General features: G+C 38.1%; 2 long non-coding RNA genes across 2 annotated transcripts; one reads left to right on the top strand and one right to left on the bottom strand.

The window, feature by feature from the left end:
- The first annotated feature begins 35,355 nt into the window (after positions 1-35,355).
- On the top strand, positions 35,356-63,948 carry LOC143663470 (uncharacterized). Its single transcript, XR_013165925.1, has 3 exons — positions 35,356-35,483; positions 42,120-42,227; positions 63,793-63,948. It is a non-coding gene; the product is annotated as an uncharacterized LOC143663470 (long non-coding RNA).
- LOC143663471 (uncharacterized) lies at positions 57,014-66,615 on the bottom strand. Its single transcript, XR_013165926.1, has 3 exons — positions 66,473-66,615; positions 65,083-65,118; positions 57,014-58,319 (listed from the first exon to the last, which is right to left on the bottom strand). It is a non-coding gene; the product is annotated as an uncharacterized LOC143663471 (long non-coding RNA).
- Between the last annotated feature and the right edge of the window lie 5,474 nt (positions 66,616-72,089).

Here is a 72,089-nt window from a genome sequence, read left to right as displayed (position 1 = left end):
AGCTTACTAATAGCCTATACATCCCTTGTATGCAGAGGTTGTGCTGTGTTAACCACGACCTACTCAGTAGCTGGAATATAAAAGATACTCAATACATGCTTGTGTAATTACTATGAGTATATGCAAAATGTCTAGAGCATAGTGGATGCTTGCAAAATGGCAGTTATTTTTAATATTATTATCATTAATAATGAAAGAAAAGTGTATGTTTTCACCACCCACAACATACAAAGTGCTATGTTCAGGCTTTGGAGAGATGAACCTGGAGAGAATAAGTCACATTCTGGTTCTAAGGTAGAAATCATGTACTACTAACTATAATGCAAAGCGCAATTAGGACACAGAGTTTCATACAAAGAGTATGCATACAATAGGTAAAAAAAAAGACTCAATGAAAAATTGAAATAAACATATGACAACTCAGAGTACTACACTAAAATGAGTACATTCAGAAGGCTCAGCAGTCTAGGGTTCCAGTTCCATGGGGTCTTGTACTAGCTGAGTGTCCTCTGACTTGTTTTTTTTTTTTTTAACTTCACTCACTCTGACCTCAATTTCCTTACTTTTAAAACTGGGGCACTTATTTTTACTTCATTTTTTTACTATCATTTATAATCAACCACATTTTTCAGACATCAAGTTTGCCAGAAACAAAAGTTTTTCCCTTGTCAGTGTTAACACTGCTTAATTTAACTAACCGTATGCTCATTAGAAATGTATTACATGCAAGTTAGAATCCATGGCTTCAAGAGTTTACCAAGCAAAACAAAATAAAACCTCAGACTACAAATAGGCAAGGTATGCAGTCTTTTTTATACTTACTGTGAACAACAACAACAACAAAAATCACTTTCCTGGTTATTGAACAAACTTCCTGTTGCTAAGGGCATTTCCACTTCACCAAGAGGTCACAGAAAGGAATATAGAATTATCACAGCCAGGAGTTCCCCGGAATTTACTCTAACATACTGACTGTGTTCAGATAAGTATGCTATAGAAATAATTAGCAAAGGCCAAGATCAGATTGAACAATCAAGTTATCTGATTACAAAACATGAGTCGTTAATGAGTGCAATTTCTGGGAAAGCCTGCTGCTCCCAAAAATTTCAGAACAGGGACAATATTCCTGGTTTCTGCTCTTGTTAGTTAAAGCTTCCCAGAGATTTAAAAAAAATCAAAGCCAGAAATCTATTGCCATGAAAATTGGTGAAAAAGAAGTGTGTAAATTAGATCATATTCCTGAGGTCTCCAGAGAGCAGCCATACTTTGTTGTTCTATTTGCCATTCTGTCAGGCATCGACCACTCATTCCACAGGTGCTGAAGATGCAGTGAGGAGTAACACCAGATGTGTGTTGCTGGGCTTATAGAGTGAAATAAATTCTCATCCACTAACCTTCTAGGCAAATGTGAAACAGCAAATAGGACAAATACCACAAAAGAAAGGGATGTGGTTCCAGAACAGTTTTTGCAAATGGTTTCTGATCTAGTCCAGAAAAAATTTCCCAGACAAAAAGGAAACATAAATATAAACATGAACAGAAGTATGGTCAGTGAAGAAGGGATGGAAGAGCTTTCCAAGTCAAGGGGACAGCATTTGCAAAGGACTTTGGATTAAGAAAGAGTATGGAGAGTGTACAAAGCTGAATGAAGACCAAGGTGGCTAGAGTAAGGAAGAAATGCTGCTGGCGAAGTGGGTAGCAGTCAGAGTAAGTAGAAATTATGGATCATTTCAAGGGGCTTTGGTTTCAAGCAGAGAGTGTTATGCATTCAAAATTTAGAAGTTTTCTCAGGCTGCATTGAAAACTTTGATAAAGAAGCTGAGTAAACATTAGGCCAGTTAAGAGTCCATTGGTCATAGTTGCTTGGACTAGTGAAGTGATGACAGAAATAGAGAAAAGAGGCTGGATTTGAGAAGTAGCTAGAAAGAGATTTTATTAGAGTGAACATTGATCACAAAGGAGAATGAGATGCTAAGAAATATTTATTCACTTTAGCTCCCACAATTTGATGCACAGTTGTGCCAAACTTTGAGAATGTGGACTTTGAAAGAGGGTGAAGTTCATGGAGGAAGATCATAAGACTGGTTTTGAATGCAATGAATTTGAAATGCCTTTGCAATGTCTGAGAAGGGATAGAAAATACACCATTGGACATATGATTCTATAGCTGAGAGAAAGAATATTTTAGCTTTGACATTTAAATTTAGGAACTGTTTATGTATACATGATGATTGAAAACCTGTATATGAATGGAATTGAATAGGTAGAGAGATTTATTAAAGTGAAAAGCAGAAAGGATTGGGCAACTTCAAATGTGGTTGTAGGACAAGGACCTAGGAGCTTATTAGAAATGCAGATTCATGAGCTTACTAAACCTACTGAATTAGAAAATCTGGTAATGTGGTTCAGAAACACGTGTTTTAATGAGTTCTCCAGGTGATTCTGCTGCACACTAAAATTTGAAAAACACTGTTCTAAGACAAAGACTTGAGAAAGTCCACTATTTAATGTCAGGTAAAAGAAGGAAAATTTGCAAACATGACAATGAAAGAATGACTAGAGAGGTAAGAGGAAAGAACTATGTCACATAAACCAAGGAAAGGGAACGTTTCAAAGAGATGGGATGATCAAATATGGCCAATGGTCATGAGAGAAAAGACAAAAATGAAAAATGGATTAGTATAACAAAATGGATGATTCTCAAAATAATTGTTGCCAAGTGAAAGAAGACAGACCAAAAATGAGCACATACTGTATGATTCTATTTATATAAAACTCCAGAAGATGCAAAATAATCTATAATGACAGAAAGCAGACCAATCTTTGCCCAAGGTGAGAGGAGAGGGGAGTTTGAAGGAAAAGGGGTAAAGATAATAAAAAACCTTCGGGACATGGTAAATATGTTCAGTATTTCGATTGTACATGTATATGTATATTTTAAATATGTGCATTTTATTGCATTTTAATTATATCTCAATTAATCATTTAAAAGGAAAAAGGGTCCCTTTGATTAAGTGACATGGGGTCTTTAGTGACTGAGCCAGAGCTGATTGTGGAGTATTTTGGTGCTAAAATCCTGAACAATGGATTGAAAAGCAAGAGGAAAGTAAGAAATTTCTGCACTTAGAAAATTCTGCATTTATTAAATCAGTCATCAAAAAGGGATTGAACATCTGTTCTCACCTTTTTCCTTTATTTGTCATAAACACATTATTATTTTATGAATTCTTGTATATCCCATTATATTCTTCTTAAATTATACTGAAAAATGAATAAAGGGATTAATGAATAAATACATCACTAAATATTTAAGCAAAATAGTACCTAGAGCACGTGAAAAATTTTAAAAATACAAATAAGACACGGTCTTTAACTCATCCAATTTTCTCTTCAATTTCTTGGATAGCTGGATTCAAAGGATAAACCTTCAAATCCTGGCTCTGCCACCAACAATTGGCTAACCTCAGACTAGTCCCTTACTTTATCTGAATCTGCTTACCTTTGCTCCAACTGTAAAATAGCACAATAAATTTGTATCTTGCAGGACTACACAAAGGCTGAGGCTATGAGTACAACTTAGGTTCAAGCAATACTATAGGTTGATCCTGTATCATGACCATAGTTGTAGCTCAAAGTAATGATTGAATATTGGCAATTACATAGGGTTCCCTTATTTCCACAAACTTTCTTAGTTTATCTCCAGGTGAAACTTGTCCAAGTGACACTTAAGATATGGAAGGGCTTTTCCTCTTTTAACACTCATAATAGGATTTGTATTAATTTGTATTAAATTTGGAATGTAAGTAATGTTAGAGAATATCCATACCTCCTTTCACATAGAAGCAACTGAACCTCAAAGCAAGTAACACGTTCAGTCTCACCCCACTGAAATGTTAGTGTGGATTCCAACTCAGGATCTGTCCAGCCTGGCAACTCATCTACTTTCATTCTACCATGAAGAATCTAGCTAGAAAAATTCCCTGGAGATCATTTACTTCTTTTTAGGCATTCACTCTCATTTTCCTTAGCACATATGCATTACATTTGTGGATACTCCGGTGAGGTTTCTTTGAGGACACTGAAAGAAGGAGAGAGGCATCATTCACCTAAATAATTAACCAAAGCTGAAGCTTTGGTCTAAACCAAGCATCCCATTTTGGTGACAGACCAACACTATTCCAAGTGGGCTTATAAACATGACAAAAAACAGAACCAACATGCTAAATTATCCTGTGTATATAGGAATATCCAGGCCACGAAATATTCAAGAGATACAAGGTTGCATCAAAGTGTGCTCCTTAATTTGTACCACACCAACTGAACAGTGAAATGTGATTTAATTTACTATATAATTTGCTTGTTCAACAAAGCTGAAAGATAACTCACTTAGTGCCACTTTGCTTATGAGCAAGCCGGTAACTGGTGAGGCTCTTTCAGTGAATAGCTTTGCTGTTAAGCCAGAGAAAGCTGTTTGAGTGGAAAACACACAAAATTAAGGGTCTGCTGCTGTAGTATTTGCAATGCACTTCTTTTGTCCCCATCAAGTTTATTTCTGCACAGAGGCAGTAACGGCTCTTTGTTTTTCTGACTTGATAAAGTCACTAAGTCTTGCTCAGTGGCACATGTCTAGGGAGAAACACATCCAGCCAAATTTAGAACCATTTGGAACTCACGAGTTGTGAATTTTGAACCAAACTTGAATCTTTTAAAAGCTCATCTGTTCTGCAGAGCATGCCAGCTCGGCTCACAGCCTTGCAGCCTGGGCTGTCCTCTGAAGCCCTAGCCAGGGGACCCCAGAGTCTCTTGTGCTTCCCTCAATTGTGAGAGTGCTGTTCAACATGGTGCAAAGGCTTGGATTCTATGTGATGGATGTATTTAAAAGCCAGAAACCAGCACTACAGCTGGAAAGATTTTACAAAGGTGAAGTAAAAGGTCTCTTTTGTGTTTTTCTGACTTTTAAATACTTTCTTCCATCCATCTTTCCTTTTTGATTATGAACTAGAACTATATTATCCCATCTCTACCAAAACCTCCAAATCAGACTTTGCATCATCACCACCAACCACCATGGAGCTCTCTTACCTGCAGTATATCCAGAAATCTCCATCTTCACCACTTCCTTCCCCTGCTCAAAACCTTTCATTTATTTATGCACTCCCTCATTCTTTCATTCATGCGCTTCTCCTGAGAAGCCCCCCATATGGTGGAAACACTAAAGCTGCCCTCTGTGGCAGGCATCCCTGAGATAAGTGAGGACCTAGGCCAGCTTTGGTTTTATACAGGTCAGTTGTGAATGTATAAACTCAATAATTACTTCTGTGCAATATGTACCCTGGGGTTACATATTGCTCTGTGCTCCAGTGTTACAAGTGCAGAGAGATCTCATGGAGGATAACCAGAGTCTGAATCTTGGAGGAGCGATTATTCTCAAGGGGATATTGGAGTCCAAAGGAGGCAGAGAGAGGGATGGGGGAGGTGGTCTCAGCAGAATAAACAGCCTGTGCAAAGGCATTGATGAGTGAGAAAGCAAAAAAGTAGTTCAGGAAGTACATTTGGGTCATGAAGCAGATTTGTGGAGTATGTGGGTGTGAGTGTGCCAGTGATAATGTGCAGGAAAGTGCTGTTGCTCAAGTGCTGAGAGTGGAAGAAAGTAAGGCTGGAGAGGAAGGCAAATGTCTCATAAAGGACTCATCCCCTCCTGATAATAAATTTGAACCATGTCCTGAAGACAAGATGCCATTTTACCTGACGTCCACAGTCATCTATAGAATACAGTCCAAATGCCTTTGTGCAGTATTTAAGGTTTTCAATAATTTGTCTCCAGTCTACCCTGAAAGTCTAATCTCCCATGTTTTCCCTAAAGAAACCTCTTTACACCTCAAGCAAATGTTTATGAACAAATATTTATTTCACCTCTTTCTCATTTTAATGATGACTTCCTCTGGCTCTTGTTATTATTTCAAATATTTATTTGTTCATAAACATTTATGAACAAATCCAGGCCTATGGCTTCTGATCTGCACATCACTGTTCATATCATTGACCTCCACCTGGAGCTCCTGCTGCCTTCCTCTTTCCTCATGGGAGTGTAACTTCTCTGTAGTACCTGGGTTTACGCATTAAGTAAATGCTGTGCATGTAACCAGGCCCAAGGCTAAGGATTGAGATTCATTTATTCTTTCAGTAAATATTTACAGAGCTTCTGTAGGACAGAAACAGCCCTAGGTGCTAATGCTATCTATGGTGATGTTAAGACAGATGAGCCCTCTGCCCCCATCACCAAGCATGATCCATTTGGGAGAAACAAACAAGATCACGAACAATTCAAAGAGAGCCCAATATATTGCAATATGATGGGAGAGAGAGACTTATGATAACACCTAGAGGAATAAGCTATTTTGTACATAAGCAGTTAGCAAAGCTCTGGAGAAAACTGGAAAGGGATCAATATGAGTTAGTAGAAGGGCAGAAGAGATGAGCATCTTTGGTGGAAGGAAAAGTGCACATAAGTCAGGGGCTAGAAAGAAGATGGTACCTTTAGGCAATTAAAACCAATTCAACATGGTACAGCATGAATGTCAGGGGGGAGAGGACAGTTCCTGTAAAGGGAGAAGGAAGAGCAGTGGCTAAAGATGATGCTGCATGGCAGTGATGCAAGTCACATTAGATCTAAAATGGCTCACATCTCATTCTATTTTCAGCAGAAGAAGCGGACTAAGCAAAGGCTAGGGAGGGAGGTTGGAAATTAAGCATAGAGGGAGGACTTTGATCTGTTTTTGCCTTTGAGGTGATGGGTGAGAGCTCAAAAAGACTGGGAGGCAAATGCTGCAGGGACACCTGTAATGAACACAGTAGATGCTCTATCCCATGTTTCTTAGCCCATTTGAGCTTAGAACAAATTTTTCTTCATGTGGACAGCTTTCCACTTCAAGGACCTGTGGCTTTTTGGCCTGAGAACCTTTTCTGAAGGCAAGGTAACTTTCTACTCTACAGCACACAAGAGTATCCAGGAAATTAGAAAATAGGCAAAATCCTAGAAAACCCCTAAAGCAATGAAAGTGGGAGTCAGCACTATAATTTCCTCAAGCTTCAGGTGCCATGCTTTTTAAAGTGCTTTCAACAAGACTGTAGTTAATTGAATTGTGCACCCCAGTTTGGGCATATTATATGTCTTGGTTAGCATCCTGGTGTGCATGGACCCAACGTAAATGAGATCTCTTCAAGATGTTACTTCAGTTAGGATATGGCTCAACTGAACTGAGTTGAGCATTAATCTGGATTGTTGGAGTCTTATAAGCAGAATGAAAGTCAGATGTAGAGAGAAGTCATAGGGAGCATTCAGATGCTGGAAGACAACAGAACATGGAAAAGAAAGGAAAAGACACCTGCATGTGTATTCCATCCATGTCATGTGATGGAAAAGTCAAGGAGCCCCAAAGATCACAGATCAGCCAGAATATACTGACCCTGGGAAGAAGCAAGCTTTTTGGCCTCTGAAAACATGAACCAAGAAATTCCTGTTGTTAAGCCAACGCATTTATGGTATTTGTTTTGGCAGCTAAACTAAAGCAGGAAAATTATAACAAAGGTGGAGTTCCATTAGCTCATGTTCTTAACTTGCTTATCAATTCACCTTATATGTCTTTCCTGTCTTCTCTCTCTGTTTCCATACTCCCCCGGTTTGTGCTTCCTGGAACTACTTCCTGAATAAATTACTGGTACCCAAGTCTTTGTCTAAGGGTCTGGATTTGAGGAAATCGAAAACAAGACCTACAGTCTTGAGTATCCTAAGTAGGGTCTTCCATTGATGTCCCAGGCCACTGTGGAATTGAGTTCTAGTCATACTTACCAAATTCTATGACAATTTTTATACTCTTCAATGGAAATAAGAGTAGCCATGAGTATTGGGTTGAAAAATTTTCTCTTTGATATGTGTATGTGTGTGTGTGTGTGTGTGTGTGTGTGTAGGGTTAGGATGTAAAGTGAATTTGCTATCGCAGGTTATAGTCAACAGACCCTATTATAAAACTGCTATAGAGGATCAACACATGGGATGAGGCTACAGACACGGAAACAAAGTGAAGATTATAACTATTGTCCAGAAAGGAGATATTCAAGGCTTTAACAATGGCAGTGAACAGGATGAGAGAGAGGAGGCAACAGATTGGAGAGACATTTGGGAGAACATTGTTAGTCCTTATCATGATGGCTTCATGCCTTACCTCCCCCTCCAGAAGAATGTAACTGACTTGATGAGAATAATAATAGCATAGTGAGATTCATGCCAATGGCCTAATGAACTTGCTCATGATGTGCCCAGGAATCAATTTCCTTGGAATAACTCATGCAAAGCGGAACATACAAAGAGTGCTAGGCACTAAACATGCAATTATAGTTTTCTGAGTTTAAAATTGTGTTTGGGTATGTGGCACACAATCTCTAAAATATAATTACCAAGGAACATAGTTTAATTTGTATCAGTCACAATTTATGGCTTGTCTATGTTTATAGAAATGATTATGGTTTGAACCTTCTTGTGTCTTCCTTGATGCATAAAAAATGATTACCAAGCCTTCAGCAGCAGCCGCCTTCCCTGAGAATTGGCAGCAACGGGCCCTTTAATCAGGAACAAGATCTTACAGAGCCAATGTATGCAAATATGCAATCTCAGAACAACAGTTAACTTTTCATAATGAGAGAGTTGGAAAGAACTGTAGCAAGTCATGGCAAAAAGTCACCACCTAACAGAATGTCAATGATCAGTGGCCACCGAGAATGAAAGGCTGTATTCAATCCTGCATCATTTTGCCATATCACAATACAAGCCAATTTCTGCCACCAACTTATTATTTAAACCTTGTCATTGTTTCAAATAGACTATCATAGGAGCACCTACCAGTCTCTTTCAAAGGACTTGGAGAGAAGAGACCAAACAAGACTGAATTGCCTATCAATACTCTACTGTTAACTCATATCGTGACCTTAGGCAAGTCACTTTACTGCCCTCGTCTTAAGATTTTCTCTTCTCACCTCTATATTGAGAGGCTTGAAAAAGGTGGACTCAGAAGATGCTGCTAGTTCCCAAAGCTGATGTCTCTATATGAAGAAAAGTATGGTGAATCTTTGAAAAGCTATCCCATGTGGGTACACACACACACACACACACTCTTCATGTTGGGGCTATGGATATGTAATTTCCTTAATGCATAAGGAAAGAAAGGAGCATAGTTAATGAGCTTGCATTGCCTTGCATTTACTACATCATTGAGGACTTTCATTGTGGAAAATTGTCAGAAACTTTAGGAGGATGGATTCAAGTAGAAAAAAATATGCAGTTCAGAAGGCTGCATATCAGAGAATGGGTAGGCTCTTCTACTCTCTAAAAGCAAATTTATCTGGTCAACCAGCAGGCTGAACACCCTGTTGTTAGGTGGGTAGTTAATATTTTATTTTTTACAAGAAGAAACATGATTGGAAAGACACAGAACAGGAGTGTAACTGCTCTTAAAAATGTACCCAACTCTGTGATCATTATTATGAGGCATTTAGATAGCACTTCACAGGTACAAAATGCCCCCATCATTGAAGTGCCATTGAATAGGTTAAAAGCTGTGGAATTTGTCATCCCATGCCCCAGTGAATGTTTGAAAACTGTAAATATGTTCTTGCAAGATCATTGTGCAGGAAGTTGCTTCTCTGTAAACCCCTGAATTATAGCTTCTCTCTCTTCCATCTCAATCTAGCCACATCAAACTAGTCCATGCACCAAGCATTCCTTTCCTATATTCATTAATTTACTCAACTAATATTTTGTGAGTGCTTACCATGTGCTGGATACTGTTCCAGGTCCATTGGATGTGAAGAAAGCAGATGGAAATATTCACCCTTTTTGGGCTTAAATTTTAGTGGGGAAAGGAAAACCAATATTTCACATAAATACATAAATAATATAGGATGCTAATCTTTCTGGAAAAACAGAACAGGGTAAGGCAAATTAGGAGTTACATTAGTTGCCTGTTGGTGATATAATAAAAATCACTACAAACTTCGTGGCTTAAAACAATAAAAATGTATTCATTTAGGTTCTGGAAGTCAACAGGCCAAAATCAAGGTTTTGTCAGGGTTGGTTACTTTTGGAGACTCTAAACAGAGAATCTGTTTCCTTGTCTTTTTTCATTTCCAGTGGCTTGTTAAGGATTAATATATGTCCTACACAAAGACAAGTTCAATTCCTAACTCCTGGTCCTGTGGAAGTGAACACATTTGTGAATAGGATTTTTAAAGGTAATGTTAGTTAAAGTGGAGCCAAACTGAATCAGGGTGAATCTTAATCCAATGTGACTGGAGTTTTTATATAAAAAGAGAAACTTTGTACACAGCATCAGTAGGAGTTAGAAGAAGAGAGATGCTCTAGGATAGAGATAGAAATTAAGTTATAGATTGCAGCATGCCACCATCAGAGTGTTAAAAGACTTCAGAGAAGGCATGATCCTGCCAATACCTTTACTCAGACACTTAACCTCCAGACCTTAGACAATACATCCCTGTTGTTTAAGCCAACTCTCTGTGGTACCTTGTTACAGCAGTCCAGCAAGTTAAGACACAACTGCCTGCATACTGTGGTCCATGGCCTCAATTTTAAATAAAGAGATCAGGGAGGTATCATGGATAAGGCGATATTTGAGCAAAGACTTGTAGGGGAAGGGAATTAGTTATGGGGATACCTGCAATCCAAGCTGTGGGAAGGTGGCCTAATGAGTTTGAATAGGATTGAGGCTGGACTGGAACAAGTGCAAGAAGAATAGGAAGATGAGATCAGAAAGATAACAGGAAGATCTGATCATGTAGATTCTTGGACATTGTAAAGGTTTTGGCTTTTCCTATGTATAAGTAAAGAAGCCACTGGGGGGGAGGTTAATCAATGAGTGATATGATATGACATAATTTAAAAAGCATCGTTCTAGCAGTGCAGTATGGAGAATAACTTGTAGGGAGACAAGAAAGAAAGCAGAGAGACCAGTTTAGGGACAATTTTTGTAGTCCAGGCAAGAGGTTAGAGTGGCTCAGAATTGGTGCAGCAGTAGAAGAGGTAAGGGTCAGATTCCAGATATATATACTGAAGACAGACAAAAAAGGCTTTCCTCACAATTTGATTGTGGGATGTGAGAAAAAGAATACAGAATGATTCCAAGATTAGAATACAAGATTTAATATAAAAGTATAATTCACCACATTAACAAATTAAAGGGGAAAAAAGCACAAAATTATTGAATTATAACATTATATGAAAAAAAATTCTAAGTAAAATTCAACATGTGCTCAAAATAAAAATTCTTGGCAAACAAATAAGAGAAGGAAATTTCCTTAATCTAATAAGTTGTATCTAAAATATATGCCCATAGCAAATATCACACACTGAACGGTAAAACGTTGAAGGCATTGTCTCTGAAATTGGGAGCAAGACAAGGCTGCCTGCTATCTCCACTATTTTGCAACACTGCACTGGGAATCCTAGACATCGCAGTAAGATGAGAATAAGAACTAAAAGCTTTTTTTAAAAAATGAATGATGGAATGTCCATCAATTGAGATGGGAAAAACTGTAGGTTGGCAAGGAGAGATCATGGGTCAGAATTATAAAGGGGAATTTGGATTTGACTACTAAACAGCAAAACTGAAATGTCAAGTAGACAGTTGGATGTACAAGCATAGAATTCAGAAGATGGGTCAGGACTTGGCTTAAATATTGTCAGCATAAGCATATTGGTGGCATTTAAATCCAGGAGACTGGCTGACAACAACATAGAAGTAAGTATGAGAAGAGAAGGACAAAAACACAAGGCCAGATCCTCAAGACCTTGCAGAATTAGTGTCATAGAAAAGGGGCCAGGAAAGTACATAGTGAATGAGTGACCAATTGAAGCAGAAATAACACCAGGAGCAGGTGATGTCTGGGAAGCCAATTAAGGAAAGAGTTTCAAGGAAGAGGAAGAGCTCAACTATATCAAATGCTGTTGAGTGGTCAAGTAGATGCATAACTGAGAACTGGTCATTGGAATTGGCAATATGTATTTCAGGAGTGGAGCGGCGGGTCAAAGGTGGTCAAGAGGGAAAGAGAGGAATCAGACCCAAGGAGGAAAGATGATTTTTCTCAAGTGTTTTTTTTTTTTCAAGGAGGAGAGGGGCATTACCTGGGAAAGGTGAAGGGGTGGGCAAGAACGTGTTCAAATGGTTACTTTTTCAGGTGAAATAATGGCAGCAAGTTTTTACTCTGATGGGAATGATTGGGATAGAAGGAACTATAAAGATGAGAGAAGGGAGACTCACTGTAGTGATATCCTTAATCAGTGAAAGGTGATGAGACATTGTGCCCATGTAGAAGGACTGGCTTTGGAGAAGTTCATCTGTGGTAAATCTGTCAGTAGAACTCACAGGAGGGCAAAGTGTCTGCATGCAAAGGCTGCTGGGTGCTATGATCTAAGAATGAGCATGGGCTGAGCGTTCTTTATCCATTCAGCCATTCATATTATGTTCTGCTTTTTCCATTGTCCCTACTCTGATTCTTCTATGCCTAAACTGATGTTCCTGCAGCAAGTGTCCAGTGGTTTTCTGGAGCGATTAGGAAAAACTCTAAATCTTGCTGGGTTTTTTTTCAAATAAGCACTTGCTTAAGGCATAAGCAAAGTAGACATTTGAGGAAAAGAGAAAGAAATTCAGGGTCAGTAAACTTCCCCAGAATTTTGCAACTGGGAACATTATGAAAAGCAATTTTAAATTCAGAAACCAAAAATAATAAAGATATATTTAGAATTGCATGTAGGAAGAAAGTCACCCTTGAATTTTCAGTGCTCGGGATCTCTGGAAGCTTTAATTTTCCCCTCCCCAAAGCTGTACAGCCCTCTTCCAGGGTAGCAGCCTAAAGACAGCACAGGAAAAGCCAAGGTTTTGTGGTAAAGGAGAGAAGCTGGAACTTAGGTCAAGGTGAGTTGTATAGTATAGGAGCTCTGAGCATCAGAAGCAAGTGGAAAAAAGTCAGGAAAACTCTGACCTACTCAATCCTTGAGTGAAATCCTTCAATAGCAACCTGAACTTGTCATCTGCTTACTCCTCTGGCTTCTCCTATCTGACCTTCCTTGAATTCCATGTCCCCCTGTGAATTGTCTTCTCTCACCTCATGCTTTAAGTAGGCACTTTCTCTCTCTACATGCCATGTCCATCACTCTCTGCTTTGCCAGGCTAACTCCTTTTGCCCATCCTTCGGAACTCAGATGGATGGTCACTGCCCACCAAAAGTCTTCTATGGAACAGCAAAACCTTAATGAATCCTCACAAACAACAATGTTTATTATTATCATAGTCAGTTGACACATGAGAAAAATTTCCCAGCTTATGAAGATCCAAGCTAGTGTTATCAGAGCCACAACCAAGCTGTCTGGTCCCAGAACTCAGTGCTCAAGCTCTATCCTAGGCTCTTTTTCAGTAAAGGGTCGTTAGAGTTATATTTTCATTTTTTAATTTTTATTTTGGCATTTTTCACATTAAAACAATTTTCTCACTTGGCCTGAGTTTGGTTGTAAATAAATAAACTATTCCTTAAAACTAACGATTGATTCCACAGCTTGAGTCAACTTCAAATGGATTCCCAGGTAAGAAAATAAAATGTTTAGTTGAAAAATTTTGAGTAATGATAGAAATGTACAGTGATTGCTTTATCCTCCAATTATCCAAAATGACTGTAAAATCAATAAAAACAGATTTTGTGTCGGCTAAATGGAAAATAATTTCAAGCATATACTTGTTCATATAAGTTTAGTTGAATTTATTTTTCTTTAAAATACATAATTCTACTTATCCATTTAATCATTAAACAAATGTTGCTGAAATCCCGCTAATACTCATTGTGAATGAAGAGATATAGTCAATAAACTCTCTGCCCTAACAAAACTTACAGCCTAGGACTGTGACTCTCAAGCTCAGCACTATTGATGTTTTGGACAGAAGAATTATTGATTAAGGGACAGGGAAGTGGAAGTTATCTTGTGGATTGTAGGATGTTTAGTTTAGCATCATGACTGGTCCCTATCCACTAGATGCTTATAGTATCCCTTCAATTACGATAACCAAAAATGTCTGTTTCCAGGCATTGTCAAATGCTTGGGGGCAAAATGCTCCCAGTTGAGAACCATATGTCTAGAAGAGCATGCCAAAAATGACTCTAAGTACTTTATATATATAACTACTTCTAACTTCACAAAAATATCTCTAAAGAAAGTACCATTATTGTACAATTTTCATACGACTACAAAGGAACACAGGTTTGTTAATAAATGCCAAAAGTCGTATCTAGAAAGAAGAACCTAGATTTTGCCTGACCCAGGCAATATACTTCAGCTTCAGACTCCTTGCACCTAACCACACTGCTGCATGAGCTGAGAGAATATTCTAGAAGCATAGATCAAAAGACTAACTAGGTTAGGGAATCAGTCAAGTCTTCACATAAAAGCCATGATTTGAACTGGAGTTTGGTAGAATTATAATTATACAAGCTAATATGTTTGTACACGCATTCAATACCCAGAACCAACAAAACATTTCTATAGCTGCTCCTTTGCCAAGACAATTGCACCCAGATCACATCCACTCTCTGCTTGTATACATCTTGCTGATCTTTCTTTGCATGTCCTGATCAAATCCCAATTTGTCTACAAAGATGATACTGAGACTCCCCAGTAGGAAACTTGCAACACGTCTTGCCTGAATTATACCTTTGGCAAATGACCAAATCCAGTCTTCTGACATCTCTCCCATTGTTCTGTATTTTTTGTGTAACTGAATGTTTTTGGTTTGTCATAGGTCATCATATCCCTTTGGGTCAGAGACTGAATATGGCTTAATGGAAAAAAGAAAAGCATTTGTTATGAAGATAAATGCCATAGATTTGAATCCTAGCTCAGCCACTTGGCTGTCTAAACATCTCTGGTCAAAATATCCAGGCTCTCAGAATCCTACAGTTTCTGCAACTACCAAATGGGAATAATAATACACAGCTGACAAGTTATCAGTTTGATTGTTAGTAAGGTAAAGATGCAAGGTGCACAATCCAATGAACAGCACATAGTAGGTGTTGAATCAATGACATTTCCTTTTTCTCAACATTTGTTGTCCTTATAATATCTTGTACAGATCCAGGGGGAGTTGTAAATACCTCACAAAGTGATGAAAAGTTTGCTTTAGACTTTATTGGGGTGATGCAGATGAGGTCGGCATTTAGAGAAAATAATAACAAAACAAATTTCCTGATAAGAGAGAAGACAACAAGATTTATCAAAAGTTACATTTTGTAACACTGGCACAGAATACAATAAACAGGAGAAATGAAAATGGGCAGCAATCTTCCCAGATCTTCCCAGGTCTTCATATGAAGCAGACATGGTTACCTCCATCTTCAGTCTTTTCCCACCTCTGCTAAGATGCTCAAGGCATACCCTGAGGGATTTACCAAGATGGATGATGGGAATGGGCGCCTCGACATTATAAGACCCAGAAGTAATTCATTGGGGAAATATCTATTGTCAGCACTTTTAAATAGTAGAGTGACTCAACAGAGGGATTGAAAAAGGTCAATCTAACACTCTGATGGCATGAGTTTTACTGCCAGTATTGGTTTCTTAACTTATTATTATTTGTATGTTCTGCAGCAAAAAGATTTAAAATGGTTTTGTAGACAGTCAGATCTGGTTTGATTCCTGGCTCTGAATCTTACTAGCTATTTGACCTTGGGCGAATTAATTCACTGCCTAGCCTCAGAGTCTTCATCTGTAATAATGAGGAGAAAGCATCAGATGTCTTTAACGCCCCCTTGCCTGGGGTCTTTTTTTCTGGGCAAGGGAGGTCCTGGGCTCAATTGCAAAGGAAACTCTAAGTGCAGGAGAGCTAAGTCTTCTGGAAGCCCTTCACCAAGGACAGCTGAACAGTTAGAAGATAAATATGCTCACATGATTGCCCTTTCATTGAAGTAGCTCTGAAGCAATCTACCCAGAGTTCCCAACTGGACTCACTGGTTGCCCACAAGGACAAATTGTTTGATAACATATCTTGGATTTGCTTCTCTTCTTTTCTTATCTTCTTCCCCACTTCCCTACCTGTGCGTCCTACAGTTACATACCTAATAAACTACTTGCCTTCTGTTCTGCTTCTGGGAAAATCCAAGAAACAGCTGATAATAATAATGTATAACCCTTGATAAATTTCATATGAAATGCTTGACACACTTCCTGGCCCATTATATCACTCAAATATCAACCAGAGAAAAAGAAGCAGTAGGAGATTAATATATTTTTAAGAGATCTCTTACAAAGAATTGACATGCAATTTTAGAGTCTGGCTAGACAAGCCCAAAATCCATAGGGCAGCCCTTCAGGAAGGACAGGCTGGGATTCTGGGACATAAAGATGAAGCTGCAGTGCATGGGCAGAATTTCTTCTTCAAGGAACCCTCAGGTATGCACATAAGACTTTTCAAATAATTGAGTCAGGCCCAGCCAGATTAGCTAAGAAAACCTCCCTTAAATAAAACAAACTAATTATGCACTTTAATCGCATCTCCAAAATACCTTCCCAGCAGGGCATCCAGATTACTGTTTGATTGAGTTAGTCGGGACTGTAACTAAGCAACACTGACAAAGGTAAAAACCATCAGACCCAAGATAACATCTCAAATATGTCTGACAGTTAGTATTTTATATATGATAATAAAAGTAGCAATGTTTCATTATATAACTCTTGAAAAGAAGAGACAATATAAAGAATACCTCAGCTCCACCATGAAAAGCTCACCATTGGTCCCCATTTTGCATGCATACACAATGCTTCTCTGTTATTGCCCATTAAACTGTGTTCAACCTTCACTTGACACTATATCATAAGCACTTTATCTCAAGTAATATTTTAAGACTTTAATAGCTGCAAAGTATTTTATCATAGATAAGTATCCTATTTTATTAATGGCAGTCTTTGCTGGATAAGTTGGTTTCCTCAGTTTTTACTTCTTTGATGGACTTCCTTATACATAAATCTTGGGCTGAATCTTAGATTTAGTTTTAGGATAAGTTCCTAACTATTTAATAATGATTCTGGAAGGCTCTCACAATTGATTCTGCAAGAAAAGGAAGCTGGGAATGCCCTAAAACTTCCATTATACATAGTAAGCTAACTTCTCTCCTGCACATCTAGATTGGCACTAGTTATGGACCATTCTTGGGAGAGGTTGAGAATAAGTCACTCAAGTCATTTTCTGGGTTCCATGGTTCAGATGAGGATCTCAGTTGCAAAAACTGTTTAGGGTTTACAAAATTAACCTAATGCTTTTTTAAAAATCTGTTGATACTAGAGTTACTAACCTTTTCTTTCAGAATTTTAACAGAACTTTTAGAAATAGTGGGTCTTCTTTTTAAATCTAAAAATTAAGAGAAAAGGACATATCTGGGTGGCCTGACAGTAGGGTGGGGGAGGGTGTGACTATGAAGGGGTAGCTTGAGAGAGCTTTGGGCAAGGGTATGAAACTGTTTTGAATCCTGATTTTGGTGACAAATAGCTATATATGTGTTAAAATCCATAGGACTGCACACCAAGAAAAGAGTCAATTTTACCACATAATATTTTTTGAGAAGAGAGAAAAAAGGGAGAAGTAGAATGATGGACAAAAAGGAGGTGAATTATGGAGGGAATTTTTTCAGAAAAGTCAAGGCACAGATTATTATGAAAGCTCAGTGCTATGATTTGGAACGCTAAACATTTTGGTTTTTCCATCTGTTTGACTCCTTAGATTTAAGGTTTGCAGTGGTTTGTATCATCATTTATAGCCAAACAGGAATTATGATTACACTTTTTAAAAGATTTCTCTAAATGGAAAATATTAAAAAAACTGTCTAAGTAAAAAAAAATAAATCTTTTCTTCCTTGATTATTTTCAAGTGAGAATTTATTTACATTTTCTATAGTCGTCTGCCAAAGTTTTCCAGAATTTATACTTAGATTAAATATTTTAGCTAAATATCAAATAAAAAAATGTAACATTTTCAAGACTTACATAAGGAATTACAGCATCATGTTGTCAAATATGGAAACTCAGTAAAAGTTGTAAACTTGACTGGTATAAAATGATCTGTACATTTTATTTTACTTTATAAGTACTGTAGGCAGGGACTGAAAGTCAAAGGCTTGGTTTTGGGCCCAGGAGATCTAATTGCTTTACAGGCCATGATCATCCTTTCTTTTTTTCTCATGGGCAGGCACCAGGAATCGAACCCAGGTCTCTAGGCATAGCAGACGAGAACACTGCCTGCTGAGCCACCATGGCCCTCCCTAATCATCCTTTCTGGGAAACCCTAGAGGAAGCTGCTACATGGTGGACTCTACCTCCTCAAAGTTGCTGCCCTGTAGAGGGAAATGGTCCTCACTCTATCAAATGGCAGCTGCTAGCCAATATTTTGGTGTTCTTCTTTACAGAGATATATCCCCTTCCATCATAGACAAAGGAGCCTTGAAAGTTTTCACAGCGTTTGAGGATTTTGAAATCTCTAAATTAATGAAACAGTCCTTATTATGGTTCTTAGGATTTATGACTAGTAGATGATATTATCTCCTTCAGAACTGTCTGTCTTAAGGTGCCCTTTGCTCTCTCTTATAGATAGATTATGGGGATTCCTTCAAAACCACTCCATTTTACATCAGGCTTCTCTGCCTTCTGCAGCTCTTCCCACCCAACCTTAACTTCAGAAAATTTTACTTCAAAGCCTTTGGAAACACTGTCTGTTCAGAGAGATTTATTTTGGTGGGAGGAAAAGAAAGATGAACAAGATTTCAAGTTAGTTCCTCAGTGATCTCTTAAGAGTTAGAAAGACCTGATATGTCACTTGCTCTGTCTGTCTCCATATCCATCCTGGTCCAATCCCCCACCATTCTGCAGGCAGCCATTGCCTTACATGTCTTTCCAATCCCTCCTGCCACCCTTTCATTGATCACCAGACAGCCAGAATGAACTCTTCAAACACAGATCATATTGTACCATCTCCAGCCTATTTCCCTGGCTGTGTGAATCTGATGTTCTACATTTTGCTTGAGTCTTACCATTCTCTACTCATAGTCTTGGGTGGGTCATATTTCCTCAGGACTTTATACTGTGAGAATCAACAAAGGAAACCCTGACAGAAACAAGAAAAAGCTATTTATTCAGAGCTTCCTAAAGCAAGGGAGTCAGACACTATAATTTGCATATGTCAGAGACTCAAAGTCCAACAGAGAAGGGGAAAGTTTTAGAATAGAAAGAAGGATGACTTCATACATGCCCCAATTTGAGGATGTTGGTTTATGTAGGCTGCTGGTGGGCTAACTAGAAGTGGGGCATCTGGGTAATTGGACGGGGGAACATATTTGAATTTCTCTGGTTGGTTCTAGGTTGGATGTGGGCTCTAGGAGAACAATTGGGGAAGCTGGCAATTATTGATCAGATCCTGGATATTACAAATTGATTATTATGATTATTATTATTTTTACTTCCTGGAATGGTTGCTGTGTCCAATGGCCAGCTTCCTGGACTGCTTGTTACAGGACATGGGCCAGAGTTCCCTGGTCTGGTTACTGCTGATAGTGGGTCAGAGTTTCCTGGTCATTGTTCATTTGTATATTTCTTCAACATCTTCTTCCTCTACATCACCTACTCCTTCTCCCGAAGCTCCACTCCTCTGATTAACAGGATCAGGTAAGGCTTTAAATATCAAATAAGTCTTTTCTTATTCAGAAACATGTCATTGTCCCTCCAAGAAAATAATTCAGCCTTCATAAAGCCCCGGTCAATGTGTGTTTTCACTCACCTCTGAATCTCACACTTGCCTGTCATGGAGTGGGCTTGGATAAATCTTACTGAATGAATGACTGTTCACTCATTCCATCCAAAATCAATGTTTAGAGTGTGTACACATCCACTATACATTGGTTCTCAAAATATGGTCCTGAGAATTCCTCACCCAATCACGAGAGCAGAGTGAGATGCTTCAGGGCTCTGTTCCCCCACAGAAACTTTATCCAACCAAGAAGAACTGGCAGAAACATTTTTCTAAGTGCCCGAGGAAACAGTTAAAAGAGTACAGTAATAGGGTGAGTACTGGATTTTATTAGTGGCAGGATCTCCTGGTGCTCTGACTGGCCCATTATTTGCATTTTCCAGAAACCCAAAGACCCACAGAATGTTAGAAGAGTGTCATAGACACAGAAAGATAGAATCCACCACATTCCAGGGAAGAAACCTTTTGATGATTGCTGTTTTTGTTTTGATAAATCCCTTACAGTGTAGGGTGGTTTAACAGGAGCCCAGAACCCCCACAGATGCTACAATTGGAGGGTTCTATTTTATTAAGAATCATGGTAGTTCTCTTTGAGCAGTCCCACACAAACTTTTCCAACAAAGTAGAGACAGGGATCAGATAGTGGGTGATAAGCAAAGGTGTAATGGGCTGATAACTTAGAACAAACAACAAGCATCACATTTCTTTGAAGTCTTTTATTTGTTCTATCTTAAAAATTCATGAGATTCTAACATTCCCGCAATACTTTCATTTTTGCTGTGATATAAAATTAAAATGGGCTTAAATTACCTACCATTAAGTAAAATGGATACTTTCTGGGAAGATGTGGCATGTTTTGCTTTTGGCCTTGCATATTTGGGTTGGTTGCTAAGTAATCCATTACCATCCCCACCCCGCCCCCACCACAATCCATGGTACACACTCTCAAGTTTGAGAAACACTGTCTATATGCACTCACTATTCACTCATCAATCCATTCAACCAGGATTTACTAAGTGATAAGTATTTGCAAGCCCTTCTATGTCATAAGGTATAGGATAAGCCTCAAGGAGCTATGGCTCTTAGTACAAGAGCTAACAACGTTCCAATAGAATAATAGTAAATGCCTATTCCAGTGATAGGTGCTTGGATGGCATTAAAAAGACATTTTATACAATTAAATTGTGTTTATTATTATCATAAAAATGCATTGAAAAGGAAAGCAAATAGTATTACTTTTTTTCTTGAAAAGGAAACGAAATCTTGAAAGTCTTGGCTAAAAATAATATATCTCTTTGTGTAATGTTATCCTTAATTTCAAGTATCTATCTTCTGACCTAAAATAATACTGCATATATAAATAGCATACCTAGATATGTGATTATACAGTGTCATATTAACTGATTTTTTGATATATTAAATATTGTTACCCTAGCAAAATTATAATATCTTTGTAGACAGTAATTGGTATAAACCAGCAACACCCAACAGAAATATAATCAATCTACACATGTATTTTCAAATTTTCTAGCATCTTCATCAAAAAAAGTGAAAAGAAACAGGTCAAACTAAACTAATGATGCATTATATTTAATCAATATACCTAAAATATTGCCATTTCAACATGTACTTAATATGAAAAATAACATGAAATATGTTTTCATGTTAAGTCTTTAAAATCCAATATGTATTTTATGATTATTACACATCTGAAATCCAAATAAGCCAAATTTCAGGTGCTTAATAGCCACATGCAGCTAGTGGCAATCATATTGTACCACACAAGTGTAGACACTAGATCTTTTGCTGAAAGTTCAAGAATACATCCCACATGACCAAGTACAAATACACTCATGGAAGAGAGTTAGGAGGTAAAGAATGACAGAGATGTCTGACAACTGGGGTCATGGGTTCTAGCTCCCTAGGACTTTATTTTCTTCCTTGTCTCTGAAATGATAGCACTATAAATAATCTCTCTTTATAGCTCGTTGATTCTACAGGCTAAGCTATTGCCAATTGTTATGATAAAAAGAAGTTTAATTACTTTTAAGAAGGTGACCTTTTCATTTAGAAATTTTGATACTGATGGATCATTAGTATCATTAGTCATATCAAAATATATGGCTAAATTTTGGTGAATCATTTCTTAGATAAAATCATACCCTCAAAGAGCCCTCAAAGAATGTTTCCTCTTATTCTCTTTCTGTTTTTGAAGGAGAGTGAAGTCATCTAGCAATTAGATGCTCATCTGAAAGTCAATCAAATAGAATGTCCTCATTCTGAGTGCTGTTCTGCAATAGTTGCTCACTGAGGTCTCAGTTTAAGATGTCCGGTTGTTCCAAATTAGATAGCAACACTAATCCTCATTTATCTGACATATTTAATAAGGAGCTCATCACCATAAATGTGGTTGTTTTTACAGGTATGCCTTGGAATTATTGCAAGTTTGGTTCCAGACAGTGTAATAAAGCAATTATCACAACAAAGTGAGTCTTCAAATGCATTTAAAAATTGTGTTTACACTATACTGTAGTCTATTAGGTGTGCAATGATATTATGCCTAGAAACAATGTATATACTTTAATTTAAAAAAATATTTTATTGCTAACCATCATCTGAGCCATCAGCAACTTATAATCTTTCTGTCGGTGGAGGATTTGGCTTCCATGCTATTGATGGCTGCCATTTGATCAGAGTGGTGGTTGCTGAAGGTTGGGATGACGGTGGCAATTTCTTAAAATAAGACAACAATGAAGTTTGTCACATTGATCAACTCTTCTTTTCAAGAAAGATTTCTCTGTAGCATGCAGTGCTGTTTGATAACTTTACTCACAGTAGAACTTTCAAAATTGTAGACAATCCTCACAAAATCTGCCACTGCTTTATCAACTAAATCTATGTAATATTCTACACCTTTTGCTGTCACTTCAACAATGTTCACAGCATCTTCAATGCGAATAAATTTCATCTGAAGAAACCACTTTCTTTGCTCATTCACAAGAAACAGCTCTTCATCTATTTAAGTTTTTTCATGAGATTACAGCAGTTCAATCACATTTTCAGGTTCCACTTCTAATTCTGATTCTCTTGCTACTTCTATGACATCTACAATGACTTCCTACACTGAAGTCTTGAGCCAAAGTCATCCAAGAATGTTGGAATCAACTTCTCCCAAACTCCTGCTAAGGTTGATATCTTGACTTTCTCCAATGAATCGTGAATGTTCTTAATGGCATCTAGAATAGTGAATCCTTTCCAGAAAGTTTTCAATTGTCTTTGCCCAGATACATGAAAGGATTCATATCAATGCCAGCAATAGCCTTACAGAATGTATTTATTAGATAATAAGCCAAGGTGGCATCTTGATCCATGGGCTGCAGAATGGATGTTGTGTTAGCAGGCATAAAAACAACTTTAATCTTGTTGTACAATGCCACCAGAGGTTTTGGGTGACCTGGTGCATTACCAGTGAGGAGAGATAGTTTGAAAAGAACTTTCTGAGCAGTAGCCTTCAAAAGTGGGCTTAATATAGTCAGCAAACCATGTTGCAAACAGATAAGCTTTCATCCAGGCTTTGCTGTTCCTTTTATATTTTAACATAATTCTGAAGGCCCTAGGATTTTTGGAATGATAAATGAGCGTTGGTTTCAACTTAAAGTCCCCAGTGGCACTGGAACCTAACAAGAGTCAGCCTGTCCTTTGAAGCGTTCAAGCCAGGTATTGACTTCTCGTCTCTAGCAATGAAAGTTTTAGATGGCATCTTTTCCCACCAGAAGGCTGTGTTTTTTACATTGTAAATCTGTTGTTTAATGTAGCCACTTTCATCAATTATCTTAGCTAGATCTTTTGGATAACTTGCTGCAGTTTCTACATCAGTATTTCTGCACTTTTACGTTATGGAGATGACTTGTTTCTTTGAACCTCATGAACCAACCTCTGTTAGCTTCAATTTTTTCTTCTGCAGCTTCCTCATCTTTCTCAATCTTCTGAGAATCAAAGAGAGTTAGACCCTTGCTCTGGCATAGGCTCTGGCATGAAGGAATAATATTGCCAGTTTGACCTTCTATCCAGACCATCAACATTTTCTCCATGTCAATAAGAGTTGCTTTGCTTTCTTATTATTGATGAGTTCACTAGAGTAGAACTTTTAATTTCCTTCAAGAACTTTCCCTTTACATCCATGACTTTGATATCTCTTTGGCACAAGAGACCTAGCTTCTAGCCTATCTTGGTTTTCAGCATGCCTTCCTCTCTAAGCTTAATCATTTCTAGCTTTAGTTTAAAGTGAGAGATATGTGACTCTTCCTTTCACTTGAACACTTAGAAACCATTGTAAGATTATTCAATATTAAGCTAATTAATAACCCTGGGGGAGTCAGGAGTCCAGAAGATAGGGAAAGAGAAAGACAAAGAGACAGCTGGTTGGCAGAGCAGTCAGAACATGCACAACATTTATTGCTGAAGTTCAATACTAACATCAGAGATCAGATATAATAAAATGAAAAGGTTTGAAATATTGTGAGAATTACCAAAATGTGACCCAGAGACATGAAGTCAGCACATCATACTTGAAAAATGGTTCTAGTAGACTCTCTCTATATAGGATTGCCACAAATGTTTGATTTATTAAAAATGCAATATCTGCAAAACACAATAAAGCAAAGCACAATACAATGAGATCTGCCTGTACTTTAATCAAGAACATTGATAATAATATCCATGTTCAATAGATTTTTGTTAAAATGTATTTATCCCTTTTTAGACCGCATAAATTAAACACAGTAACTTGGGAATAAAAATAGTGGTCATGGAAATTTAAAAGGGTAGGTTTGAAGTTAGTAAATTATTGGTCTGAATAGTTCTGTATTGCTAAGATTTGTGCTTCTTATTTCTGTTGCTTAGAGGTTTTTGTTATTGTTATTGTTTGTTTGTTTCTGTCTTCTCTGTGAATATTAGTTCTTTCCCACCCCCAGCCTGCTAAGTACAACACACCTCACTCTAATACAAACCCTCACACAGCTACATGTGTGTACTAAACAGATGCTGACACAACCCTTGCACCTCTACAGAAACTGTTATTACATGGATCAAATGTGCATAAAAGTGGTGTGCGCTTGGAATGAGAGTCTGAAATGCTCTCCCATATAATGTATTGATTTTACTGGCTATTCTGATCTCAGAATAGCTGCAACTAGAGGATATGAGGTTCTTTCAGGTGAGACTTTATTGTATTAAGCTATTCCATTGTTTACTTATTTTGGTGCATCATCTTTAAAAACACCAACACAGTAGTCAAAAAAAACAGGAAAAACATCAATTCCATGAAAAAGTAGTCAAGTCTCAGAATATTAATTACTTTGGGATGTAAAAAAAAAAAAAGCAGGGATATTTTAAACTTGGTTTTTAGAAACAATTTATCCAGGGTGAAATTTAGCTCAACTCTGAGAGTTTTAGTGTATCATTTATGTAATCACATTGCTAACATTGTCATTGTGAAGAAAATTCCAAGGAATACAGCAGTTATTGGTTGCACACCACTCAATATGCAACTTACATAAATTCATAAAATATTAAGAATTGGAATACACCTGAGGTAACAGTAATATGATAATAGTAGATGGTAATATAATGTTTTTATTCCTAATTCTATTAACATAATATTAATCATTAGTATATTTCAGGTTTGATGCTTAATATTGTATGTATGTCTAATCATCCTCATACCAACCTTGTGAGTATTCTATTGATGAGGAAGATGAGGCACAGCAGCCAACTGTCCAGGTGCCAAGCAGGAGATGAAGTTAGGATGAAGGAACACATTTTTCCTCCAGCTCCAGAACTGTAGTGTTTTTCTAGAGGAGCAAATTGAGACCAAAGAAGGCAGAGTTTATGATTTCTGTGCATGGAGCCCTGACAGAGTGTTCAGAAGCCTCCATCCTGGCTATATACCAACCTCACTTCCACGAGTGTCACTCCAATGCACATCCTTCAAAATGCTACTTTCGTTTTCTCCATTCCCTTGCCTGCACCATCTCTACTTTGTCTAGTAGAGGTGGACTAAGAAGTCCTGAATTTCAATTCCATTTCTTTCATGTAATAGTTCTGAATTCTTGAGTTTGCACCCTAAGAACCATGTCATGTTCTTCACCTGAATATGGAGATAAGAACACCCACCTCCTAGTGCTTGCCAAAGCGTGTTATTGCCTGAGTGCTCAACCTAGGCTTGTTATATGAATGAATGAATGAATGAATGAATGAATGAATGTTGATTAATTTGTAAACTAAACATCACTTCATGTTAGTCACCATTGCATGTCTATGTTTATTCCAGTTTTGTGCCTTAATCTTGAGTAACTTTCTGTATTCTCATTCACCAGCGAAATTCCATCCATCTCAAAATGAAGGTAACTTTGTTCACTTATTCCAGCTGATACTGAAATCAGTCTTCTTACACCTGTTGTACCAGAGCCAAGAATTTTCTGAAGTGTTCACCTGGGTGAGATCTATCTTCTTCTGATTAACATAAGCCAAGTAGTACCGACTGCGGGGCCAACTCATCTGCTGAGCCTTACCTGATTATTCCAGTCTTGTGAAGGTTGACTACATGGAGACAGGGAGACTGCTAACTAGGTGTGTGACCTTGGCAAGTCTCCTATGCTAGGAAGCCAAAATCTCCCAACCATAAATTAGGGATAAATTAGGTGGTAAGGGCTAAAGGGCCAGCTTCATTAAAGGGAGACAGCAAATGGCTAGTTCCCTGTCCTCTTGTCTGAGCTCTCCTTATTCTCAGCCATTCTCATGCATCACAGCCTGTGATTGCCCTCTAATTAGTGTGTAGGGCAACTCTACTCCCTGGACTAACTGTAACCTTCTTGAAGATATAGATCATGGCTTATAACTCTATGCACTATTACATGCTCAATAAACCCGGATTAATTGCCATTTATGAGGGTGAACTGATTCCACAGGGAAGCCAGGCCAGAAAGAGCATTTGGATATAACCTGGGCATGCTTTCAGCAACCTATTCAACAGTCATTTATTCTATGTACATTATGTCCAGAAGACATTTCCCTCAGGGAATCCACTGATTAATGGAAAGTAGGATACATACAATTTTGTTCCTAGTGTCCACTGATGGTGAAAGATATTGCAGCATGTCTCCGTGTGAACGTGGATACGTCATCCCCCCACCGAAAAGCTCACCTGTAAAATGGGAATAAGAGTGTCCTTTTGATACGGTGGCTGTGGGTTTGGATAAATGAGTGCTGTGAAAGCAGTAAGAACTGAAAAATACTATATCAAGTGTCAACAAATTACAGTCCATAAGCCAATTGGACCTACCACCTGGTTTCATAAAGGAAGTGTTTTTAGATCACAGTCATACCCCTTCATTTGTTTTGTCCATGCATGCTTTCCTGCTACAACACAAAGTTGAATAGTTGTGACAGGAGCCAAACGGCCTGCTAAGCCTAAAATATTTACCACCTATACCTTTACAGAAAATGATTGCTAATTCTTGTGCTATACAAATGTGAGATATTACTGTAATTATTAATTTTGATGTTTTCCCAATCACTTATGTGGAGACAGCATGACAGAGTGACAAAAGCATGGGATTTGCAGCTCCTAGTCTTAAATTGCAATCCCCTTTCTACTATTTTGGAAGATAGGTGACCTCAGACATGTCCTTTGATCTCTCTTTGACCTCTCTGAGTCTATTTTTAAGTAGGAATAAGAATACTTGGCAAAGAATTGACGTAAGGATGAAGTTAGGCAATATTATAAGGTGTATAATACACGGTAGCAACTTCTAACCCATTGTTCACTTAATTCCCCTTTAAATTCATTTTTATTTTTCACCTTACTTCACTCATACAGGCTTCTCACACTTATCCCAATGGAGAGCCAATTATTTTGTCAATTGATTCTCATAATAGCAAGTTATCAAAAGGTATATGTTTGGGTAGCATGGATCAAAGTTAAAATGGTTTCTTTGCAGCAGAACTTGCCTGAGCTTTTAACATCCCAATGAATACTGTGAATCCTAAGAATGGAGATAGCACACTCTGTGCCTCTAATTTAGCTGATTTTAGAAAAGTTTTTAATGAGCACCTGGTAACATCTCAAGGAACTAGAATTCCCATTCTTTAGAACTAATACAGGACATGCTAATCCAGTCTAAATGGCTTCACTTGCTGAGTTTTTGAGAGACCAAGTACTGTTCCGAAGTCCCTCAAGCTCATTAGTAAAAGTCTTAGACTGTAACCCAGGTCTCTCCATTCCTAGTTTGAATTTATATTCACATAGAATTGATTCATTCTGGCAATAAAGTAATATGATTAAACCAAGATCTAGAGTCAGAATTAGTGAGTTTAAAGCCTAGTTCCACATTTTACTACTTATTTAAATTTGGGCAAGGTAACTAATTTCTCTGTGCCCATTTCTTCACGTTTAAAATCAGAATGCTAGTAACACTTAACTCATGAGGTTGGTCTCAGAAGTAAATATATTAGTGTGTGCATCTAACCCAGTGCCCAGTATATAGTGCATGCTTGATCAATATTAGCTGATTTATTCACCAACTTATTCATTTATGTAAGGACATTTATTTAGCATCGAATATGTTATAGGTATAAGCAATACAAAAAATAATCCTGTGTAGTTGTAAAATTCCTTAAATTGTATTTATGGGCCTCTTGACTTCCTGCCCAGCCTCATTTTCGATATTTCATTCCTTACTTGTATGGTTTATTTGACTAATTCTCTATAAATATTAAACTGCTGGTACTGGATACTGCCAACAGCTTCTCAGACCTGAGTTTTTCCAGAGGCTTTTCTTTACATTAAGTGCCCTTACCCTGCCCTCTTCCTGACAGGTTCCTACTGTTTACTTCAAGTTTCACCTCTTCTATGAAGTCTCACCTGGCTTCCCTTGAAGTTTTGGGCTCTTTTGTCCATTGTCCTAAGCTTCCTTTGAGTTCTCACAAGCAATATTTGTGTTTTCTCTCACTATTGTGAGCCCAGAGGGCGTGCATGTGGAGCAGATGCTCTCCTTCTTCTCAATGCTGCTTCCTAACAGTTTCTCCTACTTCCCCCCAACAAGAGAGAAAAAAAAGTTCTGCAGCTCCATTGAAATACCGGCCGTCAGATTCTATCACCTCTGCCCCTCTTTTTGCTGTAGTTATCTGCCACTACCCAGCCAGTTTTCTTCATTCCCTAAAGGATCTGGCACCTGGCCACCCTAGTTCTCTTCACCATTACTCATGATCACCATTTGTATGGATTTCAATATAGGTGTAGATTACTATCCAGTGACCTGGACTATGAAATGACTTGTCTATAATCACTTTCTCCTCTTCCTCACCTTCCATTCCAACTTGAACCCAGTTCAGTAAGCATTTCTTTCCTTTTTTTCTTTTTACATGGGCAGGCACCGGGAACTGAACCTGGGTCTCTGGCATGGCAAATGAGAACCCTGCCTGCTGAGCCACGATGCCCCTCTCCTTCAATAAGCATTTCATCCCCATTTCTATGAAACTGTAGGTGTCAGAGTGACCAGTAGTCCACAGGTTAACAGTAAATGATCAAAACTCAATCTTCATCTCTGAATCTCATGTATATGTGATCACTCCATCTTTCTTTAAACACTTTCTTACTTGGCATTCACAGAAATCATAATCTCTTGTTTTCCACCCATCTTCTGGTAAGGTAGTATCTTCTCCTCAGACTCCTTGGCTATTTTTCCTCTTCCACCTCTAAACATCAGTATGTTCTGGGCTTGGCCCATGGTGCTCTTCCTTTCTCTAACTATATACTCTCCCTACTTAATCCACGTCATAGATTTAATGCCATATTTATGTCCACAATCCCATATTTATATCTTCAGACTCAAAACCTCCCAAGTTCCAGACTCATATATCTAACTACCTACCTAACACCGAACTGATCAGATAAAGAACCTTGATTGCTTTTATTCATCAACCAAATCTAATTGATTAGCATGCACTCTTTGGTTACATGTAACATTTATTCCAGTGTGAACAGGTTTTAAATCTGTTGCTCTGGATAAGGTTCTACATGGTCTCAATCCTGCCTTTATCTCTAAACTTCAAGTCATACCACTTTGTCTGCTCAGTCTAGTCTGGATACTAAACCTATTGTCATTCTTCTAATGCACCAATGCAATCCTGCTTTCGGGTCTTTCATTTCCTCTTCTCTCTGTACACTCATTATTTATACAGGTTCAGTTTTTGATTCCAATAGATCTTCTCAAAGATTTACTCCTCCACGGGAACTTTCCTATGATAAGCGAACTAATCCTCACTTCTTATTAGTCTCTTTCTCTTTACTCTCCATTACTTTTTTATTTATAGCATTCATCTCCAAGTTCAATTCTCCTGCTTATCCATTTACTTGCTTATTGCTTGTTCATCATAATAAAATATATAAACTCTGTGAGAATGGAGACTATGTCTATTTTTTCAACAGCAAATACATAAGTACCTGGCTCATAGTCGGTTCTCAATAAGCATTTGTTGAATAAAAAATAATAGCCAAATGGGTGTCAACAATATTCACAGTACAGATTGATTGCACGTGTAGTATTTTATGGTCATGTTCTTTCTAGTGTCTCTGTTTCTCAACACACTGTCAGGGCAGGGGCTCTGTCAAATTTCCCTCCAGTGCCTTCCACAGCTCAGGGGTGCATTGGATAATCCGTAAATTTTGTTAAGTAAAATAGTGTTTACTGATAGTCACACTTTGTGTCTTCTAAATCTCAGCAATCCAAAAGTCAGGGAAGATATTGTTATTTCCATTTTGCAAAAATAGTACCAAGAAAGGAGAAATGTTTCCCGTGGACATGTTTAAACTGGAAGACAAATGAGGAAACAGCAGATGAAGTTTGGAGACATGGAATGTAGCCAGATGGGGAAGGACTTTGAACATCATGCTCAGGAATTTGGACTTTATCTTGTAGCACATTACAAAACAGTTGGACAAATTAGCAGTATATTTAGTGTCTTATGCCATAAAACAATTCTGAGTATAAACTACTCATTTATAACATCTGAATAGTCCATTCAACTGGAGAATTGGCAAATCTCTCATTTATTCTGCACTGGTGGCTGACTAAGTATTAATTTCATTTAATTTACATGAAATTCTCAGGGGTTTCCATCTGTGCAAGGTTTGAAAAATTAAATCAATCCAGATTACCTTCTTTCATAAATAGCTACTAATTCATTTATTTATTCAGCCACCTATCCATCTGATTATTCATATTTATTGACCACCCATACATATCAGCAACTGTGCTAGAAATGACATGTTAAATTTTAAACATGGCTTTATATAGAAAAATATATATTAATAAATAGTGCAGTATTTAAGAGATATAAATATTTATTCAATAATAATAGTCCTCACTCATGTGACATTTTACAATTTATAAAGAATGTGTATAGAATTGATTTACTGATAAAATGCTAATAAACACGAAGCATAGAAAAATAAGTGAAAAGTCGCTGCTCTCTAGGAGCAGGTTTGTGTGGGGTGGGTAGAAGTGTAGGGTGAAGGAACGGAAGATTCTAGCATCCAGCTTCACAACTGCCTCATGTAGGAGGCACCTTTATCATCACTTTATATTTGCTGGTTTTAGCAGGAAACAGATTTGCTAGTTTAGCAGGAAGCCAAAGATGACACTGTTTGTAAATGATGATGCCAGCATATGAATCCAATTTACCGGCTCAAAACTCATCCTTCCTCTTCCTTTCCCCTCCCTTATCTTTTGAAATAGTTCAATGCTAAAGCCATCCTGTAGGGCAGACCAAGGCAGGCATCCAGACCTGGCTGGGAAGAGCCACTGTGACCCACAGCAGAATGCTGGGACAGAGGTTTGTTTGTCACTTTTCCATGATATTTGGGGTTCAGCAAGGCACATCTGAAGGCCAGAGGTGATGTTATTGCTACATTTGGAAGTTAATGTTTGCTGTTGGTTAGCACCTGAACTGGGGCTGTCAGCCAGAATACCTACAGATGGCCACATAAGATGGTCTCTGCGTTCCGAGGTCATGAGGACTGGGTTTAAAGGGCATGAATTCCAAGTGGGTGGGAGGAAGCTAAATTGCTTTCTATGACATGGTATCAAATGATACTTAGTATCACCTCTTCCATAGTCACAGGCCTGCCCATAACAGAGTGAATAACACAGATCTCACTCCATGGGAAGAGATATCTTGTAAGAACAGTATGGTGAGGGGAAGATCTTTTTTGCAGACATCTTTTAATAAATTAAAAATACACACATTTTATAACTTTACCAATTATACCTCTCAACATCTACCCATAGAGTTTAGAGAGAATCTCCTGCTCATATGCATAAGGTGGCATGTACAGAAACGTTTTCTGCTTCTTTATTTGTAAGGAATACACAGAAAAATGTCTAAGTGTCCATCATTACGGGTATGTATAAATGTAGTGAATGATAATCATATGAGGAAATACTATACATAAGTTAAAATAAATGTACAACTTTTGTATCAGCATGGAAAGATGTGAAATGATATAATATAGGGTGCAAAAAACAGAAGTCACATACAGTAATGTATTGAAGTATTATGAACAGTAAAACATTAAAACGAACATAATTAACACCATATGCAATTTTTGTATATATTTAAAATGTAAAACTATAAAATCATGGCCAGGGAGGACACACTTCAAATTCATGGTACCACTATCTTTGGTAAGGATGTTAGGGAAAGCAATTAAGGAATGAGAAGAGTATTTGTTAAGGCAGCATGCCGGTCTGAATCTATGGTGGACCCCAGAAAAACCACGCCCTTTAATCCTCATTCAGTATTGCTGGATGAGAGCATTTTGATTGTTTCTATGAAGATGTGACCCACGCAATTGTGGGTGGTAACTTTTGATTAGATGATTTCCGTGGAGGTTTGTCTCCACCCACTGAAGGTGGAGTTGCTTACTGGAATCCTTTAAAAGAAGAAACATTTTGGAGAGAGTCTCTTTTGGTAGAGCCACGTGAAAGCCAGCAGATGCCGCCATGTTCACCATGTGCCCTTCCAGCTGAGACAGAAACGTTGAACGCTGTTGGCCTTCTTGAACCAAGATATCTTTCTCCTGATGCCTTAAATTGGACATTTCTATAGACTTGTTTTAATCAGGACATTTTCTCGGCCTTAGAACTATAAACTAGCAATTTATTAAATTCTTCTTTTTAAACGCCATTCTGTTTCTGATATTTTGCATTTCGGCAGCTAGCAAACTAGAACAGGCAGCAGCAGTATTTATTATTATTTTTTTAAATTCAAGTGGCTATGACAAAATGTTTTCATTCCTTAATATTTAGTAAATAGGTATCTTTCAAGTTATTCACTAAATCATGTGTTTGAACTTCCTATTTTCAGATTCTTCAATCCACTCAAATCTCAGAAGGACAGAATTTTCTTCCAACTGGCCTCACCTTTTCCTTGTCTCTAAACCACAAAATAAAATTATAACTTGCATTCAAAAGGATCAGAGACTTTGAAATGGTAGAAAATGGTAGGGGGGATAGGGAAGGGCCTGGTTTTCAAAGTGTGGTTTCTGGACAAGCAGCTTCAAAATCACCTGAGAACTTGTCATAAATGCACATTTCAGGCTCCACCTGAGCTTTAAGCTCTACTGAATCAGAAATTCTGGCTCATATTCTGTGTTTTAAGAAGGATTCCAGGTGATTCTGATACACGCTTCTGTTTGAGAACCAGTATCTTAGGACAGAAGCAGACAATTTCTTCTTAAAACACTGATAAAAATATTATAGACTCTTTGGGCCAAGAAACAAGAGGACCAGGGCACTTCCCTTTGAAAGAGAGAACAGAAGAGAGAGCCACATTTGTGTACATGATTTATAACGTACAGTGTCCCTCCTCACTGTTAAATCTGGCTCATATATCTGCTAACAGAGGGCTGTAGGATGGGGAAGTTTCTCTTGCTCCCGTGGAACTCTTTCTTCAAAAGTACTCAATGTGGACATGCAAAGTATAAATGATTGCAGTATAAAGACTTAAGTAGGGGCAGAGATGATGTCATTGAGCATCTTAACTGGTATGCACTTTAATCTCAACAAAATATCTGGAATCTTCCTTTGAAAACCTAAATTAGATTACATTCTTCTCTGCCCAAATCTGTCTGATGTCCGTAAGGGTAAATCCAATAGACCAGAAGTCCTTCCAATAGACCAGAAACCTTTACGTGACTTAGTCAGATATTACCCCTTTGACATCAACTTTATACTCTTCCCTCCCCTATGCACCAGTTCCCCTATTCTCATTGTCACTCCTTCAATGGGCTTTAAGCACTTTTGCCCCAGGTTTTCTGCACACTTTTTCCTTTCTTTCTGGAATGCCTTTCCTCCAATCAACCACTGGGCTTATTCCCTTAATTTCTTTGCCTTTTTGATATAATTGTCCCTTTGCTGTCTTAACTTGTCCTCTTGTTTCTGTTCTCTACTTTACTTACATTTTTTTAGTATTATTTACTAATTTATCACTTGTCCCAGTATTCCAGCTGCTAAAACAAATAACATAAAAAGGGTCAACTTAAAACAATGATAATTTATTGGCTTATGGTTTTGAGTTTAAGAAGTACAAAACTGAGGTGTCAGCAAGATGGTGCTTTTTCTTTAAAGACTGTGGCATTCTGGGGCTGATGGTCAGCGATCCTTGATCTGTGTTTTTTCTGTCACATGACAATGCACATGATGATGACTTTTCCTTTCTTCTCTGGGTTCTGCTGACATCTGGATTCCTTCTTGTAGGTTTTTCTATATCTGAATTTTATTTTGTTCATAAAGGACTTTAATACTTCATCTTAAAACCCAACCTGGGTTAGCTGAGGCATATCTCAACTGAAAGAGCATCTTCAAGAGATGCTATTTACAGTGCGCCCATATCCACATGACCAGGAGTTGGGGCCTGAATGTGCCTTGTTGTTGAGAGGCATGATTTATTTTCCAGTAGTCCCTTGGCAATGGAAGGTTACATCCATTTAAAAAGGGACCAAAACTTTTGCTCCTGCCTGGAAAAGTAATTGGCTAATAAAAGAGTCTCAATAAATGTTCATTTACAATTTTTAAAAAAAATTGAACATAAACTATGTAGCAAATCTGTGATACTTTATGTGTAAATATAGACTTCATGTGTAAATTAGCATATAATCCTTAGAAAGGAATATGTTAGAGGGTGAACTCAGGATCTGAGAATTAAAGTAATTTATCCAAGATCTGAAATCAAGTACAAGGAAGTATAGGATGTGTGATAGGTTGAATTATGTACCTCAACCAACACACATTCTTTTATTCAATCCATATCAATGTGGCTCTACTGTAAATAGGACCTTTGGAAGATGTTAATTTCAGTTAGTGTGTGGTCAACCGAAGCAGGATGGGTCATAATCCAGAGAACTGGAGGTCTTATAAAATGAATTATGAAGTCATAAAAGCTAAAAAGAGAGGATATGGGAGGCAGGAATTCAAGTGAAAGAACTCAAAGTATTGTTAGCAGTCAGTACTAGAGCATGCAGACTCTGGGAGAAAACAATTCTTGCTGATATCTTGATTTTGGACTTTTTCTAGCAGAAAGACTGTGAGTAATAAAATTCCTGTCATTAAGCCATTATTTTGCATTTTTCATAGCAGTCTAACAAACCAAGACAGGATTCATGACTACTAGCAAACCCACATCTTCCTCTATTGTAAATTCTTCAGCGAAATAGGATGTTAAGGATCTTAAGAGGTTCCTAATCTAGTGTTCTTAAACTCCAAAAGAAACTAAAAAATTCCTGTGTTTCAACAAAAACTAATTTGATTCTGTGATTATGCCTTTTCCTGCAGAAAAGATAGACATAGTTAATCAGATTCTTTAAGAAATTTGAGAGTCCTTGTAGAGGGTTACAGAATGGTGGAAGTAAGGAGCCTGACAAACACTTTCCCCAGAAAAATAACAATCTAACTGATGAACACACACACATATGCACATATATAATGAATATTTAAAGAACCTGGAAATCGTCCTAATGGTATACATCAAATGCAGAAGCATTCAAACAACAAAATATACAAAATCTCTGGGAGAAAATCAAGAGCCTAAGGCATCTAAGACAATTGCTACCCCCTCAGCTCTACCCACATGCTCTACTCTGAGCAGGTATGACCAGGAAGACAAAGGATCCCACTTCCCCAACTCCTAATCTTGGGATAGTTTCACCCCAGGAGGTACAAGCTTTTGACATTTCTCATTTTCTCAAGTCTTGTGTTGAATTAACTCTACAATGGTCAAGTAAAGCCAAGAAGACTGGGACTTCCTTCTCTACCAAACTTATGTCTACAGATCTCTAGAATTACTTGGGATCTATGACTTCCTGGGAAACCCATGCCATTTTTGTTAAGCAGCTATACCTGGCTTCCAGTACTCTCCCTTCCTCTACACTACGCTCTTGGAGTCAGAGAAACTGCAACCAGTCATGGCTTTCATAACTGCTTGCTTTGTGATCTTAAAAATGCCACTGTACTCTGAACAAATGAATCCAGCAACAAGTATTTAAAAAACTTACACCCCATGGCCAATTTATATTTTTCTAAGAATGCAAGGTTAGTTTAACATCTGAAAATCTATTAATGTATATACCATATTAAGAGAGTAAATGATTAAAAATAATATGATCATCTTAATAGGTATAGGAAAATAATTTGAGAAATTTCACATCCTTTCTTAATGAAGACAACTCAACAAATTAGGAATAGAAGGGAATTCCCTCAACAGGATGAAAGCCATCTACTGAAACACACAGCTAACAATACTTTTTGGTGAAAGACTGAATGTTTTCCCTTAATATCGGGAGCAAGGCAAGTATGTCTGCTTTCAGAACTTCTATTCAATATCATACTGGGGGGTTCCCCTGGGAAATTACGCTAAATAAATAAAGGAATCCAGATTTGAAAAGAATTAAAATTCTCTACCTGCAGATAATATGATCTTTAAATAGAAAATTTTAAGGAATCCACTAAAAGTCAGTTTTTTTTTAACACCAGCAAGGCTACCAGGTATAAGACCAACATACATATTACTTGTATTTTTCTACATTAAAAATGAATATTTGGAAATCAAAATTAAGAAAAATTCCATTTGCAACATTGTCAGAATGAATAAAATACATAGGTATAAATTTAACAAAGTAAGAACATGGCTTTCACACTGAAAACTACAAAATGTCATGGAAAGAATTTAAAGAAGACCTACAGAATGAAAAATATGTTCCATTTTCATGAAATGGAAGACTCAATATTGCTAAAATGACTTTACTCCCCAAATTGATCTACATATTCAGTGCAATGCATTTCAAAATCCAGCTGCCTTTTTTGCAGAAATTGACAAATTTCTCTTCAAATTAATAGGAAATGCAAGAAACTTCAAATGGAATAGAAAAACAAATTTAAAAAACAGAACAAATTTAGAGAAATCACACCCATGTCAAAACTTAAAACCAGCATAATCAAGACCATGTGACACTGGCATCAGGATAAACATACAGACCAGTGGGATGGAATTGAGAGTCCAGAAATAGCCCCTTATATTTATCATGATTTTAAACAAGTATATCAAGAAAATCCAACAGAGAAAGAAGAAATTCATCACATGGTGCTGGAACAACTGAGTACTCACATGTAAAAGAATGAAATTAGACACTAACCTCATACCATACCTAAAAATTAACTCAAAAGATATTATAAGCCTAGATATAGGAGCTAAAATTATAATACTATTAAAAGAAATCATGAGTATATCTTTATGATCTTATATTCATCAATGATTTCTTAGATGAAATACAAAAAAATACAAAATAAAGAACAGATAAATTGAATATCATCAAAATGTAAAATTTCTGGGCTACAAAATGTGTCATCAAGAAAGTAAAAAAGAGCAGGCCACGGTGGTTCAGCAGGCAAGAATTCTTGCCTGCCATGCTAGAGGACCCAGGTTCAATTCTTGGTGCCTGCCCATGTTAAAAAAAAAAAAAATCCCACAATTTCAGAGAAAAAAATCTGAAAATCATATATCTGACAAGGGAATTGTATCCAGAATATAAAGAGAATTAATAAACTCAATATTAAAATAATAATCCAATTAAAAGATGGGGGAAATATTTGAATAGACATCTCTCCAAAGAAGGTATATAAATGGCCAATAAGAATATGGAAAGAATCTCAAGACCTGAAGTTATGATGTATACAAATTGAAAGTATAATGAGCTGTCACTAGGATGGCTATGACAATAATAAAAATGTAGCAAGTACAATTATTGATGAGGATGTGGAGAAATGAAATGAAACTTCATGCATAGTTGGTGAAAATTTGAAATGTTCCAGCCACTTTCGGAAAGAGTTTGGCAGTTTCTCATATGTTAAATATAGAATACCATGTGATTCAGCAATTCAACTCCTAGGTATTTACCCAAAAGAAAGGAAAACAGATTTATACACAAAAGCTTGTAAAAGACTGTTCATAGCAGTATCATTTATAATAGCAAAAAATTGGAAACAACTCAAATGTCTATCAACTGATAAATGGATTTTTAAAATGTGGCATATCAGTACAATGGAGTATTATTTGGTGTATTAGTGTTCTCCAGAGAAGCAGAACTGACAGAAATTCATATGAATATATAAATTCTCAATATGAATGTTAAGAAAATTTACTATAAGAATTAGCTTATAAGACCATGGAGCCTGAAAGTCTGAATTCTGTAGGGCATGACACAGAATGTAAACTCCAGTAAGTGTTATGTTGATTTCCTAGAGAAAGGAGACAACCTGAACTAGAGGCAGAAACTCTTCTGTCTTCTGTGGTCCTCAGTACTGGATTTTAGGACCTTGAACTAATTGGATAAGGAGAGTCCCCACATTGCTGAGGGCTGTCTCCTCTGTGATTGCAGATTCAATCAGTTGCATGTATAATTGGCAAATTATAGATATAAATCCGTCTATGAAATACCCTTACGGTAACTTCAGGCTAGTACTTGCTTAACCCACAACTGAACATCATAACCTAGCCAAGATGACATATGAAATTGAGCATCACATTCCACCCCTTGTCAACCTGGCATCCATACACATCTCCTTGAACCATACTTTTCAAGTAAATAAAGATAATTAGTTACATTTCTGCCTAACATGATACAATTGTCCTGCTTATAACTGAAAATGCACTAATGCTTTCCCCAGAAAGGAATGCAAGTTTTGTGTGATATTCATTCTTATCCTTGATAGCCTGTAACTTATATACTGTGACATAGTGTTAATACAGCTTACATTGTATGATAATAGAATAAGAGATGGAGGAAAACAAAGGTATTTGATATATTTATCTATACCTATATCTCTATCTATCTGTTTACCTATCTATCATCTATCCACCAATACACACACCCAGAAATATATATATATATTTTTAAATAAGGACCAAACACTCAGAAAAACTGCACATCTCATTTCTGCCACTGATCATGTGCTCATAACTAGTACTTACAACTACCTTCTTTCTTTACCCATTCCATTCTTCCTGTACCCTCATGAAGTACCTCAGTTAGTCTCTTCGCCTGGTGGGGTGACCCAAATATTCATTCCTGAAATGTCTGAGCCATTAGTAGTCCTACCTGGATTGGGTTGTTGCAGTTTTCTATTGACATAAACCACAGGGCATAGTAAGACTAAAAGATGCCCTAGAGGATCTCCTGTATTCTGTATGTAGGCACAATGTATACCACCATTGTGCAATGGCAGCCCAATTTCCCCTTGGTAATCAGGGACAATCACACCAGTTAGTATATTAATTCTCTTCTTTTCCTGTTGATTCAGAGGCATGAGAAATTCTTAACTTTCAGTTTAATTGGATCATCATTGTGTCTTCTGATGCAGGCACTCCTCCTTTTGGAAATAAAATCTGTAGACCAGCAGAGCTTGAGATTGTGGGGACAAGAAGCAAACATTTCTCTAGTGGATCAGTAGGGGTAATAATGGATGGTGAAACTCTCATTTCCACCCCTTGATTCCTGGACTTTTGAGTCCTAGCTGTGAGAGAAAAAGCACTATAGAGTAGACACTGATTTAGAGAATGTATAGCCTTGTGGAGAACATTGCCCCCCAACCCCCGCAAGGTACTGACACTCAGCTGACACTACAACTGAAACTTCTAAAGATCACTCCATGGTTCTATCACTCTGGTTGTTTCACGATGGTGGGAGACCAATGATCATGGGCCCATTTCTACCCTTCATTTTCTGTGAAGTGATTTCCTTGATCAGAAGCAATGAATGTGGAATAACATGTCCATGCAAAAGGCTCTATCTAATTCCAGGGAAGTAATTTTTGCAGAAGCATTTCAAACAGGAAAGAAAAATCTGTATACAAACTATGTGCCTATTCCAGTTACAACAAAATGCTGCCCCTTCCATAATGGAGATGGTCTAATGTTATCAATTTGCTATGATGTAGCTGGTTAATCACATGGAAAATAGTGCCATATCAGTAACTGATTGATTATCTCCTGCTGGCAGAGACATTCAGCAGTGGTGATAGTCAGGTTAGCCTTGGTAAGTAAAAGACTATGTTTATGAGTCCATGCATGACCTCCATCCCTACCACTATGGAAGATTTCTTCATGGGTCCATTGGACAATAACAGTGTCAAGGAAAAAAGCTGACTAGTATCCACAGAATAAGTTTTCCTGTATACTTGATTATTAAAATTTTACTCTGCTGAGCATTCATATGAGACACAAATATCTTCATGTTTTATACCCATTGTGGTAGTTAGATTCAGTTGTCAACTTGGCCAGGTGAAAGCACCTAGTTCTGTTGCTGTGGACATGAGCCAATGGTAGGTGAATCTCATCTGTTGCTAATTACATCTGCAGTTGGCTAGGAGGTGTGTCTGCTGCAATGAGTGACGTTTAACTTAATTGGCTTGTGCTTAAATGAGAGAACACAATGTAGCACAGCCTAGCAGCTTGGCATTCCTCATCTCAGCACTTGCAGCTCAGCCCGGGCCCTTGGAGATGGAGAAAGATATCACCCTGGGGAAAGTTGTTGGAACCCAGGGGCCTGGAGAGAAGACCAGCAGAGACCATCCTGTAAGAAAGAACCTCAGTGGAAAGTTAGCTGCCTTTCCTCTGAAGAACCAACAAAATAAATCCCCTTTTATTAAAAGCCAATCCGTCTCTGGTGTGTTGCATTCCGGCAGCTAGCAAACTAGAACACCCATTAAGAAAGGCCTATCCAATTTTTCAATAATGGTCCTTCCAAGTCCTTGACCATATAGCCAAACACTGGCCATAGCCCATGAATCAGTCTCAATATGATCTCTGGTCATTTCTGCATCCAAGCAAAATGAAGAACTATGCACATTGCTCAAAATTCTACCTTCTAGGATATTTCACTTCAAGAACACACTCTTTAGGCATGCACCAGAAAAGAGCTATAGTGCTATAGCTGTCCATTTGCAGGAGGCACCTGTATATCATACAGAACCTCATGTAAACCAGGTCAAAGTTTTCTCTTTTCAGTTAACTGATCATTGGAAATTCCCCAAGGGGCCTTAGTTGTGGGCTTTAGAGAAAAGGTAATGTAGCTAGAGTGGGGCCATTTGGGCTACTTCATTGTGTAATTTATTTGTGCCTTCAGGGCCTGCTCAACCATGATCTTGTTTGTATATATTATCTCAATTTGATAATGTTGTGCTGTTATGCATGTCCAAATTTATCATTTGGAATGACAGATTATATCTAGCTCAACTCAGGTCTCATAGTAACTTGTTGGTCCAAGATTAAGTGCGTGGTTTTTACTAAGGCCCAGTACAGGTCAAAACTTTTTGTCAAAAAGGGAGTAATTATATTCAGAAGCTAGTAAGGATTTGCTCCAAAATCCTAAGGGTCTGCTTATGATTCTTCTGCAGGTGTCTGTCAAGCATTCAGAACAGCATTTCTCTTTGCCAATGACACTTTAAATACACACCATTGGATCAGTGGATCATATGTCTAAAGAGACAGAGCAATTTGCACAGCAGGCTGGACCTATTACTGAGCCTCTTCTTGTTCTGGCCCCTACTCAAAACTAGCAATTTTCAGATCACTCAATAAATAGGCTAGAGTAGCACACCCAAATAAGGAATACGTTGCCCCCAAAATTCAAAAAAGCCAACTAAGTGTTGTACCTCTTTTCTGTTGCAGAAAGGGTCAGATACAGTGGCTCATCTTTCTCCTTGAGAACAGAAGGAATTGAGGCAGAAGGAATATCTCAACATTCCCCACAGCACTGGACACAGCAATTTTCATGAGGTGAAAAGTCCCTGAATTTTTGTTTAATTTACTTCCTATCTTCTGATAATACAAACATCTTACCAATAAATCTAGAGTAGTTACTACTTCATGCTCACTAGGTCCAGTCAGCAATGTCACCAATGTAACTGGCTAATGTGATACCTTATGGCAGGTAAAGGTGTTCAAAGACACTGCAGACTAAATTATGACATGGGGCTGTGGGATTGGCATATCCCTGAGGTAGGGTATAAAAGGTTGCAGTCTTATCTAGCTGTGCTACTTTGCAGGTTGCTGGAATGTGATATACCATAACTGGAACAGCTTTCCAAAAGGGGAATTTAATAGGTTACAGGTTTACAGTTCTAAGTCTGTAAGATTGTTCACCCTAAGGCATCCAAGGAAAGACACCTTAATTCAAGGAAGGTTGATGGGATAGGTAAGGCACACCTCTGTCAGCTGGATAGTCATGTGGTTGGTATCTACTGGTCCCTTGCCCCTAGGTCCCATTGCTTTCAGCCTCTGTTCTTCTGGGGGTTCCTCACTTTGCTTATCCAGGGGTGGCTTTCATCTCTTGGCTTCCCTTGGCTCTCTCTAGGTTTTGGCTTGATTAATATTTCATAGTCATTTCTGCTGAACTCCAAGCATCTCTAATCATCTGTGTCACTGTTCTTTGCAGCAATCATTCACCAAGTGACTACATCTGTTCTCTCTGTTGATTCTGAGACTTCTATCTTTTTCCAAAATGTTTCCTCTTTTAAAGGGTTCCAGGAAACTAATCAAGACCCACCTGGAATGGGTGGAGTTACATCTCTATGTAATAAAAAGTCACACCTACAATTGGGTGTGTCACATCTCCATGGAGATAATCTAATAAACATTTCCAACCTAAAGCATTGGATTAGGATTAAAAGAAATGGCTACAAAAGTGGATCAGGATTAAAACACAGCTTTTCTAGGGTACATAATATTTTCACACCAGAACGTTGCATCCTCTGGACCCCCAAAAAGATTTTTTTTTCCATATACATTCACTCTATCACATACATTCACTCCATCACAATATCACAAAAGCTTAAAACATTTCAGTAACAATAAAAATACACAGCTAAAGCTAATACAAAATCTCATCAAAATCTGCTACAGGTATGGTCTGTTCTAAGGCAAAAATTCCCTTTTGACTCTGGACCTGTGAAACTCAGAACACGTTATCTACTGCCAATGTACAAAGAAGGGTCAGTTATTGTATACATTTGGTCATACCATGGGAAGAAATGAAAAAGGACTCAGGCGTCACTAGACCCAAACAGTTCTGAAAACCTGAAGGTCAAATTCCATTAGATTTCAAGGTCTGAGACTCATTTATCCATGGGGCATTAGAAAGCAAGGGTCCCATTCTTAACAAGAACCTAAACAGTGGCTTTGCTCTCTCCAAACACCAGGTGATTGTAATCTTGAGGGACATTGGGGAGACCAACTTTTTCTTTGCCCCACCCTCTTCAAACTTGGAACAGCACCTGGAATCTTTGCCAACTCTGGGCACATGTTCCACCCCTCCAGAACAATGGGATGTCAGCTAAGCTCTCTCCAATCTGCAAGGAATTTGCTTCACCCTCTCCAAAGCCTGAGGCACAACTTTTCCAAAATAGAAGGCCCACCCTCTGCCTGTGGGGCAAACTCCAAGTACTTCTCCAAAGTACTTTGGTGGGTCCACTCTCCTGGCTCACGGTTTCTTGGCTTCAGACCTTAGCTTCCGTGGTTCTTACTCTGAAGTTACTTTCCCTTCAACTTGCCCCTTTTCTGTATCTTTGTGTCCAGGCTGACTATAGTTCTGTTTAGACAAATCCACTACATTTTTTGTTGATTTTCTATGCAATACACTAGGATCATGCCCACCAGACAAAAGTACTATCAACAAATCCCTTCTGGATAACTCAATCTCCATTCTTAGATTTTTCGCAAATGGCTGACTACTTCCATGTCTGCTTAAATCTGCATTTGGGGCCACTGTTCAGTGGGGTTCATTTTCTGGAAATCCAGAATTTTACGGAACACTAATTTCTATTTTCTTTGTACCCAAGACTTCAGTTCTCAACTTATCTCTTTCCTCTCACATTTTACTATAAGCTTCAAGGAGCAGCCAGGCTGCATTTTTTTCATGTTTAATTTGGAAATTTCTTCTACTAAATATCCAAGGTCACCATTTCCAAATTCTGCCTTTCATCTGCAAAGAATGCTTTTCCTGTGGTTCGGAACTACATGTTCATCATTTCTGTGTAAAGCCCTATCAAAAGTATTCTTAGAGTCCACATTTCTACCAATAGTCTCTTCAAAACAATTCAGACCTTTTCTATCAAGCTCCTCAAAATTCTTCCCAAATCTTCCTCTTATTTAAAAAAAAAACAAAACCATTCCAACATGTTGGTATTTGCAAACTGCAGCGACACCCCATTCCCTGGTGCCATAATCTGTTTTATTTTGTAAAAGCTGCCAGAATGCAACACACCAGAGATGGATTAGATTTTAATAAGGGGGTTTATTTGGTTAAAAATATATAGTTTTTCAGAGTAAAGGCAGCTAACTTTCATCTGAGGTTCTCTGTTACATGTAAATGCACAAGGTGACAACTGTTGGTCTTCTCTTTTGGCTTCACGGTTCCAATTCCTTTCCCCAGGGGATACTGCTTTCTGTATCTCTAAACATCTGGGCTGAGCTGAGATTGCTGATTTGAGGTATACTGAGCTGCTTGGGCTTCGCTGTGTTGAGATCCCTTCTGACCTTTCTCTTTTAAACCTCCGGGAATTTAAATTCATACTTATTCATTGTAGAAGTCACTCCCCCTAGCTGACCACAACTGTAATAAACCACAGATGAATTTCACATACTGATGATTTAAGTCCTAAGATATAGAACAATAGGGCATCATCACCTGGTCAAATTAACATGGGAACCTAACTACTATATGTCTACCCCTTGATTCCCAGACCTATAAATCCTGGCTTTGGGGGAAACAACACTATACAGTGGATGCTGATTCAGAGCATACAAAACCACCTGGAGAACACTGTCCCAGCCCTGTTAGGGTATTGCCACCTAGTTGACACCATAACTGGGTATTCAAAAGGCCATTCCTCTGTGCTACAAACCTAGCTGCATCTGGATAACGGGGAACATAGTAAGACCAGAGAATTCCATGAGTATGTGCTCATTCCCACACTTTATTAGCTATGAAGTGGACCCCTTGATCAGGAGCAGTGCTGTGTGGAATACCACAATGGTGGATAAGGCATTCCATAAATCCACAGATGGTAGTTTTTGCAGAAGCAAAGCATGCAGGGAATGCAAACCCATATCCGGGGTATGTGTCTGTTCTAGTTAGAAGAAATCACTGCCCCTTCCATGATGGAAGTGGTCCAGTATAATCAACCTGCACAAGATAGCAGGCTAATCAGCTCATGGAAGTTTGCTATATCAGGGACTGAGTGTAGGTCTCTGCTGCTGGCAGAGTGGGCACTCAGCAGTTGCCATAGCCATGCCGGCCTTGATGAGTGGAAGTCCATGTTGCTGAGCTCATGCATGACCTCTATTCCTACCACCATGCCCATTTTGTTCATGAGCCCATTGGGCAATGACAGGAGTTGCTGGGGAAAGAGGCTGACTGGTATCCACAGAACAGGTCATCTTATCTACTTGATTATTAAAACCTTCCTCTGCTGAAGTCATCCTCTGGTGCACATTCACACAGGACACAAATATGTTCATGTTCTTAGTCCGCTCAGAAAGGTTTATCCACACACCTCTTCCCCAGACCTCTTTGTCACCAATTTTCCAACTATGGCTTTCCAAGTCCCATAAGTAGTTGGGGAAAGAAGATGACTTATATCCACAAGATAGGTCATTTTATCCACTTGATTATTAAAACCTTCTTCTGCTGAAGTCACCCTCTGGTAAGCACTCACATGTGATACAAATATCTTCATGTTCCTTGCCCACTCAGAGCACTGTTCAATTATGGGTGGTCCTTGCATATCATGCAGAACCATCTGTAAACCAGGCCTAAGTCTTCCTTTCCTCAGTCAACTGACTACAAGGAACTCTCCAAGAGGCCATAGCTCTGGTCTGGGAAAGAGAAGGTAATGTAGGAATGGAACCATGGCCACTTCCTCATGTAACTTACTTGTGTCTTCAGGACCTGCTCAAGCTCTATCTCTAATATACCATTTTCATTTTATGATAGAGTATTGCTGTGCCCATTCAACATTATGCCTTGGTGGGTCAGACAACATTTACCTCATGATAGGCAACTCAGATGTCATGGCCCATGGTTAAGCTTTCAGTCTCTACTAAGGCCCAGTAGCAGGCCAAAAGCTGTTTCTCAATAGAAAAGTAGTTGTCTGCAGCAGATGGTAAGGGTTTGTTCCAAAATCCTAAGGGCCTGCATTGTGATTGTTCTATAGGGGTCACCCGTAAGCTCCAGGCAGCATCTCTATTTGCCACTTCTAGCACCATTGGATCTACTGGATTATATGGTCCAAGTGGCAGAACAGCTTGTACAGCAGCTTGAACCTTAGAAGTGATATCTTGACATGCTCCACACCACTGGACACCTAGAAATTTCACTGAGGTGGAAGATCCCTGTATTATTTTTTGGGACTTATCTCCCATCCTCCGACATGCAAATACCTTACCAATAAGTCTAGAGTAGTTGTTACTTCTTGCTTACTAGGTCCAATCAACATGATATAATCAATATAATGGACCAGTGTGATGTCTTGTGGGAGGGAGAAATGATCAAGCCCTTTCTTATCATAATAGCCCTCACTCTATGAGTCAGAGAACCAATTTGGGGATTCTGACAGTTACTGAGTATGTTGATTCCAATTATGCATCTTGAAGTTGGGGTAAAAAGCACAGAATGGGTCTGGGGATGTACTGTAGACAGACCTGAGCTACAACTCCATCAGTCACCTGACCTCTATAAGCCCTACTGACTGGTGCACCAGAGTGGTGTTTTGGGTCTCCTGGAATTAGTATCAATTCTGAGCCAGTGTCTAATAATACCCAAAATATCTGATCATTTAGGTCTTCTTTAATGTTTTATAATTTTTATTAATAAAACGTTGATACTTTATTCCTCAATACATTGACATCTCTTTCCATTCTGAATGAGATCCTTAGAAATTTATCTCTTCTAGCAGTAATTAATATATAGGAACACAATTAATAGCTATGTTGATCGTATGCTCGATGGTTTTGTTTCTTTCCAGGCAGTTTATAAACCTTCATTTTTAAAATTTTTTGGAAATTGTACAGAAAAGCCATAAAATAAAAATAATATAAAATAAAAATACTTACATACTGTACCCAGACTCACCAATTGTTAACATCTTGTCCCATTTGCTTCATCATTTGTGTACTCTTCTCCTTCTTTCTTTCTCTTTCTCTCTCTACCATCTTAATCCTAGATACTTCAGTGGATATTTCCTAAAAATACACATATTTTCTCACATAATCACAGTACAGCTATCAATTTCAGTAAAGTTAATACTGATATCATACTTTGTTCATGTTCCAATTCTGTCAGTTGGCCCAATAATGACTTCAATAGTTTTTCTCCCCACCAATACAGGATCTAGTCTAGGGTTGTGTTTTCTTAACATCCCATAACCTGGAAAAATTCCACAGCCTTTTTTTCTCTTTGTATAACATTGACTTTTTTTTTTAATTCAGCTCTTCTCCTTTCTTCAAAAAAAAATTATTTTGAAATAACTTCAGATTTACAGAGAAGTTGCAGAGATAATATAGAGAACTTCCATATAGCTTCCTCTAATGTTAATATCTTATATAAGTATGGTACATTTATCAAAATTAAGAATTTATATTGGTGCAATTCTATTAATTAAACTACAAACTTTCTTCAAATTTCATCAGTTTTTCAACTGATGTCCTTTTTCTGTACCAAAATCCAATACAGGATACCACATTGCATTTAGCCTCTCATCCTCATTTTTTTTAACTTTTTTTTTTATTGAACACTATAACATATATATACAAAGCAAAGAAATAAAAAAGCAATAGTTTTCAAAGCAGTCTTCAATAAGTGGTTACAGGACACATCCAAGTTTCTTATGGGCTACCATATGATCCTCTCATCCTGCTCCATAATATAGGAGGCTGGGAGGCTTAAATATTTTTTTATCATCACAATCTAATTTTTCCTTCTTTCTTGTGAAAAATAACATATGTACAAAAAATAGCTCTACTTTTCAAAGCACAGCACCACAATTAGTTGTAAATATATTTCAGAGTTTGACATGGGTTACAATTTCACAACTTTAGGTTTTTACTTCTACCTGATCTAAAATACTGGAGACTAAAAGAGATATCAGTTTAATGATTTCAGCATTCATATTCATTTCTTAAGTCCTATCTTTTATGTATAATTCCACCATCATCTTTGCTCTTTCCATATATCTTTTCAGGGGTGTTTGGACTAAAGAAATTATAAATTTTTGATATTGGAAGGGTTTGTCACTAATATGGGGTAGGGAGATGGAACTATCTGATGTTCTCGAGAAGTTGGGCTAGGTTTCAGGACTTATCTGGACCAGGGGCCCATCTGGAGGTTGTAGGTTTCTGAAAAGTTACTCTGGTGCTTAGAACCCTTGTGGAATCTTATATATTGCCCTAGGTGTTCTTTAGGATTGGCTGGAATGGTCCTGGTTGTGGGTTGGCAAGTTATGATAGGTAGTAAGGTCTAACTGAAGCTTGCGTAAGAGCAACCCCCAGAGTAGCCTCTAGACTATTTGAACTCTCTCGGCCACTGATACTTTATTAATTACACTTCTTTTCCCCCTTTTGGTCAGGATGGAATTGTTGACCCCATAGTGCCAGGTCTGAATTCATCCCTGGAAATCATTTCCCACATTACCAGGGAGACTTTCACCCCTGGATGTCATGTCCCACTTAGGGGGGAAGGCAATGATTTCACTTGCAGAGTTGGGTTGAGCAACAAAAGAGCTCTTCCTGAAGTAACTCTTAGGCATGACTTTACATAGTCTAAGCTTCTCCACCACCTATAGAAGCTCCAAAAGAGTAAGCCTCATGATTAAAGGCATGGCCTATTGACTTGGGTGCCCCTAAAGTTTGACACAGTATCAGGGGATTCCCTGATGGTAAGGTTTAATAGTTTCAAATTTTTTCTACCTTTACTTTTTGATTATCTGCTTAATATGTTCTAGCATGTTTCCAGGCATTACAATAATCTATACAGGAACAAAGGACCTCTTTCCTATTTTGTGCTCTCTGTGTTTTAATTGTTCAAATGAACTATACAGATAGGTTGAATTAGATTACACACTACAGAAAATTTCAATTCCAGATCAAATAAACCTTTCTTGCATTGGTCTTAAAGAGTATATGTGGCTGTAAAACATAGACACTGTCTTCCTTTCCCCTATGTTCTGGATTAACTTAGCCCCAACCTGTTCAGCTTTGTTCTTATCTCTAAATATCAGGTTATATATATAAAACAGCCTGTCGAAATTCAGAAATATTAATCACTCTGGACTTCATGTGTCTGCTCTAAAAGCTTACAATTTAGGCCCCTGTTTTCTTATAAACATTTTCTAAAGATACCATCATTGTTCTTTTGTTACTGGCTTATTTTGTCTCACCAAATGTCCCACATGTTCATTTGCATCATTGCAATGCCTCATGATTTTGCTCCTTTATGTAGCAGCACAACCTTCATTCACAAGTATGCACTATCGTTCACCAATCTACTTCTCCATTGGTGCACCCTTCAGCCACCTGCATTCATTGGGCATCATGTAGAGGGCCCAAAGTTCACAGTCCATCAACATTCTCAAAGTCCACGTCCATTAACATTCAGATAATTTCATTGTTATCAAGAGAAAGAAAAGCAATAAGCACACCCTCGCCAAACAAGGAATCTAAACCTACTCTTAACTGTTGTCCCTCCTCCCATTATTTACCTCTGCTGTTGCTGTGGTAGTGCTGATGGTTTCCTTTTGAACATAGCTCATAACATGGAATAGCAACTTTCCCCTCTACCCTGGACTTAAACACTCCTTACACAAGAATCATATCATTGAAATAATTCTTTTGAGAACTAATTTATATTTCTACTGTTAATCAGTGGGATGCATAGGTCTATACAACCCTTTTTAATCATGTTCATCTTCAATATGGTAATATTACTTATATATCCACTAGAGAATCACCTTAGCTTCTATATTCCCTTACATTGGAGTTCAACCTCATTAGCTAATGGTTCACCCATCTCTAGCTTCTATGTATCTCTAAGTCCCCTATATTCTATATTATCACCCTCTGATTATACCTTTATGCTGATCATAAAAGTGAAATCATAGTATTTATCCTTTGTGTCTGGCTAATTTCGGTCAGCATTATGTCCTTAAGTCTCATCCACCTTGTCATGTGCTTCAGGATGTCATTTTGTCTTACTACTGCACAATATTCTATCGTATGTATATACCACATTTTGTTGATCCACTCATCTGGATTTTGTTTGTTTCCATCTTTTGGCAATTGTGAATAATGCTTCTATGAACACTGGTGTGCAAATGTCTGTTTGTTTCATTGCTTTCAGCTCTTCTGGGTATATATACCAAGTAGTGCTATTGCTGGTCATGGGCAACTCTATATTCAGTTTCTAAAGGAATCAGCAAACAGCCTTCCATAGTGGCTGCACCATTATACATTTCCACCAGCAGTGCATAAGTGTCTCAGTTTCTCTACAACCTCTCCAACATTTATAGTTTTCTGTTTGATTAATAGAAGTCATTCTTTTAGATGTGAGGTGTTATCTCATTGTAGTTTTGATCTGCATTTCCCTTATAGCCAATGAAAATGATCATCTCTTCATGTGCTTTTGAGCCATCTATATTTGCTCTTCAGAAAAATGCCTGTTCATATTTTTAGCCCATTTTATAATTGGGTTGTTTGTTCTCTTGTTGTTGAGCTGTATGATTTCTTTGTATATACAGGAAATCAAACCTTTGTCTGATATGTGATTCCCCAATTTTTTCTCCCATTGAATTGGCTGCCTCTTCACCTTTTTTGCAAGGTCTTTTGAGGTGCAGAAGCATTTGATTTTGAAAGCTCCCATTTATCTATTTTTTTATTTTGTTGCTTGTGCTTTGGGTGTAAAATTTAGGAAGCTACCTCCTATTACTGGGTTTTCAAGATGTTTCCCTACACTTACTTCTAAAAGCTTTATGGTGCTAGTTCTTACATTTAGGTGTTTGATCCACTTTGAGTTAATTTTTGTGTAGGGTGTAAGATAGGAGTTCTCTTTCATTATCTTGGCTATTGATAACCAGTTCTGCCATACCCAGTTATTGAGAAGACTATTTTGTCCCAGTTCAGAGGATTTGGAGGCTTTGTCAAAAATCAGTGGACCATAGATTTGGTAGTTTATTTCTGCACTCTTGATTCAATTCCATTCGTCCATGTTTCTATCTTTCTGCCAGTACCATGCTGTTTTGACCACTTTGTTGAATCTGTAGATAAATTTGGGCAGAATTGACAACTTAACTATATCTAGCCTTCTTATCCATGAGCAGGGAATGTCTTTCCACCTATTTAGATCTCCCTTGATTTCTTTTAGCAATGTTATGTAATTTTCTATGTACAAGTCCTTCACATCCCTAGTTAAGTTCATTCCTAACTACTTGATTCTCTTAGCTGCTATTTTGAATGGATTTTTTTTTCCTTAACTGACTCCTGAGCTGGGTCATTGCTTGTATATAGAAATGTTACTGATTTTTGCATGTTAATTTTACATCCCACCACCTTGCTGACTTTGTTTATTAGCTCAAGTAACTTTGCTATAGATTTCTCAGAATCTTCCAAGTATAGTATCATATCATCTGCAAATAATGAGAGTTTTACTTCTTCCTTTCCAATTTGGATGCCTTTTATTTCTTTGTCCTACCTGATTGCCCTAGCTAGAACTTCTATCACAATGTTGAATAATAATGGTACTAGTGGGCATCTTTGTCTTGTACTTGATCTTAGGGGGAAAGCTTTCAGTCTTTCTCTCCATTGAGTGTGATGCTGGCTATCAGTTTTTCATATATTCCCTTTATCATCTTAAGGTAATTACCTTTGATTCCTATTTTTGGAGTGTTTTTTTTTATCAGAAAAGGATGGCCGAATTTTGTCAAATGGTTTTTCAGCATCAATCAAGATGATCATGTGATTTTTCCCTTTCAATTTGTTAATGTGCTGTATTACATTAATGGATTTTCTTGTGTTGAACCATTTTTGCAATCCTGGTATAAACTCCACTTGGTCATAGTGTATAATTCTTTCTTTTTCTTTTTTTGCATGGGCAGGCACCAGGAAACAAACCTAGGTCTCTGGCATGGCAGGCCAGAACTCTGCTTGCTGAGTCACTGTGGCCTGCCTTGTATAATTTGTACAATGTGCTGTTAGATTCAATTTGCTAATATTTTATTGACAATTTTTGCATCTATTTCATTAGGAGATTGGCCTGCAGTTTTCCTCTTTATAGCATCTTTACCCAGGTATGATATTAGCTTCATAAAATGAGTTAAGTAGAGTTCTTTTTTCTTCAATTTTTTGGAAAAGTTTGAGCAGGATTTGTGTTATTTCTTTCTGGAATGTTTGATAAATCTCCCCTGTGAAGCCCTCTGGCCCTTTTGTAGGAAGGCTTTTCTTGTAGGAAGATTTTTGATGACTGATTGAATCTCTTTATCTGTGATTGGTTTGTTGAGATCTTCTATTCCTTCCTGAGTCAGTGGAGTTTGTTTGTGTGTCTCAAGGAATTTGTCAATTTCATCTAATTTGTTTAGTTTGTTTCCGTATAGTCATTCATAGTATCCTCATGATTTCTTTTATTTCTTCAGGGTTGTGGTAACACACCCCTTCTCATTTCTGATTTTGTTCATTTGCATCCTCTCTTTTTTCTTTGTCTGTCTTGCTAGCGGCCCTTCAATTTTATTGATTTTCTCAAAGAAACAACTTTTGGTTTTATTGATTCTATTGTTCTTTTGTTCTCCCATTCATTTATCTCTGCTTTAATCTTTGTTAGTTCTTTTCTTCTATTTGCTTTGGTGTTAGTTTGTTGTTCTTTCTCTAGTTCCCCCAGGTGTACTGTTAAGTTGTCTGTTTTTCCTCTGTCTTGTTTTTTTTTTTTTTTTGATATAGGCATTTAGAGCAATAAATTTCCCTCTCAGCACAATTTTTGCTGCATCCCATAAGTTCTGATAAGTTGTAGTCTCATTTTCATTCATCTCCAGAGAGCTACTGATTTCTCTAGTAATTTCTTCTTTGACCCACTGGTTGTTTTATTTAATTAATTTATTTAATTTATTTAAGTGTGTGTTATTTAATCTCCATATATGTGAATATTTTTGTTCTTTGGTGGTTACTGAGATCCAGCTTCATCCCATTGTGATTAGAGAAAGAGCTTTGAATAATTTCAATATTTTCAAATTTATGAAGACCTGTTTTATGCCCCAGCATATGATCTATCTTGGAGAATGTTCCATGAGTACTAGCGAAGAATGTTTAATCTTGTGCTTTGTGGTGCAATGACTTTTATAGGTATGTTAGGTCTAATTCATTTATCAAGTTATTTAACTTCTCTATTTTCTTGTTGATCTTCTGTTTGGTTGTTCTGTCTATATAGAAGAGTGGTGTATTGAAGTCTCCTACTATTATCGTTGAAGCATCTATTGCTCCCTTCAGTTTTGCCAATGTCTGTCTCATGAACTTTGGAGCTCCGTGATTGGGAGCATAAACATTTATGATTGTTGTATCTTCTTGGTGAATTGATCCTCTAATTAGTATATAGTGTCCTTCTTCATCTCTTATTATGTCTTTACATTTAAAGCCTATTTTGTCTGATATTAGTTTAGTTACTCCTGCTTTCTTTTGATTACAACTTGAGTGGAAAATCTTTTTCCATCCTTTCACTTTCAATCTATTTTTATCCCTGTGTCTAAGATGACACTCTTATAAGCAGCATATAGCTGAATTATGTTTCTTAATCCATTCTGCCAATCCATATCTTTTAATTGGTAAGTTTAGTCCATCAACATTCAAAGTTACTACTGAAAACGTGTTTCTTGATTCCACCATCTTATCTTTTTTATTTTATTGGTTAGATCTATATATTCTTTTCCCTCTTTCTCTTTGTATTCTTTAAACTACCCTTAGTGCTACTCTTCAATCCTGTGCCCTCCTCCAGACCTGCTTCATCTGTCTTTTTTTTTCTTTTTTTTTTTTCAGCAGACAGAACTCCTTTTAGTATTTCTTGTAGGACCAGTCTCTTGTTGACAAATTCTTTCAGGACTTCTTTGTCTGTGAAAACTTTAATCTCTCCTTCATTTGGCTGGATACAAAATTCTTGGCTGGAAATCTTTTTCTTTCAGGATCTTGAGTATATCATGCCACTGCCTTCTTGCCCCCAGGGTGCTAGTTGAGTAGTCTGAACTCAGTCTTATTTGATTTCCCTTGTATGTAGTAGATTGTTTTTCTCTCACAGCTTTCAGGATTTTCTGCTTCTCTTCAACATTTGACAGACTGATTAGTATGTGCCTTGGGGAAGTCTTATTTGGATTTATTCTGTTTGGAGTTCGTTGGCCTTCTTTGACTTGTATACTTATGACCTTTATGAAGGTTGGTAAGTTTTCCCCCATTATATCCTCAACTACTCTTCCTAGCCCTTTATTCCTCTCTTCTCCTTCTAGGACACCAATGATTCTTACATTGTGCTCTTGGTTTTGTCTATCATTTCCCTGAGTTCCCATTCAATTTTTTCCATCTTTTTTTGCCATTTGCTGTTTTGAGTTTTCAGTGTCAATTATCCTGTCCTTTATATCACTTATTCTTTCTTCTGTCTCTTCAAATCTGGTGTTGTGTGCCTCTAGTATGTTTCTTATTTGGTCAACAGAGTCTATAATCTCTGTGATTTCAGCTATTTTTCTATTTATTCTTTCAAATTCCTCTTTATGCTCTGCTATTATCCTCTTGATTTCCTTTATATCATTTGCTATTTCACTTATTTTATTAAGTAGAGTTGTATGAACATCTCTGATTAGTTCTTCCAATGTCTGTGTCTCTTCTGATGTTTTAATTTGGTCATTAGGCAGGGTGATATCTGTCTGCATTGTGATATTCTTAGTGATCTTCTGCTATCTTCATGGCATATAAATATCTTGATCAATTTACTTTGGGAATTGATTTCTTTAGTGTTCTAAGTCCTTGTGTTTGTGGGATGATTTTCAGCAAGGAGCAGAGTATGGGGTGGGGCACTTAGTGCAGTGATCTGCTTCAGGGCAGATAGATTAGGTGCAGGTTGGGGATGTTATGCTGATGCTTACGAATGTGGGTGTCCAGTAGCCAGGGAGTATGTAGCTCTGTGGGTGCACTGGTCTGGGGGTAGTAACCCTGGTGTGCACTGGTCTTAGGCACAGGGCCCTTTGTGTGCATGCATAGAGCTCTGGCAGCAGATCGGCATTATGTCTTTGTGGATTGTGATCAGATATGATCCAGCTACACAGGTCAGCACTTTTTTAGAGCTGGGAAGTGTGACTGAGGGCCGTGCACATGTGTGGTTCTAGAATTGCTGTGAAGTGTAGCTCCTAGAGCTGAATGACGTGATTGGGGGCCTGTGTGCATACGTGGGCCTGGGAATGCCATAAACAGATGCGCAGAGCTCAGGCAGGGCAGAGGGAGGCTGTGCAACACTATGGGCAGGGGTGCAGGGGTAGCCTAGGTATGAAGGTTAGTGCCCACACCTTTTAGGCACTGGCAACAGCCTGCAGGGAACAGCAAGGAAGAGGCAGTTCTTGGGAGGGGTGCAGGGGATATGTGTTGGGCTACACTTGGAGTAGAGGTATGGGGCACATATATGAACTTAGAGCTGGTGGGGTGGGGGCCCCTGGAGCACAGGGAATGAGAGCAGGTGATAGGGTTCGAGTGTGTGGGACGTGGAGTGAGTCGTCGGTCACAGGGCTGTGTTGGTAAGGGTAGTGCACTCAAGGAACGCAACCTGGCTTACTTCCTAGTCCTGTCCCCCATCCGTGTGCTCCCACGGGCTCCACATCTCTGGGCCTCTGTGCCAGGTTCCAGCTTCTGCCTTTCAGTTACTCAGCCTCTGCCACCGTGGCTGCCCCATTAGGTGCAGAAGGCTCTCCCAGGTCAGCTGCGTCCCCAAATCCCCACCTCATTTGCCCTCCTGTTCCTTCTCTAATTTTTCTGTGGAACAGGGCTATTCTCAAGCCACTCTATTTGGCCATCTTCCCAGAAGTCCCATCCTCACTTTTTCAATTCTGTCATTTTGACCTCAGGTAATGTCAGCCACCTTTTTTTTCCCCCCATGGGCAAGCACCAGGAATTGTAACTGGATCTCCAGCGTGGTAGGAGAGAACTCTGCCTGCTGAGCCTCCATGGCCCACCCCATCAGCCACCTTTTGATCCATGTTTCAGCCAACTGTCCAAAGAAACTGTTAATGCCCTTTCTAACCCCTCAAGCTAAAATACTGAACCCAGAGTCTCTGCTTGATGGGCCCATATCAATAAATTCAGTTTGATCTAATTTCATATTCCTTCCACCTTTATCCCGCACCTTTAATATCCATTCCCACACATATTCTCCTGATTTCTGTCCATATAGATTGGAAAACTCGTGCAGTTCTTTCAGAATATAGTGTACCTCCTCTTGGGTCACACTTTGTACCTCACCTTTTGAGGCCTGCTGAAACTTTAGTCTAGTTATAGATCTTGAAGTAAAGGGGTTGGTGGGAGTGGGTCATGCAAAAAAAAAGTCTTTTAAGCCAATTACCTCAGGGCATTCCAATGCAGTTTCAGCTTGTAAAACAGGATTAGTTTCTCCAGACAGAGGAGTGAGGTCTGTTTCCCCAGGGAAAGTGGTTACATGGTTAACAGACACTAAAGAATTAAGCGAAAGTTGGATGGCAGAGTCCTCTGGGAAGACTAGAGGCTGGGAAGTTGTTCCCTCAAAGCAGACTGGAGATTAGGAAGTTTTACTCTCAGGACAGTCTATTTCAGGTTTATCTATCAAAGGCTCAGCAGATTCCAGGGATCCCATCTCCACATCACCATCATTTTCAAGCCATATAGCACCATCCCACATTTCAGAATCCCATTCTTTTCCAACCAAAGCCCTTAATTTAAAACAGACTGCGTGCAAGGTTGAGATTTTAGTTTACATTGTGAACCTGCTACTTGTACAATGAGCTTTGTGTCTGGTTTTCAGAGATCTCAAGTCTGTGACCACAGGAGATAAGATTTTCTTTCAGAGCATGCATGGAAACTTTTACACCATTTATATGATGCTTAATGTGCAAATTTGAGGCCTTCAGCTCATCCCTTTCCCTCATCACTATAACCAGTGTGTCTAACAACAACCAGGCAACATCATTATGCCTCTTAACTCCACAAAGTTCCATAAAGATGTCAAAAATTTTATCAAGGTGGGTACAAGGTAGCTCAGTGGTAGAATTCTCGCCTGCCATGTGGGACACCCAAGTTTGATTCCTGGCCCATGCACTTCCCCAAAACAAACAACAACAACAACAACAACAAAAAAACATGAAATGTGACCTCTGCCATACAACAAAAGAAAACAAAAATAAAACATTATTACCCAAACACTTGCCTCATATAAGCATACATTTAGCAGAATCTAATGGTAATATTTTGATATTTTTGCCTACTCACCCCAAGGACTGTCAATGCCATCTTGATTATTGGAAACAGAGTCATTAGTACCTCTGAGTCTAGTCAGAGTAGAAGACCAATTGTAAAAACCCATTTTTAAGACTGTTTCTCAAGAACTACTCCTGATACCAAGTTGTAGTCAGGGTTCCCTAAAGAAATAAAACCAATGGGAGAAATCTGTAAATATGAGGTTTATAAATGTGTCTCACACAACCGTGGAGATGGAAGAGTCCAAAATCCATAAGGCAGGCTGTGAAGCTGGTGGCTCTAATGAAGGGTCTGGATGAACTCCACAGGACAGACTCACTGGTTGAAGAATATTTCTTTCCTAAAAGCCTTCAACTGCAGCATCTGCAATTGGAGTAACAACCTAGTTAAGTTTGTGATTATCCACTGTCATCCTTCAAGACTCATCTGTTTTCTGCACAGTCCAAATAAGAGAACTGAATGGGGTTGGGGTGGAAAACACCATCACTGAAACTTTTAGGTCCTTGATGGTGGCACTAATCTCTGTCATGCTTCCAGGGATGTAGTGTTGCTTTTAATTGGCTATTTAGCTAACAGTTCTAGTGGCTTCCATGTGGCTTTTTCTACCATAATAATCCTCACTCAACAATTCAGGGAACCAATGAGGGGATTCTTCCCATGCTAAATATAACTATTCCAAATAGGTATTTTGGAACTGGAGAAATAACCACTGGATAGTTTTGTGGTCCCACTGGACCCACTGTGAGATGGACCTGAGCTAAAACTTCTTTAATCACTTGACCTCCATAAGCCTGATGGACCACTCTGAGATGGGCCACTCTGACTGATGGACCACAGTGAGATTTTGGTCTCCTGGAATTGATGTCAGTTCAGAGCCTATAATCATTAACCCTTAAAATGTCTGAGCAAATAGTAAAAGTTTGGAAGTAACTCAATGCCATATCAATGGATAAATCAATAAATAAAATGTGACATAATTATACAACGGAATATTACATGGTGATGAAAATGAAGCAGTGATTCATGCTACAACATGAATATAACTCAAAAACATTCTGTTAAGTGAAAGAAGCCATCCATGAGTACTGCATTATTTCCTTTTGATGAAACTTTCAGAACAGGCAAATCCATAGAGGCAGAATGTCCATTACTGCTTAAGTAGGACTAGAAGGCTGTATGGAATGGGGAGTGAATACTAATGGGTATGGGGTCTGTTTTACTTGGGATAAAAATGTTCCAAATTTAACTGAGTGGCTAATATGGGTCATATATCTTAATAAGAAACAACAGCTAAACAGTCCACCATCACATTAGCAATCCATTAGCTATAGTTTACTCATTGAGATTCTTAAAATTACAATTTGTCAAAATTAATTTATACTTTTTGTTCACTCCTTCATCTGTCAAGCTTGATTTAACTCAAATACCACTTTTGCCATGAAGATTTTAGTGACTTGCCCCTGGGTTTTCTTCCCATACTGTTTCAAGCCTGTCTTTTACAAACTCAAAGCATGACACCATTTCTTAACTCATCTATCAATTCATAACCAAGTGTAGGTTCCCTGTAAACGGTTTCACATAAAAAGGTGGTTAAATTTCTCAAAGAATGATCAAAACTTGTTCTGCTGTCAGCTGAAACTAGGCAGCAGTTTTGTTTCACATACACAAATATTTAATAAAATGGACTGCTTATTAACATCTTAAGTTTAGGCATTTCCACATAAAAATCCAGAGTTTTGGATTCTCAATTTGCAAGGTTGGAAAATTGGGCCTCTTTTCCAGTATTATAACATCAACTGAATAGTTGCTGGATGGTACATTGCTGCAAACTTCAGCGTTCACTTCGGTACATTTTCATTTGTATATATTTTCTGTCTACTGTATGTATGCACTGATTATGTGACTCCTGTATTAACCTGTCAAGAATTGTTCATCTTTCAACTGAGAAGGAATCCTGTTTTTATTTTACTGAAATTGTCTTATAGCTAAAAGTAGGATTAGAATGGCCCTGAACTTCCCAGATGACTTGGTGAGTTAGATAAATTGATGAGTCATCAGAACATTCTTGCCAGCTGTCAATCCTGTCAAGATCAAAGATAAAACCATCTAAGTCACTATTTAGAAAAAGTGCACTGACCATGTAATTTAGAAAATAATTTATCTTATTTTTTATCATAATAAAATTCCCCTATTTTCTTTAATGTGCTCTGAGTTCTACTCAGAATTACAGAAAACTTCCTCCCAGAGATAAGCTCTCTGAGGCCATTTTCAAGTTATAAATGCCTGTATTTCAAGCTGACTCACATATCTGCCACTGCACCTGCTATTCAACTTTCCTACATGTAGAAAGATAGGAAATGTGAACCCATTCAGTCTTGTGGCTTCAAGTACAATTTAAAGCCTCAGCCTAGACCTTTTCCCCTAAAATTTTGATGCCTATATACAACTTTATACTCCTACTATCCACTTGGTTATTCAATGGGAGCCTCAAACTTGGGCTCTTGATATCCCCCCAAACCTTCTCTTCTTGCTTCCTTTCCCATCTCAGTAATGGCAATTCCATTCTTCCAGCTGCTCCTGCAAAATCTTTGGAACAATCCTTGGCTCCTCTCTTCATCTCACTACCCTCTTCTCCAAATCCTGTCCATCAGCAAATCCTGTTAGCACTACTTTCAAAATATGCCCAGCATCTGACCACCTTTCCTTAACCACACCTCCAAACCAGTCTTATCTCTTACCTGAAACATTGCAAATGCCTCCACACTCATCTTCTTACTTCTGCCTTACTCCCCAAGCTCCTCCCAGTGTATTTTCATAACAAAAACCTGAATAATCTTTCAAATTATAAGCCACATCACATTCTTTATGTTCCTGGCCTCCCATTTTCCTCAAACTGCAAGCAACAACCTTACTGTAACCTTCAAGCACAAGATGCTCAAAGCTTCAGTTCCCTCTCTGACCTCTTCCTGTAACTGTTCCCCATCTCTCCACTCCATCCACTGACCTCCTTGTTGTTCCCTGAAAATCAAGGTGTGCTCTTTCTTCAAATATTTGCATGGCTTGGCCCCTTACCGTCTTCACCTTCTTATATAAATTTCACTTTCTCTGTGAGATCTCCAAGAACACCCTCTTTAAATCATACCCCAATACTCCAGTCCTGCCCCACTGATTTTTTTCTGCTTAGTATGTATTATTATCTTTATCTTTTACTATATATTGTATATAGTATGCTTATAGTTTATATTTATATAGCTTTATCTATATTTAGGAAAAATATGTAAATATATTTATATTTGTACTTATACTTAATAAATTATACATACATAGTATTTTATATATTTTACTTGTTCGTATATTTTCCTTCTTCATCTGGTTCTTTATCTGTCACACTCACCACAATATAAGCTCCAGGGCAAAATTTTTGTTGGTTGTATTTCCGGCTGAATCCTCAAGGTCTAGAGCAGGTCCTAGCACAAAGTGTCTCAAGAAATTGAATTACTTAGTTACTTCTATCCATACCCCACTGGCCAGAAAGCAGTCACATGGTCCCCAAGCCAACTACGGGGATGTGGGAAACACAGAGGAGTGTGGAGGTAAATGGTGAGCACTGACGGTCTCTGCCCCAAGAATATAACAGAGGCAGTGAGTGTGCAATGCTGACTCTAATGGCCACATGGGTATTATGGGTCATTCCTTTTCTACCTTCTGCTTTCACTTATCTCGGAGACTCTGAGCTGAGGTTCTGCCTGAGTTCATGACTTTTATTCCTTACCCTAGATTCCTCAGGTAAACAAGGTGGGGCTCGTAACCAAAGCTGGAGGAGACAGCCTTCCTTTCATCTTTTGTGGGGGAAAGTACCATTTCCTTCTTTTCATAAAAGCAAATCCATTCCTTGTTAGAAATTTGGCATCTTTCCAACTACTTCCACAAAAGAACCCATTTTGCTATGTTCCTTGTCCTCCCTCCCTCCCACCTCGGGATTTCCTTAAATTGAAAACTACTTATATAAACTTCCTGGCTTTAAAATAATAAATTGATTTAACCAACACACAGTGGACTTGAAATTCACCTGTGGGACAGAGTATAGATACTGAAAAATAAAAACTACCCCAAATAATAAAGCATTCCCATACAAAGAGAGGAAGAGAGAAGGCGAAACAATTCATATCTTCTTGGCAATGTATTACATTTCAGTAATACCAAGATCTATGAGAGCAGATTTCTACCCTGCAATAAACCCACAGAACCTAACACAACTCAGCACCTGGCACATAGGAAGAGCATAATGCAAATTTGTGGACGATTTAAATGAATACTGTTTCTGTCCTTGGTTATATAAATATGTAATTGGATTTATTCTTTCTAAGAAGCTTCATAGACACATATTATTATTTTATTCTGCAGATGCATCTACAGTCCTTTGACTCTGAGTAAAGGATTGTGGGTGGGTCCAGCCAATCCATTGGAGGCCTAAAGAGAAATTAACTGAGGGTTCCAGAAATCAGAAGAATTTCTGCCTCAAGTCTTAAACTTCTACTACTTTCTAAATCTCCAGCCTGCCAGCTTCACATGAAATTTGAACGCAAGATTTCAATATCACTTTAATTTCCAGGCTTTTGGCTGCACTGCAGAATCAGACTTGACAACCCCCATAAGCATGTGAGCCAATTACTTAAAATAAGTCTCTAAATCTTTTTATATATATGTGTATGTGTGTGTGTGTGTATGTACATATATATATATACATATACACACACACACATACACACACATATCCTGATATACATATCTATATTAGATATATATCAGAGAAACAGAACCAATATACACTTCTATATCTGTGTTGGTTCTGTTTCTCTGGAGAACTCTGACTAATGTAGATGGGGTCAGCTGCAGTTTGTAGGCATTGATTTGACCTGATGGGATTTCTCAAGAGAGTCAGCATCCTCAAATGCCTTCAAACAAGATACGGAAGTGTGGACTTCAAGTCCATTCTAAGCACCTTAGGAAAAGAAAGGCGGCACCTACACAAATGCCTCCCATACAACCATTTCAACCCTCAGTCACAGATCTGTATGTACTCATCTACAGAGGGATGATTAATGACCTTGTTAATTACAGTAGTTAACTTCGATCAAGCACTTTTTGCATGCCAAGCATTATGATTTTCATGCATTTGTCTAAGTTATCCCTCATAAAACTCTGCATAAGTCACTATTATCATTCCTATTTGTCGAGTGAAGTTAAATGAGCTGCTCAAGGTCATACATATCACAGTATAAAACAGGGACATGAATCTAGATCTTTCTGAGTGCAGAGACTAAGCTATAAGCCTCTGATGGACACCATCACACACAAACACAAGTAAACACAAAGAAAAAACATACAGACTTATGTGCAGTGATCCTCTAGCCATTGAAACCAGGGAGGTTGTCTAGACAAATTTCTGAGTGAGATTCTTGTGGATGAGGAAAGAAGACTCCCTGGTTCTAATTCTCCACCTCACTCCCAGAAAGCCTTTATAGAGATATCCAGAGGTACGACCAGGACGAAGAGGATGGTCAAAGGAGGAACTCTTCCTTGCAAATTGACTCCATGCTTCACCACGTCAACTCTCCTTAGTGCTTGGCTTCCAAGGAAACCACCCTAACCATTTTCCTTATTAATGTTTCCCTTGCCTCCCTCTCCCATCAATTGTACTGGCTTATCAGTGAAAGAAAGACAAAAAGGAACTAAAATTTACTGAACACCTACTTTGTACTTGAAGTATTGTATTACATGTATTATATTATTTAAGCACCCTCAGGAAATATGTAAGATTATTCCCATTTTACAGATGAAGGAACATGAGACTATGAAGCAGAGTAACTGAACTAAGATTAAATACCTAGTGAAGCAACAAGCAAACTCACCACCCTCCCCCTGTCAACTTGGAACATGACTCCCAGACGTGTGGACCTTCCTGGCAACATGGGACAGAAATCCTGGAATGAGCTGAGACTCAGCATCAAGGTATTGAGAAAAACCCTAGAATGATCTGAGACTCAGCATCAGGGGCTTGAGAACACCTTCTAGACCAAAAGGGGGAAGAGTGAAATGAGACAAAATAAGGTGTCAATGGCTGAGAGATTCCACACAGAGTCGAGAGGTTATCCTGGAGGTTATTCTTACACATTAAACAGATATTACCTTGTTAGTCAAGATGTAGTGGAGAGGCTGGAGGGAACTGCCTGAAAATGTAGAGCTGTGTTCCAGTTGCCATGTTTCTTGAAGATGATTGTATAATGATATAGCTTTCACAATTTGACTGTTTGATTGTGAAAACCTTGTGTCTGATGCTCCTTTTATCTACCTTATCAACAGATGAGTAAAACATATGGAATAAAGAAGAATAATAGGGGGAACAAATGTTAAACTAAATTTAGAGTGAAATGCTGGTGATCAGTGAGGGGGAGGGGTGAGGGGTATAGTATATGAATTTCTTTGTTTTCTTTTTATTCTTTTTTCTGAATAGATGCAAATGTTCCAAGAAATGATCATGATGATAAATATGCAACTATGTGATGATATTGTGAATTAGTGATTATATATGTAGAACGGAATGATCAGAAGTTACGAATGTTGGCATTTGTTTGGTGCTTTTTCGGATTTAAAAAAATTTAAAAATTAATAAAAGAAAGAAAAAAAAATACCTAGTGAAGGATAGTGGAGGATGCAGACCCTCAAGAGACTCAAGAGATTGTGCTCTTCCTCTTATTCCAAGTAAAAATTGGCAGTATCCTACAAAAATAAGCGTTACTAAAATTAGTTGAGAACTGACTATATTGCAGTATTTGACTAAGCTTTATGGAATGCTTGGCCTGACTTATGCAGGCCAACCTCACAAAGCCATCCAAGAGAGTTCTTAATAGTTTACAAATGGCATTAAGGAGTATCAGGGAGGTGAAGAAATGTACCAAATACCACACTGCTAGTAAGTTGCGAAATCAGACTTCAAACCCAGGCAGGCTTACTCTAGCACCCCAGATCCTACTCTTTATGATATGCTCCCTCCAGGTTTCTAAGTATGCAGCCTAACTGGATAATAACCTGCTGAACAAAAAGACAAGGTACAAGAAATGCTTACCTCCAACTCTCCCTGGACATCAAAGGAACCATTTCCCTGGAATAGAAAAAAATATATCCTAAAATATGCGCATGTCCATGCCTGTTTTTGCATTTAAGCCAGCCACACAAAATACCACCCTGGATAAATATTATGCTAGGACAAGTGTCTTTTTGGAATAACACAAGGCAGAATTACCTTTGCCTTATTTATATTGCTCTGTTCATAGAAATATTTGGTTGAGCAAGTTAAGAGTTATTCTAGAACATTCTTAGTCATCTGGGTAATTTGTTGCCTATAATTTTGCTATGTGTTCAGTTGTATGGATCATGACCACATTCTTTAAAGTCCTGTTGATATTAAATTGGACTATAGAGGTCCTATCAGCTATGATAACAATCTCCTTTTATGACTGCTAAGAAGAGATCATCTGCAAATATTTCAAGGAACACGCTAGAGTGAGATGCCTCTAAGGACACCGCCCTAAGAAGAGTAAGCCCTGGGGCTTGCCAAATGGAGGGGGTGTGACCAGTAGATTTACGCAAGGATATCTTGTCTAGAGCGGCCAAGCCAAAATCAGGACCAAGGGAGATAAAGGTAAAAGTAAGAGTCGAGAAGAAAATTTGAGCACCACAATGTATGAGGCTAGAGAGAAGTGAAACCTGGGGGCAAAGGAGATAATCAGAGAGAATATAAGTGATTCTAAGAGGAGCAGGATGGTTCAAACCATAGGCTAGTGAATACTGAGCTTCTTTTGGGCCCTACAGACTGGGATAGAATCTGTCCTGTGCATCCGAGGTATTGAGTGGCCTGCACAGTTTGTCATGAGCCTGGAACTTCCTGACAGCGGGGAAAACTCAGCTTGCACCATTTGGAGCAGGCACCAATTTAGCAACTTCTATCCAGAGTGATGTGGTTGACAGTGATCCTGGAAGACAGAAATGAGAAAAAATGAAAGCTGGAGAAACAGGCAAGGAGAAGGGAGCAAGACAGAGAGTCTCCTGCTGTCTAGAAACCAGACTGATGACTACTGGAAGGAGCTAAGCACTCCACAGACTTGACCTCTGAGTAGCCCCAACAGTTTTAGTGGTGCTCAGAGAGCTTTCTCCCATAAGAGAAGAAAGTATCTTTCTCTACACCTGCCATTGGAGAGTGTTAGCCAAGCATCTTTCCCTTCTCACCCCAAGAAAGGAGAGGAAGTAATTGTTACACACAAGGAGGACACACAATCATTGTTAAAAAAGAAATGGTTATTTTTATTAATTATGCCTCTGGCCTGAACATGTCTCTTCAAGTTACAGTTTCTAAGTTAATAATTACCTTTCATGCCTCTCTAGCTCTATGGGTGAATCACTGGCTATGCTGTTAAGAAACTTCATTGGTTTAACATTTTAAAACTAATACTGCTTACCTTACAGACAACATAGAGGACTTTACTGCTTGCACAACCAGATCCTGGAGTAAAATGAGCAGGATGTCAGGTCCCACTCGGCTGCCTACAAGTTGTGTGGCCTTGAGAAAATAACTTGTCCTTTCTGACTTGTCCTTTCTGACTCCTCCGTGAAACCAGGAAATAAATGCTTACCTCAGAGAGGTGTGTCAAAAAGAAAGCATGGTAAAACATTCAGATAAAACACTTAGCACAGTCTGACACATGGCAAGCCTTGAATAAATGATAAGCCTTCCTCGTATTATAAAACCAAGTTTGAAAATATCACTGAAGGTATATTTGCTGTAATTGGTGTTTAGTTCATCTCTTTCCTTCAGTCTACTACTGGAACAAAACTGTACCACAGAAAAGGTAATAATAATGTTAACAATATATGCAGTAGGCTTTTTGTGAGGCAGGAATTATTCTATGTTTAAGACACTTAATATTCAGATTAAGTAGGTACCACCATAGTCCCATTTTACAGATAAGAAAACTGAAGCCCAGATGTGTTAAGTAACTGGTCCAAGGTCACACAGCCAGTAAGCGGGAAAGCTGGAACTTGAACCCAGGCTACCTACCAGTACCCTAAGCACCAAAGTGGCCTGGTAGATGTTTGCTAACTACTCCTGACTCAGAATTCTCACTCTAACACATGGTGAAATCTAAAAGGGGACCAAAGGTGGACCATCTCCATCTTCTTAACTCTTTCCTGAAACAACATGACCAACATCTCCCATTCAAGCACAGCGTTTAGAATTCTGACTGCTAAACAAAGTACACACAGATAGGGTGAGCTCCTTGTGAGCTCCTTGTGAGCAGGTTGCCAGTTAGTTGGGTCAATGGCAAAAAATGAGAAATGCTAGGTTAGCTGTACATGAAATGTGATGAACAGAGGATGCACTGTCCTGCTGTAGAATCCAGAGAGAGGAGTCTCAATGCTTTTGCGCTACTGATTTCCCTTTTTCTTCTATGATATAAATCTGAAACTATTTATATACTTTCATGTTTGGTATTGCATTGGGTTTTGCAATGAACCCTTTTGTTGACAATTAGCTTTTTTTTTTTTTTTTGGCATGGACAGGCTCCAGGAATTGAACACAGGTCTCCAGCATGGCAGAAAAGAACTCTATGGCTGAGCCACCGTTGCTCCACCCGACAATTAGCTTTTCAAAAAAAATTAAATGCTAAATATCCCTTGGTGGAGATGATGGTGCCTGAATGTTTATCAACATTTAGACTTTCCTTGGGGGGTGGGGGCGGGGCACGTGCTTAAGGCCCAAATCCACAAAAAAGCATCAGGATCTTCCTCAAAAGTCAGAAGTGATGAAAATAAGACCATGGCTCTGAATAATATTTGTCACATGGAGCTATAGGAGTTGCATTTACACATCACTCTAAGAAGCATGGCTTCTCTAATAAGTAGATATTAACTTCTTTTGTTACCTCCTTTCACTCTTAAAAGTGTCCCAGTTTGCATGATACTTATATGGTCACATTAGCAGTGACCTCTTTTCACAACTGAGTTGAATCAATTTACAAGAAAAGTCATATATTATGAAATAATTAAATGAAGCAGTAGACCCTCAGCACTAAAAAACTACCATTGTGATCCAGCAATAAATTTGGTTTTGAGCTTCCTGGTGGCCAAAGCAAAAATGTAACATGACCAATTGCACTTTTCTAATTTCCACAAAGAACAGATATTGATTCTTTTCTAAAACATATTTTGCACATGGGAATTGCTGTAGGAGAGACAAAACAGTTAAATGGGTAATGAAGGAAAGTGGAATTTCTGAAACATTATTAGTGTATTTGGGTATGCTGCTTCTCTTCACTGCTAGATGTTAGCCATGTGAGAAAATTTTTTAAGTTTTTTATGAACTACAGAAACAGACCATGAAAATCTGTTTCTATTATGATGTTTCCTGGGAAGTGGAGGTACCACAAAAACACACACACTCAAACACACACTCACAAATCTGGGATTCAACCTTATATGGAAGTATAGGGAGCTGTTGTATAACTTTTTGAAATGCAATATATCACTGCAATTAAAGTGAGTATTCATCCTAAGATAAAAAGTGCTTGGAATGGTAAATTTTACTTAAAAGGAAAACCAAAAATAGCTGAATTCCCCGGGCACTCTGGGGCCATGGTAAGTCATGGTGGTTGTCTCTTGAATTTGAATCTATGCAGAGCCCCTCAGTTATGTGATTTCTGTCATTAAAAGACAAAGTCTGTAGATAAAAATCTGAAAACATAAACATCCATCAATGGAATATAATTTAGTGAGGAAATCAAATCAAATAAATCCATATGCACCAACTTTTAAAAACAACGTCCTACTGAATGAAACCAAAGCTAATGCTAGATACATGGCATACTATTTGTATATACACATATTTTAAAGCATGAGCACGTTGTTTATGGATTAGAAACATAAGTAGTTGATGGATTTTATGTCAAATTCATCATAATAGTTGCATCTGGGGAAATAAGGAGTGCTATGGAATATAACTAAACAGAGGACTTCAATTCTACAATAATTTAATTTTATTAGACACAATGGATGAAAAAATATTATAAAATGTTAATACCTGTTAAATACCCAGTGGTTGTTAAATTGTCCTGCTTTGCTTCTGAATCTTTCAATTTTTGTTTTTCCAAATAATGGACACGTATCTGTCGAGCATGCTAAGAGACCCTTACTCACTGTAAACCAGGGTCAGTAAGCTTCTCTCCGCACGTCACAGATTAAACTGCTTTCCCCCCCCCCCAGGATTCACACAGTCTACAGAAGAGGACCACACTGCTGGGAAGAGTGAGAAAAATACTGGATGTAAAGGATTCCTGAGGTTTTTTCAGACCTTCCATTGAGAAGCCGAGCAATATTTCATGACGACGTTGAAGCAGCCTGAGCTCCTTTTTTGACTGCATCATGGCCCATGACATTTTCTGGGAGCTCCCTTTTGTAGAATTTATATAATAACAAATAACTCAATCAAATATTGGATATTTGGCAAATACTCAGTAAATTCGTCAAAGTAGTAATTGATAATGAGATACAGATTTCTCTGATTCTGGACACAACCTACCCTGTCAGGGGAGATAAAATATTGAAAAGTGAAAGTATATAATTTGTTATTATTGTTCTTGAGGAAAATGAGATAGCGGAACAAGGACTTACAATTTCGAACATCTAAGGTGTGTCTCTGTCAACAGTAAGGATTGAGCATGCTGCCTTCTCTCTGGAACATCATCATCATCAAATTTGTCAACTTGACCTACTTTTTCTTGTTCTTCAAAGCTTACATGATCACCTCTTGTCCAGCCCTTAGGTTCAGTTAAAGCATTATCTTGGATGGAGCCATAGCATTCTGTGCATGTCTCTTTTTTGTTTTTATTTCCTTGTGGATTTTTTTTTTTTAATTAAAGAAGAGAGGGAATGAGACCTTCACTGGCCATAAAGATTCAATCCCCCAAACCAGAGACTGAGGGAACTGGGAAAGCCATGGAGGTCTGGCCCTGCTGTCTCTGTTTGTCGCAGAGGTGCCTGCTGCCTACCTCCCTTCCAGAACCCAGAGCCATGGACAGCGGCAGTTCTGCTCAGTGTCTCTTTCTTAATATCTCATTTATTTGTGGTCCTTTCTTTTAGTTGGCAGAAAATATTTGAGGGGATAGAAAAGGTTGTATTTTCTGATTGTCAATGAATTTTTTAAAGTTACCTGCAAGTAATATCATGTATACGTTCAGTGTATAGCATCATCTTTTAACTATATATGGAATTAAAGGAAACCCACAACACGTAATGCATTGAGCAGATACAGCTATAGAAAACCTGGCCTACTGGCACTCTGCTTCCAATAGTCATAACTGATGGACCCAGTGTGGACACTGGGCAAAAAAATAACCCATTCATAGCTGGACATGTGGTTTATGACAAGAATTGACAGTAATTATAGTCAGCTTTTTTTTCTCAATATTGACCATGAACTCATGTTATTTGTTTTATTTCTCACCACAATCCAATGGGGGAAAGAACCATATTTTTCCCTATATGACTATGAGAAAATCAAGGTTCTAAGAATTTAGCAACATCCCTAAGGTCACCAAGCTATTAAATCTTGCAGTTAGGTTTTTATCTGAGGTCAGTGGGAATCTAAGGACAGAATTGTATGACCTGGTATAAAAAGAATGAACTTTGGCATCAAATTCCCATCTCACAAGTTTGGAATTTGATACCATGGCAGACCAAGGCCAATATAATGTGCTCAGAAGCTAAGACCATACCTTCAGATGAAGCCAGCTCCAAAGATACCACATAGAATGGGGAGTAGTCAATCCTAGTAACCAAAGAAAGTTCCATGCTAAGGTGTGGGGAACTGAATGGCATGCAGGAAGTGGAGCAGAACCTGTTGACAGATGAAGGAGAAGGCCAGTGAACTCCTGCTGAAAAGGCCCTGAGGCCATTTTGGACAACTCCATCTTACAGGGGGTTTTCATGACCCTGACTTTATCTGAGACTGCCGTGGCTCCAAGTAAACTTGCATATGCACCATTCTAATGAATCATCATACCCATTAATACATCTAATGTTTCTGTGTCAATGAAGCCTGGAAGTTGAGGCAACTGAGGCTTAGTAAGGTCAAATAACTTGCCCAAGCTCTTAATTCAAATCTAGGTATGACTGATGTTGAAACCTATTTTTATGACTCTACATGTTTTCTGAGGATGATCTAAAAACATCAATATGCAAATCATCAGTGGCTGAGATATTGTAAGATACTTTTGCCTTTATTCATAAAGCAGACCTGAAACTGGTCCATGAGAGTCTTTGAGTCACCGTGATAAATGGGAGTGAATCCATTCAAGAGACTGAATGAATGAGAAGATGAGCAGGGCATGTGTGTGCAGGTGGTTTATGAATGTGTAAGTATGTAATTGTGTGTCACTGTGGAAACATGAGCATAAAGATGGGTCTGAATTTATCTGTGTAAGAACATATGTGTGAATCTATTTGTGCAGAGATATTGGGAATTTTTCTTGGTTTTGTTATCTGTGAAAGAAACAGAAATTTTCAAATATATATATATATATATATATATATATATATATAGCGAGAGAGAGAGAGAGAGAGAGAGAGAGAGAGAGAGAAAATTCAAAATTCCCTAACTGTTAGAGATTTGGCCTAAACCTAAATACATCTATTTTCAACTTTGCATTTGATAAGATCTCAGCCTAGATTAGGTAGAAGCATTGCTTATTTCATTAACCTTGCACTCTCTGGGCCTTTTTTATCTTCTCTCTGAGATTGTTTAATTGGAAAAATCAGAAGAATTTCCAAGGAGCCTTTATGAAGACTTAACAAAAGAAATTATAGTAGCATCACTGATAAATACACAGGGCTTTATGGTTCATGACATACTTTCACTTCTGTAATTTTATTTGACCTGCAACATTTAAAATTGAAGGAACTGAAGCTCAGGAATGTTACACGATACAGCCAGTGTGACTTGGTCAATAGAGGGAAAGAACAGCACTTTAATTTCAGCATTCTTTCTCCCAGATTTGAACCCTTGAAAATGGGGACCAGAAT

This window comes from Tamandua tetradactyla, chromosome 19 (genome assembly GCF_023851605.1).
Source record: "Tamandua tetradactyla isolate mTamTet1 chromosome 19, mTamTet1.pri, whole genome shotgun sequence".
Classification (NCBI taxonomy): Eukaryota; Metazoa; Chordata; class Mammalia; order Pilosa; family Myrmecophagidae; genus Tamandua; species Tamandua tetradactyla.
Note: the sequence above shows the minus strand (reverse complement) of the source record. Positions and strands in the feature narration are given on the sequence as shown.